Raw genomic sequence first — 61,524 nt, forward strand, 5'->3', positions numbered from 1 at the left:
TAAAATATTTTCCATTTTGCTTTTAAATCTTACTTCCCTTTAATTTCTTTGAGGAAGTTGATTAAGAAAACCCCCATGATATTAATTACGGTATTATAAATGTCCCAGTACAGTCAGCAGAAAATAAAATAGGTTCGTATTTTGCACCCCAGGGTGAAAAGTTGAATTACACCCTTCCGAACTAAATTCCGATTAGTAATTATGAAATATTGCCCCCCCCCCCTCCCCACCATCCATAATACATGTGCAGTGATCAATAATTACCAATAAAGAGACATATGTTTGATGTGATTAATACCTTTAATTGTAGATTCGACTAGTCTAGCTTTTTAATCAATTTAGCCTGCAAAGACCAACAGCAGTTCAAAAGCCCCCACACCGCCACTCCACTCTCTAGTGGGGGATAGGTCGAGATAACCGATTGCGTTCGTGTAGGCACAGAAATGGATCCAGATGAGGCAAATGTTTCATTACTAAATACCTATCCTTTTCACGACAGGCTTTCACAACAAATAGATGATCAAAGATTCCTCACATCCACGTTTTGTTTTCTGGAAATTTTTGTGTTTTTCTTTAAAGAATTTACTCGTTAACGAATTGAATCAAATTTAGCAAGATATTCTAAGTTCCTTCATTAAGTGCTCGACCCGAGACCAGGGCTAGGCGTTTGGACACTGCCGAGAGGGAGGTCTTAAGTTCAATACATCAAAGAAGGGAAAGGAATTGAAACAGCCTGGAAAAGATTAGGGTTGTAAGTAGACAGATAGATCTAATTTATAGAAGGGAGTCGTGAGAGACAACTCACCTGTAAAGAGTATCAATGATGGTCTATGCGAAAAAGTTTTAAAGTGCCATCTACTTGACGAAATGACGACACATCATCTCTTGCCATGTCAACTTACTCGCCTTATCATATCGACATGGTGAGATGCATTATCTTTCCAAGTCGACTTATAGAAAGTTAAATGTCGTCATACGAATTATAAAAAAGTTATGTACATGTTCGCATGACGAGATACGTTTTCTTGCCAAGATCGACGTATGAATAAAAAAATTGTCCTCAATGCGAGTTACATTATCGTTATCTACTAACTTTAAGGTATTTGCTATTTTGAAATATTTTGTCAAAAGTTGACTTGGCAAGATAAAGTACCTCGCCATGTCGACATATAAATAGGGCTGATAAATCAAAATGGCGACATGAAATATATTTCTATCTCGTCAAGTACATGTAGAAGGCACTTTTAAAGTTTCGTAGGTTTGAATGTAGTCCAGATCTAAGGTCATGATGAGAGATGGTTTGTGTAAGGTGACCGAAGAGAAGTTTAAGAACAGTAACTCAGTTGTTGAGATATGGAAGAAAAGTACAGTGTATGTTCAGATGATTGTTGGTATAGCAGGGGATCTACGTCCAGTAAAGATGGTCTTCATCGTCGTCGTCACATCCTGTCAATATCATCATAATATCAATATCATCGTCATTGTTATTATAATCGTTATCAGCATCATTGCCGTCGTCACAATCTTTGTCATCATAATCATCGTCCATATCATCATCACTACTGCCATAGTCGTCATTGTCATGGTAATCATCGTCAATATCATCTTCAACATTGTTATACCGTGTAAGGACGAAATATGTCATAAACATATAAAATATATATATATGTATGACCTGAAAGAGTATTCCCCCACATCATTGATGGTCTGGGGGTATTCTTGCAGTGATGCAAATTTTGATTTTGATTAGCGCCAAAGTAAGGCACGACTGCAATTAATGAATCCAGATGTCAATGATGTCATAATCCTACAAGGGTTCCATTGATATCCATTTCAAAACACATTTTCAATAATTTACATTATAATTGCGTAATAAACAAATTTTACTATCGATTTCATGTTAATTTCATTGAAAACAAGTCAAGGTTATGACAACGTTTTGCTTGGATGTACTTTTCGATCCAAATTGATTTTATAAATAAATCAAACTGGATAATTCTTTAATCCATGGTAGATAGGCAACAGCCAGTTGAGTATGAAATATTCAACTTCGTCAAAACTGATCGAGAACGCATTTGAAGGTGACCCATTTTTTAACAGACAACCATTCACAAGATCATCACTATTACAACCATTATCTAGACAGATCTTCGGACGGAATATACTCTCCATTGGGCTATAATACTTGGTTTAATTAATGGTTAAATTGATTCTGTGTGCACTGAATCCACGTATTACTTGTTCCAGGTTTCACTTGACCTAATAAAAACTTAAACATAAAGTTGGACTAGTGTGCCGGGACCATATTCGTCTGAACTGACATAGGTGGCTTTGAATACACAGTCTGAAACTATTTCGCTCTATTCAGCATCAGTGTATATTGACAAAAAACAAACGGGCGATTCCATGCTAGAAAAATCAGTCATTTTCACAACATTTTTCAACCTGCTGTCCAAACGAACGAAAAACTTCAATTTGCTTTGTGGTAATATTAAAGTACTACTGGGTAGACATGCAAAAAACTGACAACCAACAAAAATATGTTGTCCATAGGCGAGTTAGAGCTTAAAATGTTGCGTGTCGTACGGGACATTTCTGCGTCCCGTACATTTTCACCTATAATTGACCCATAATCAAATTTTTTGTGTTGGTTATTAGTTTTTTACACGACTACCCACTATAGCTTTATCAATGACAAAAAGAATATTTTATTGCTCAAGCTTTCGGCTAGGAAACGAGAAATTCCGTACGACATGTATGGAATCGCCCAAATAATGAATGTCACGGGGGGGGGGGGTTAATTCACGCCTGTCACTACCGTTACAGCGTTAATGAACCCACTGTTTTTAATCAATTAGTCAAATTTGTATGTCAAGTTATATACATAAGTACCTTACACCTTAAAGGACAAGTCCACCCCAACAAAATTTTAATTTGAATAAAAAGAGAAAAATCCAACAAGCATAATGCTGAAAATTTCATAAAAATCAGATGTAAAATAAAGTTATGACATTTTTAAGTTTCGCTTAATTTCACAAAATAGTTATATGCACATCCCGTTCGGTATGCAAATGAGGGAACTGATGACTCCACTCACTCACTATTTCTTTTGTATTTTATTATATGAAATATTCTCCTCATTGTCCTGTGAAACAAAGTTTTATTTCTCCCTGAACATGTGGAATTACAATTGTTTAACATTTTAAGGTTCAGTCAAGTTGATCCATACTTTCAAATATGTAAAAATTGAAATATTGTATAATTCAAACAATAAACAAAAGAAATGATGAGGGAGGGACATCATCGGTTCTCTCATTTGCATGTGACTAAATTGTGCATGTAAATATTTTGTCAAAAATAAACAAAATTTTAAAATGGCATAACTTTCTTATTTTACATCCGATTTTGATAAAATTTTCAGCATTATGCTTGTCTGATTTTTCTCTATTGATTCAAATCAACATTTTTCTGAGCTGGACTTGACCCTTAAATAGACCAAATAGTAATTGGACAATTGCTTGTAAAACATTCCCTATCGTTTTTTTTTACACATTTAAAGAAATTATATTTGAAAGATAGTTTAAGAAATAAATACACTTACCAAAGTTTCAAAGGGGACCAATATTTCGTGTCAAATTTATGCAATATTATACCTGACAATGGATAGTACTTTTACAAATCCAATGTGACTGAACAAAATAATATAACCAAACTAATACACATACCAAGAGAGATTAAGAGAAATGGAGAAAAACTGCTAAGCAGAAAGATATTAAAAAACAAAGAAAATTCTTTCACAATAATTGAATAACAAACACAGATGAGGCCATAGCTACTCAACAATTATGTAATCTCGGTTTTTTATTGCATTGATTTCAACGGAGTTTAGACAGTGAATTTGCTTATCCTGTCACAAAAAGTAAATCAAAAGAATAGTAAAGTTTTATATCTTGTATCCAATACACTGTGCATATCTATATGTACATGTCTTCAGATAAATATTCTTCACTAATCTCTTTACAATATCTCATACTCTGACACATTACAGTCATGAATGTAAATGGGCCCTTTTTCATCAAACATGTTTAACAAATGCAACTATTTCAAAAGCTTAAAAAATTACCACACTTGCTGCTCTGAAGTCTAATGAAACAGGGTCCATGTGCTATAGCACACTCACTGAGAAAGTAACAAAAATAAATTGTACATTTCTTTGTCTAAATCAATCACTTATATAACTTTAAGAAGGAATGTTTCTTGTTCTTTATTCCAGGAAGAACATAACTTGACCATAAATGATAAATATTTGAACACAGAACTGCTACTGAGTATTCAAATATCTGGGGTCTGTTTCACAAAGCTGTTTACAAAGTTATGCACAACTTTACAACTAGAATCTAAGAAGCCAAGAGGGTTTCACAAGCACTTGAATCTAACAAGCAGTTGTTTATACATAATTACACTACTAATAACCATTGCTAGTAGTAGTAGTACGATATTAATTAAATTATATGATGTGTTATAAATTTGTGTGAAAATCAGAAGAGCAAAATAGGCTTATATTATAGCACTTCATAATTCATAAAGCTGTCCATAAATTCATGCACAACTATAAAAAGCTTTGTGAAACAGCCCCCTTGTGCAAACATAAATATGACTTCTTGCATTAGTAAAAAAAAAAATATCTTACTAGTATCAAATCAAAGTCACATAATTACTATTATCATAAAAAACATGCTGTGTAACTGAATCAAAATAAATAAATAACCTGGGGACAAAACACTTCCATTTTTGTGAATCAAACCATATATCACATATTTTGGTATTATATCAACACACTACTTACTTCAACCAGAATTTATTTTTCATTCATTCATAACAAAAAGCCCATAAAAATTGTTTAAAAAAAACTTGCAAAAGAAACTTTGACCTTTTATTATCTTTTGGTACAAAATAATAGATCATTGGTACATGATCGATGAATTAATGACTTGACATAATTTAACAACATAAATAGCACCCTGCTTTTTTATTGAGTATATAAGTAAGTTATTAAATAATTGTCATACTTTAATACCTGTCCTACCAGTCATAACAGAATACTAGAGCATAAAGAATGATTCAGCAAAATTATAAAAAATATTACAAACTGATCCTTTTGTATGCAAAGGGGTTCTTTTGTTGAAATATATGAAAAAGTGGTAATGTCTAATTTTGTCTTTTATTTTCCTCATGCAGAAATACAAGTTAAGTGTGTCAGGCTTATCCGTGCATTCTACTCCTTAACTGCAAATGGCAAGAATAAAAATAAAACAGTTTGATCTCATGTTTTATTCAGGATAAAGACAATTCCAAGAAACCTAGTCTCGTGTGTATTAAACATTTACACAGGAAAACAGCTTTTCAAAGTAAATGTCTACTGGTGCACATTAACTCAGATTCATCTGTTATTCTTGAACAAGGGGGAGGGGTGGCACAGCCCCTCTCCCAATGCGTGAATTTTTCAAGTGGGGGGGGGGGGGGAGAACAGATGGATGGCTGAGTTGTGCAAATTCTATATCATCCCAGCTTAATTTAATTCAATTCAATGAAACTGTCCACCCCCTATCAAAATCAAAAATATTGTTTGTACAGACATTTTAAATTACAAATCATCTTGAAGACACAAGAATTTCAACAGTATATTGAATTCACATAAATAGGAACTCTGTCATGGCAACAGACAAAATACCAGAGAATTGTGCAGCATTGTAAAATGGTATACTACTGTTCATTGAATTGAGTAAATATGAAAATAGCTTTTCAATACAAATCCAAACCCTGTTAGAAGTGAAAGGAATCACATTAATCACATGTGTACCTTCAATTCTACAAAAAGCACATCAATGCTTTTATGTGCAGATAAATATGAGTATTTTGCGAAGCAACGGAAATAGCTACTGATCGCAGAATTATCTGGAGCAAGGAGATCAACCAGTGTTTTTTCGGAGAGTCAAATAATCGGCAAAAATCTCTCCCAAATTATGTCAAGGTTAAGCATTAAAAGGCCATTAAACATTGTGTCTTCAGCTCAGTCTTACTGTTCACAATAGACATAGCGAAAGATGAATGGACAAATTACTGGTAATTACCAAGCAGTCTCCAAACAAATGACATCAATTATTGCAGCCGTCCGCCATTTCCACTATTGACTTTGCATGTTGACCCTCACTCCATTATTAATCTCAAAGGCAATCTAAATTGCTTGTGGACGATAACATCCTATCCCCAAAGATAATACATTGGGCAGAAAAATTTTCAATTACTGATAATATAATTTTCAAACTGGAAAATAATTAGATTGAGAATTATCTTTTCCCAAATCTATTGTTCTCAGTAGCCTTGTTTGGTTATTACACGGCAATGAATTTATGACGAAACAATTATTGAACTGCTCAATAACAAAGAAAGATGAAATTCCTGCACTGATCACATAAACTTCCCTGAACCCCGAAATTTACATGTTACCAAAATCAAAAACATGTGCACATAACAAATTTTTAATTTTCAGAATAAAGTAAAAAAAAAAAAAATCTTAAAATCAAAGGTATTGGAAACAGAAACCTTTCGAGTTGACAAATTTTTATTAACCAAGTTCACTAACAGCAATGTGCTGCACAAATATGGTTTTTCCTCTCGCTGATGTTACAGTGAAAAAAGGTATATCAAGATGGCAGAGGTCATTTGATTACAATACTTTCATGCAGCAAATCTTGATATTTCACATATGTCTATTCTTCAAGCACAAACTACACTTAAACTAATTGCAGCCATTTCAATCCCAAAGAACTACATCTATAGGCCTACATATTGTCAAACACGTAGACCTTTCAATCCAAGTATTTTGAGTTGATAAGTTGTCAATTACAAGAATACTTTTCCAAAAATGACCATATCTTGATCAACTTATTTCGCTAGTGGCCTTGATAGACAAGGTTTGTTATGTAGACTAATGAGACAAAATACCCAAAACAAAATCACAACAAGATATTACATAAGTCCTGTTCCTTATGGTCAGACTTGGACCAAGATAGTGAAACCGGTTAGAGGAAATCAAGATTAGACCGAGATTAAAGTGAGCTTAGACCGCAGACAGATGGACCCTGGATACTGACCAATGGGAAAACAAATCACAAGGGGGGTGGAAAAGCACCTTGTTCCTCAATCCTTCAATCGGCATATTAATATCTGCCTGATTACGGGGAAAATATCAAACTCATTCTAACTTCAAAATAGCTGATTTTTATTTTCTGCATTTCACACCTGCTGTTTAACATAGCTTTGTTACTTTTTTTCATTATGCTTTCAACAATACTTGATTTTCTGCTTTGTGAAGTGTTGCATTCCAGGTATGGAAACAGAGACAGTTCGGGCAATTCTTTGGGGATTTCATGGAAGTTGTCGGCACTGAAGTTTCAGTGAAATCTTTGGGTTTGATTGGTTGAGAAGCATTGGTCTCTGTAACTATGGTAACTATCAGAGAATTATCAGCACTGACAAGCATCATAAAACTATGCCTTGGACTCTAGATGCTGATGCTAATTGTTGCTGTGGGAGTTTGCCTTAAACCCAAGCTACCTTTATTTGTATGATTTTCAATGAATCTCTACTTCTATCCCATCCATTGTATCCAGACCTCAGTCAATGGTGATTAATGATATCCTCAGAAAGTTGACTTGTAAAACACAACCAACATCCTCTCATATTATCAGGTATTATGTAACTATAATGTGGGTCATTTTATACAACATTGTTTAAGGTCATTAAGATGTCATGGCTAAGAGGTACAGTGTATATTGTACCAGTTAAGTCAATAGTTCAATACAGATCTTCTTTCTCAGAAACATGTATGTCATCAGAGTAAAGTATTGTCAACTATGAATTACAATGATATCATAATCCATGTCAATCAATCAATGATCTACAAATTGCTCACAATGAAATATTATCAATCTTTTAGGAGCATAAGATTCAACAACTTCTGAGAAGCAAAAAAAAAATCAAAATTACAAAGTTGCTTTGATGATCAGTGATGGGCAATTATATAAAAAGTAGAAGACATATTTTTAATAGATTCATCAAATTTCAAACTAAATTTTGACATCAAAATTAAAATGCTATCAAGAAATATTTCTTATCTGACTAAAAAACATTAAATTCTTTCCTTTAAAATGTCAGATGCTTCATTTTGATTTTGAGAAGGTAATTCCGATGGCCAATGCTAGCTTTAAGGTGTAGTGTAAGATGAGATTACTGTGGTGGGGGAAACAATGTAACCTTGCTTTTTTGGCAGAAATCATGATTAGATAATCTCTACAGGTCAATCTATCAAAGGAGAATTTCAAGATCTGCATGAGGCCTCGTTCACAGGGCAATTCATATTCATGAAAAAAATATGAAAGAAAATTCTTACTAGATACTAGATAGTCATATCAGACTCTTTCATTTCACCAATAAAAGAACAAATAAGCTATGTCACACAGAAGAAAATGCAGTTTCCAACATAAAATTGTTTGGAAAATTTAGGTATGAATGTTTCTTTTGGAAGGTGGGGTTGTATGATGATTGACAAATCTGAATTGTGATTTTTCTTAATATGTATGCCAAAGTTCAATATGTTTATTTTTATCGTATTAAAGCTTTATAGTCTCTGCAACACTGAAGGAAATAAGCATGATATATTGATGCGTATCATCAGGGATGTCACTTAAAATTGATTTTTGAAAAAAGGAAAAGAGAATCATCTAGAATTGTCCCTTTTATTACAGAAAAAAGTCTATTTAAGCCCAAAATACGTTTAAGGTAGAAATTCCCAATTTCATATGAAAAGTTCCATCCCTGTATCAAAATCATCTTCCACCTGGGTTCAATTGCACATTAGTTACTATTAAATTCACTTTGCTTTCCAATAGTAATAACAATGCTCAACAGAAAATCAAAATCACCGATTCCATAGAAATACCCATTGGATGGCAAAATTATCTCATAAAAGTTATGTTATGCAATGGGTCCCTGAAACGTTAATGAAAACATTAACGACAAGTAATGAGAACACATTCAACACGCCCGTCTTCACCAGGCCAAGGATGTAAACAAAGCCCTCTAATCAGTAAAAGGAAACATCCTTTAAATTGGCAAGGGTCAGTAGACAGAAGCAAGCATTTCTATGTGACCTTCAAATGACGAGGTTGATAGAGTCATCTATATGTTAAAAAGATATGTAAGAGAAAACAGCCAATGCCTGTTCAATGTTTCGGAAATGATTAAGTAAAGTGTAGAGGCAGAATATTGTTACGATCACTAATAACCCTGGTTCACATATGCAATCGAAAGGAGCGTATCCATAATAGCAGGTTAGCCACAACTTTTATGGCTTATTAAGTTATTTTGTGGCAGATAAGCATCTATATGAATAGTATTATAAAGTGTTACAACAAAAACAATGAACCTCCTCTAATTCATTAAAAAAAGGAGAAAGCTAGTATGTGAAGAACAGTTATTAACTTTCTCCACTATATTGGAAAAGAGTGAAACACAATTAATCACTAGCAATTCATAGAAGGAAGAAATTCAAATAAGTCATTTGTCATAAATTGACAAATTTGAAAAATAGTTCAATAGTTGAATCTCCTGTCTTAAGAGTTGTTATTATACTGGGAGTTTAAGAGTTTGGTTGGTGACATGATCTGATGGTATAATAATTTCAAACCTCCATTGTCATAATGCCAAAAGCTTTTATCATGTAAATTCTTCTAGTTAATTATTATCACTACTGATGAAAGTTGTTCACACAAGGTTTGTTATGGTGGGTATTTCTTAAGAGTTCCCTTTCATGGAAATATTTACAATACACACAAGGTTTTTCTTCATAAATGCAAAGTTCTGAGTTGAATAGCAAGCTACAGTCCATGGTCCATATTCTGATTTCTTGTTTATTGAAGTTAAAGAATGGTTTAAATCCATAAGTTAGACTATGGGTAGCCAAATGTGAAACACTACTTCATATCAATTTGAAATTTTCAATATTATGCTGACACTATGGGTCATTTTTGCAAGCATTGGAATAAGCCCAAAGCAACAGACAAATTTTTGCACATTTTAGCCAAAATTGCCCCTAAATATCCCCCTCAAACCCCCATTCTTTGAGACCAACATTGTATTCAAACACCCACAAAATATGCCATTCATTTTTGCTCTCTAATCCTTTTTATACCACATTATTTTTTTTAGACCTATTGACAAGGTCCAATGAACATGTATATTTGTACTGGTACATAAGGCATAATACTTTTAACTTTGTGCATTACCTAATTGCATGATGTGCAGCAAAACTAGCCTGACAATTAAAGAGAATGGCCTCAATTAGTACAATAATAGCCCCAATACCAAAAGAATATACCCCTTCAAAGTAAATAATTAATTTTTTCCTCCGTACTGGTATCCACAATGCCTGGAGGAGAATTAGAAGTATAATAGTTTTGTTGACCTGTGTTTATACTCAAAGTCTAGTAATCAGGAAAAAAAATGCATAAACAAAGTTGGAATGTCCTTGGCTATCAATCATTACACCATCAAATTAAATGATAATTTAACTTCATACACTTTAATGAATACAGGCCTACAAATTCACCTTAATTGTTTAATAAATACCTCAATGAATATTAGCACTGATCAATCATTCAAATGCATGAAATAGAATACAATGAGACACTTCACTATTCAGATCACTACTACTCCTTGAACTGGTTGCAAAATGAACCCATTTGGCAAGTTTCAAATCGAGGGCTTATCCTCACACTCGTCTATCTACTAGAAATTTTCCTCAATTTAGCATAGAATAATGTTACATGTATCAGATTCATTAATAGAACAGGTTAGATAAAGGAACCTGGAGCTTTTTCACAAAGAGGTAATCCGCCAATTTTTGTAGTGCTTTTCCATCAGATCACAGAAGATCTAAGAGTAACTTCTAGGCTCCATCTTACAAAGAGTTGCGATTGATCCAATCAACTATGGAAATCCAGCAACGTCAACATCTGAAATGCATTTTTGTTCAAAATATTTTCTATATATTTTTTCCATTTCCATACATTCACTGTTTTCTTGAAAATTTAGTGTGCTTCTCTTTGTTTACAAAGGACAAAGTGCAAATTTCCAGAAGAAGAAATTATGACATTGATGGATTTCCATACAGTTAAGGTTGAACGGATCAATCGCGACTCTTTGTAAAACATAGCCCAGGCATTCTTGGAAGGTTAAGATGTGTATTAATGTTGCTTCGAATGACAAGACCGGTATTCCAAGATCTCTTGAAATCCATGAAGGGCTTTGAGGATCATCAGGTGACCATTTCAACATGGCCTGTAAAATGCTCTGTCTAAAAGAGTTCTGTAAGTAGTGTTCTTCAACTGGATCCCACTGATGAGAAGGCATTTAAACAAAGATTAATTGCAGATTGTGAAGTGCTCTGAGGATCCCGGTGACCATCTTTAATATCATGTTTTAACAAGTGCTTCATCAAGTAATTCTTTGAGTAGTCATGACAGTATCCCATCTTTAGAATGTCTCTGAGTAACTGGTCGTGTCCTTGGAAAGCATGTCCTTCAAAGCTGGTACACAGTTACTTGGAATGAGAAGACCTACATACAGAAAATGAAAAGGATGGGAAGAGGATGAAAAGGAAAATGAAGTAGAAAGGCAGAAAGAAAAAAAACCCAGAAGATCAAGAGATGTGAAGGGATGGAGGTTGGCAAAGGATATCAGAAAATGACAGCAACAGCAGAGATGAAGGGAGATGAGAGAAAAACAAGTAGATAATTTCATTTTGGATTATAACTATAAGTATGGTTTCTTACATTTACTTGCAATCACTCTGTAGATAAAATTTGTTTATTTCATAATACAATCACAACCAAAGGACATACACAAAAGCGCAGGCTGTGAGCAAGAATTGAAAAATTTCAGAAATACTTTATTGAAGAATGAACACCAAAATCATGGAAAATGAGTAATCAATAGAAGTATAAGTGAGATTTCTGGAAAACTGCAGCATTTAATTAAACACCTTGAAAAAGGAACAGAATAAAGTTTTATTTCAAGTATATTTTGGTTGACCAATCTCTCAGGAATCAGAAGTGAAAATATAAAAAGACCATATTTCAACTCCAGCTGATGGGAATCACAATCATTGTGAATCTGACCTAGCAGACAAGAACATGTTATAGTCGTTTGAAAATCCCAGTGAAACTTCACGAGCAACTTCATGAAATTTCCCATTTCATCATATTTTCTTACCCTTTTTTTTCATGGCAAGAGAATACTATATTTGTGTAGTTTGGGTTTTTTTAACAAAGAACTGTACACTACTGTGTTGACCAAAACTGTTATTAATCACTAATTATTAATCACATTTGCAAAGTAAAATTATTCTGATATTTTTGTTAGGGCGTGTTTATGCTTCCACTTTTTAGGCCAGCATCGCGATTTTTGCCTCTGAAAAAATAAGCATACACAGCACTCCCATAACCATGTTTGCGATCAGCGTTCTGAAATGACGTTTGAAAATGCTGATCCCGTCTCTGCGATGGAAGCATAAACGCACCCTTAAAGTAATTGACAAAGGTTCACATACTCCAGATGCATCAAGATATGTCAAAATTCTGCATCATTATTCCCTCAACATTCTATTTTACTGTTGGCTTCAAAGTGGTCAATATTAATGACCGAGACATTCATTACACCATCAATATCTGTTCAAAGAGGGCTGTACAGTAATTACATCAAATTAATTCCACTCCTGATATTTCCTGTTCATAATTGAAGTACACGTTTCAGAGGCCCTGTTTACATGTGGTTAATTTCCTTATCGCGGCACAGATATTTGATTTGAAGTATTATCATGGGGGGCAAATGATGTGTATTAAACATGTGGAATAAATGAAATGTCAGATAACAGCATGCAAACAGAATGTTGATTTCTTTTTTTATCAGTGGTAAAAATGAGTGGGGACCTGGATGATTTGCCCCCAAATAGCCCATATATTGAAATAAAGCTTATATTAATTCATCAATGTGATTCAAAACGAAACATTATCTGGAGTGAAGTTGGAAAAAGATCCCTAGAATAGAAATAACCCCCCTCCCCCCAAAAAAGTAAACATTTTGCATAGATTTCTTTCTTTAAAAAAAAAATCATTCAATAGTTTATTATTCCAATTGTACATCGTCGCAATATTTATCCTGTCTCCTCAATCATTCTGTGGAATCCATACACTTCATGTGAATCATGTAAGACTGTTTTTTCTGGGTTTTTTAAATTCTTTATTTCTCCCTCTTACCATCTCACTCTCTCTCTTCCATTGGTTATTTCATTGCCATTCTCATTGAAAAGTTTCCATAATAAAAGGGGGGGAGGATCAGGAAAAACTGGTGAAAAATAGTGCTAAGTAATCTCAAAATTAATCTAAAGTGTTGAAAACAGGAGACATTTAACTTCAACCCATTACAACTACATGTAGAGCTCTCCAAGAGTCATATCAATAGCGAACATATTATAGCTCCAAGGTTTAATGGCAATATATAGTTTTAAAAGTACTCTGAGGGGTCATGAGACGTGCCCCTTTTATAGAGAAACCATTTCACATACTGAACATGGTGTTAGGCGGCATCCACTTTACAAGTCAGTCCTTTTAAAGATATAATACGAAGATGAAACAAAAACAATGTCAGAATGAATTCATCTATTAGTGAATATTTTAATTTCTTTTTAAATCAAAAGGGATATTTCAAGAATAGCAATCTAATGTCAAAAAAGCTGAGAGTAGGGAAGAGAACAGGATAGTTCCGAATGAAGAGCTAAGAGGGGTGAAGTAATCCACAAGCTACATTAATTAATTAATTTTGAGCCTCAAAACAAATGATGCTATGAGTCCTCTGGCACAACACACTGTTCTTGTATGGCAAATAAAGAGACAGAATTTCTTCATATTGTCAGGATTTAATATTGACTGCCACTCCTTTTAGTCTCCTAGTTCAGACCCACTGGATTCCATCACACCTGACATGGAGGTTTCTGATTGCCAAGCTAGGAATAGGGAGGTAGGAGAGGATAAGGGAGTTAAATTAGGCCAACTACCACCCTTGGGGGTAACACGATGTTGACAGACTCTATTACTGCAGATCTGACAAGGCTTTTGACTTTCGGCAAGGCAGTACTCAATCTTAACTTGCATTAACTGTTAGGCCTACTCTTTAGAATGTACAATGAAGATGGTGAAATGCAACATACAATGACAACGGTGATGCTGCTGGCAGTTGTCTATGATCATTGCAATCATGGGGACAATTCTGGGCCCCGTTGCATAAAAGTTACTATTACGGTGACTTTGCCATCCAGCGGTAGCTAACATGGTAACATAGCTCATCAGCCAATCAAAATCAAGGATTTCATGGAAGTGACCATTGGACGGCTTAATGCAACAGGGCCCTAGTGAACAGGAGGAGGGTTGAGGAGGATGACATTAAAAGAAATAAAAATGTACTAAGAGAAAATGCTATACAATGGCGAGTCTTCATGATAGAAAAACCATTGTACCTGTAGTAGTAACGTGGCAACAATTATTTTAAAGGCAGCACTGATCTCAAACATCATGCGAAACTTTGATATTGTAGACTTGATAAAAATAAAAAAGGAAACAGAAGTCAAAACAGCTTGAACAAATCCACAAGCGTGATATAAATCAGTTTCAGGATAAGAGAGACGTGAGATACAAGAAAATTACCTGCTCCGGGACGATCTAAACAAGATGTAATTGTGAGAAAGCGGATGTGATTTGTCACATACAGGATAGCATAAAATAAAGGAAACAGTCTGAGTTTAAAGTTTCAGTACATACTTATTCTCTGACTTAACTGGCTTAACTAAGCTTTAACACATGGAAATGAGTGTTAAGCATGCACTTATTGCCACTCGTATCAACAGCTGTGATCTGAAGTGTCATCAAGTGATGAGATACGAACACATTTATTACTAGATTGAGGCCTGATTAATCAAACTGTTCGTAATGATTCAATTTAAGTAGTATCAAGAACAATGATCTCAAACTCATTTCATAAAGACTTAATACCTCATTAGTGCTAAAAAGACGATAATCAGGGGAGCATAGCTCTCATGATTATTTTCAAATAATGGATAATTTTCAGCATTTTAACTTACTTCAAATAGATATCACAGTATGAAACTTTCAGATTATTTCTCTAAAATCTACTGCTCACATGTTTAAAAAGTACCTTTTAAAGTTTTTTTTCTTCTGAATCTTGACCTTGGTTAATTAGCCTTTGACAGTAATGGTCTAAGTTCATTGGCCCTAAATAACCTTTGACATTGATCATGTGAACTGAAAATCATCAGTGTTACTCTTATGTCCAAGTTTCATGAAATAGGTCCCAATATACTTTCGCAGTTATGATGACATTTCAAAAACTTAACCTTGGTCAAGATTTCAATGCTGACAACACTGCAGCAGTCGGAAAGCGGCACCCATGTCTTGCTTCTGCTATGCAGGCCAGACAAAAACAGGATTTAGTTCTTTGACCAAAAAACAAAGTTTTTACAGACCCAGTTTTTTTTTAATCAATTCTACCTCCGATACATGAATCTTGGTTCACTGAAAAGAAACATAAGTGGAGCAAACTGAGCCAAGTGCTGGGGTAGGGCTACGTGATCATCTTCAGTAAATTTTGATACTCCAGAACTTGCACTTTCAACGAGGGAACCTAGTAAGTGTCTCACCTTCATCTATTCTTTCTCAGGGTTTCTGTTAAATGTGTATGGCACCAGGAAATATTTGGGTGCATCCAATAGCTCCTGACTGACAGAGCCACAATAGGACCCCTGGTCGAACCCTGGAAACACTAGTCTACTTCAAAGACTCCATCCATAGGATTATTCCAATCTGATTAAAATTTCAGAAGTGTCAGAGAAAGGATGTAATGGAATTGGTAGGATCATGAATTCCAAGCAGCTTTTAGTTTGAAACTAGGAAATATTGGACGAGCCCTAAGCCTGTTGTAGGCCTAATCAATCTACACATAAGTGAAGTTACATATTGATGCAGAGATTCATGGTCCCCGCCCTGGTCATTTCCTTGGGATGACAATACATGTAGTAAAGGTCAGTCCAAGATGTTTTTCTGATTTATACACATCTGAAAATATCTCCATTACACACAGAAACACATATTAAAACTCTATAACAAAAGGGCTGTAACCGTATAAGCTATCTTTTTTGACGAAATATGCAGAAATCTTTTGTTATTGTTATTATGAGTACTAATAGACCTCCTTGCTTACATGCAAGCACTTTTAAAACACTTTGTTGTTAATAAAGTTGAGTGCTTTATTAGCAAGGAGGTGGACCAAGATGAAGTAGGCCTCAGTTCAGCTTTTCAGAAAATCTAATGATCGAGCCACTTCCAAAAGCAGCCTCAAGACCACTTTCAGATGTACATGTATGGTATGTGTATTAACAGATCTCTAGTCTATATAAATAGTGCTCATAGTTTCTTACTGTATGCTTATGTGTATAACTTGATGCAGTGATTAGCGAGTCTAGAATTGAGACTATGAACTTTATGAAATAAGCAATACCCAGAGGTATTCTCCAATTGTGAATTTCCTGAAGAGATTCTTAGTCACTTTCCAGCAACAGCTTCAACTCATCTTCAACTTTTCTCTCTCCCAATCTCTCTCGCTCTCTCTCTCTAGACCCTTTCTCTCATTATCTCCAAATCAATTTCATTTTCAGTCTCTCATGCTCTTTATTTTTTTACCCCTTTCCACTTCAAGCTTTCTCTATTTTGTTTCCATGTATGTCTTTTTCCTTTCATCATTTTTTTTCTCTATCTCTTTCTTTCTATTCCTCACCCCAGTCGATGACTTTCCATCTTGCTTTTGCACACCCCCTTCCCCACCCACTCTTCTATGTCTTTGTCCCTTTATTTGCTCTCCTCGTCTCTCTCTCTCTCTCTCTGGCTGCCTGTCCCCTCTCGGTGAATGTGTCTCTATCTCTCTAAGCTCTCTATCTACCTACCTACATCTCTATGATTTATGTATGTATGTATGTATGTATGTATGTATGTATGTATGTATCTATCTATCTATCTAATCTATCTAATCTATCTAATCTATCTATCTATCTATCTATCTATCTATCTATCCATCCCTCTATGTATGTATGTATGTATGTATGTATGTATCTATCGATCTATCGATCTAATCTATCTAATCTGTCTAATCTATCTAATCTATCTATCTATCTATCCATCCCTCTATCTACCTACCTACCTACCTACCTCTCTATGATTTATGTATCTCTATCTATCTATCTATCCATCCATCCATCCCTACATCTAAATTTATCTCTAGATCTATGTCTCTATCTAATTATATCCATTCTCTTCTCTTTATCTATCCACGAATACCAATCTACGTGTACACACCTATCTTCCTATCTATCCATCCCACTCTTTTATCTCTTTCTCATCTCTCTATACAATAAAGGCATGCATTTCTTCAGTGCTCAGACAGCCAGGGGAATTCAGCCTGGGATCCGTACAGGATGCATGAATGATCAACCCACTTTCATGTTGTGGCATTTCAATGCTTGCCCAACAAATTAAGGCCATGTGGAAATTAAACATTAATCATCATTACATTGATGCAGTTGATTCCCTATGTTGCTCTCTGAATGTGTCACACCCACTTCTGTTTGCCAAACAGAGGACACAGGACGGAAAAAGGTTAACACCAATTTTCTCCGAGCAATTGTTTCTTAAATTCCAGGTGCACATTTTGAATGCCTATATTCCAATGAAATACAATGGCGAAATCAATACCAACAAAGCATTCAAGAAAAGAAGAAAATTCTCAAAATTTTAATGACTCTCATCTTATTTCTTATCTGCCAATACAAATGCATTGACAATACCCCGTTTTCTTTTTCCCAGTTGTATTGTAATACAAAAATGCTCACTCTTGTTGGGTGGCATTGACCTAAAAATATTTAAACTGTTGTCATTGGGCACTGGACACTCGATAGCAAGTCCATTTTCAATTATTTATAAAATTCTACTTAGTGTTGAGAGGAATATACACAAGCAAGTTGAAAGAAACGTGTGTTTACAGGAATACAAACGTGTTGAAATTAATAAAAATGAACCATATGAAAAAACGGCATGCAGAAAGAATAAAGAAAGAACAGATAAAATACATTAATCCCAAAACACAATAAAATCATCTCTAAACTACCCCACTGGAGTAATGAACAGGTTATAAATACAATTTGAATTAGTTTCATACAGGAAGTGTTTTTGACAGGCCATGTGATGCCTTACCCTGAAAACAAGCAAATAATGATAAGGATAAAGAATTACAAGAATGAGTAAAAGGGCATGAAATGATAACCCAGACTTTGCAAAGGAAATGGAAAGAAATATTTCCATTAGGTGCAGCCACAAGCAGACTTGCAGACAGGATCAAAAAGGTTTGTTTGAGTAAATAGCTACTATCCTGATAAGGCATGGATCTAGCCGTATTGGACTCAATAGTTTTGAAAGGCCAACTATTGTGCAAAAACAGCATGGCCCCCTAAAATAGTATTTTGTTCAACCTGGCAAGATCCGCCAATGATCTCAACTTATTTTTCAACTTTTTCTCCAAGTCAAAAATCTACAAAATATTACAAGTAATGCTAAAATGACATCTCAACACTTAAGTGTTTTATATCAAAGATACAATGACTTTACGAATGTCAAGCCGTCAGAAATTCTGAATCATTTTTAATCTCATCAGTTAGAGTTGAAATAAACAAATGATTACCACTCTTGCTGTTAAATAAATATTTCCAATGCATACCATATAGTTGCCACAATTCAAATAATTCAAAATTCACATGAAATCATTCAAAACAAACAAAATATTTCTTATATTTCAGGGAAAGCTTTAAGCTCAATTTGGCTATTCATATTCAAGTTGTCTGAAAGGTTAAAGCCCTGAAGACTGCTCTTATTCCAAATCAAGTACCACATCAAATCATCCAATCGGGAAGCTACTTATAGCGACTGTTAACCGCAAGTGAAAGTACTAGTCCCGATTTCACACAGCCATTATTAGATCAGGTCCCAATCGCATCAAACCCTTACTATAAATGACAACTACCATGGTAACAATACTAAACAAAACCGATAAAAATCATTGTGAAAGTTCACAATGATGGCACACTTTCTATCAATCGTAATCAAAGTGACTAGATTCTGAAAAGAATGGATAAAGCAGAAAACAAGTAAAATTGAAACTTACCAACAAGCTTTCCTTTGTCGGTCTTGAGACGTATAATCTGCATGACAGCACCATTCCTAGGATTGAGACGTAGGACCTCCTCTACCCTCGCCCATACACTCAATACAGCACCAGATAGAACAAAGAAGGTACGACGTCTTAGACCAATGTCACATGGTAGACCAAGCATGGCTGACTTGCACGTTCCTTTCCTAAGTGGGTGAAAGGGAGATGATAAAGGAGTAGATAATATCAGTGGATTTGGAAATATTTCATGTCATAATTACCGTATCAGATGCACTTCAGAAATCACAACTTGTCTGACTGAAAAAAGAGGAAGGCTTTGCTTTAAAAAATGAGAGAAACCACATCTACAGGGGAATTTGTTAAAACTATCAAGAAACCAAGTAGATTCCAGCAGCAAATTCATAGTGCAGGGGTGGGTATGAATCTATTGTATCATCTATTTTATCATCCCCACCACACACATACACACTTACATATGGAATAAGAATGGAGACTACCTATGCATTAGACCAAATGGGATAAGAGTGGAGACCACCCATGCATTAGACCAAATGGGATGAGAGTGGAGACCACCGCAGCATTAGACCAAATGGGATAAGAGTGGAGACTACCCATGCATTAGACCAAATGGGATGAGAGTGGAGACCACCCATGCATTAGACCAAATGGGATGAGACTGGAGACCACCGCAGCATTAGACCAAATGGGATAAGAGTGGAGACTACCCATGCATTAGACCAAATGGGATGAGACTGGAGACCACCCATGCATTAGACCAAATGAGATGAGACTGGAGACCATCCATGCATGAGACCAAGTGGAAGAAGACCAAGGGGCAATCTGCAATATTTAACTTAAATTCACATTCTCCTGATCAACTCAGATTAACATACCAGTATCAGACTGATCTACATACATCACATTGTTAACCTATGTCCATGCATTATCCTTGAGGATGACAAACTAAAGGGGTATTTAATCAAAAGTAAAATCATGAAGAAGGATCTGTCCGTGTCTCAAGGGATTTGAGGTCTAATTATTTACGCATTATGGGATGCTTAAAATACAATGGGCGAGCTTCACGCTTCTCCTGTTTCCAATTATAAAGAAGATATACAGGAAGTCAGAGTGTCGTCTGTAATCATCATCATCACATGAGGATCATAGAGGAGAGATGGAAAATGATGGGAGAAGTCATCCCCTAGTCAAGATCTGTCTGGACGTCGCAAAGACAGATGAATCCAATCCACCCTCCAGAGGAAACGAGCATGTCCTCTGATGACATAGAGGGAGGAAAGGCGCAGGAACAAACATAGGAGACGGTCCAAGGGAAACACTGCAAGTCATCCATTACTTTCATTATCTCTGTCATGATGTCTTTCATGAGGTCTTTAATGACTCCTGGCTCTTCGTCTGAACTTAAGAAGACAATTCCAGACCTGGCATCGTAAAGCCCTTTATATCATAAAATTCATACATGACATACATTTATATCACTCACTGCAAGTCATCCATTACTTTCATTATCTCTGTCATGGTATTTTTCTTAATGTCTTTCATGACTCCTGGCTAAAATTCTCCAAGCAGACAATTCTGGGATTAGTGTCTGAACACTGTTATTGAAGCTGAATCCTACAATTCTCTCACACTGCAAGTCATCCATTACTTTTATTGTCTCTTTCATGAGGTATTTCATGAAGTCTTTCATGACTCCTGGGGCCATCTCATGGAGTTGTCAGCACTGACAAGATGTCATTTTAAAACATGTTTCCATAGCATTGACAGTCAGACACCTGCACTTCTCAGCCAATTGAAACCATGGAAAATTGTCAGATCTGAGAACATATCAGGGGACAGAATGCAGATCAAATGCCTTGTTAGATGTTGGTGTAAAGTTCTCCAGGAAGTCCATTCCAGACCTGGCATCAGAAAACTTAAACCAAATCCTTTACAATTCTCTCACATACTGCAAGTCATATCTCTTTATTGATGTCTTTCATGACTCCTTGATCTTTGTCTAAACTTCTCCAAGAATTTATTTCTGGGTAAATATTAAACAACTTTATTTTACTTTTAAAAGAAAAATGCTACAATTTTATAACACACTGCAAGTCATCCATGAGTTTCTCTGCCATTATGTCGTTTACAACATATTTATATCAACAAATGTCCTACAATTCTATAAAACACAAAAGTAATCATCAATTCTCATTATCTCTTTCATGATATCTTTTCTCTCTTTTTTCTTTCTTCTTTTCTCTTTCTCCTCCCCCTCCCCTCCACATTCCCCTCTCCCCAATTTCCCACCCCTTCTTCCCCTTCCTCTCTTCTCCTTCTTCTTCTCCTAATCCAGTTTCATAAAACTTGTCACAGAACACAAATCCTTTAACTTTCTGTGACAGATTCAGTCTTGGCCAATCAAATTTAAGTACTACAGTAGCTTATAATATTAGCTTGGAACTAGAATTTTTTTGAAACAGGGCCCTGTCCTCCATGCTAGGCAAACTCATGGCTACATATCACACTGTCTCAAGATGAATTGAGTCATGCCACTATGGAGACAGAACTGAAATGAGCATCAAAGATCTATAAATGTGATACAGGAAAAGTATGGTGTCTCCAGCGAGCCTTTTGTGTGTTGACTGAGAGGTGGAAACAATGAGCACATTCACCGAACAGCTAAAGTTCAAGTACAATGGCATGGTGATTTTCACCATTAAAATTCTCTGCTCTTGCACACTGAAGTGAAATCTAAATACAAAATATGCTTTTAAATAAGATAGTCAGCAGTGAAAATGAAAGATAGATTTTGAAACCTGGTCCCAATTCATGTTTCTATTAGGAACAAAAACAGACTCTGTATTCTGATAATCTCCAAGGACATGTATACAATCCCTACTTCACTGTGTACTCAAAAGCCAGAGTGATAATTTCAAATTTAGTATTGTGACTACTACTCTAAAATAAATCTGATGACACTTCTTTACTAATCATACTCTTTTTTGCATGAGTATTATACATTTCTCCTCGAATCCACATCGACATATTTTTTCTCTTTTATGCAACACATTCATCAATGCTTGTTTATTTCAAAATTTACTTTGCATTTGGTATCATTTTTGCAAACTAATTCTTGAATTCTATGGTCTGAAATTCATGAATTATAAAGTAGTTGAACTTAATAAATGTATCTACATACCACATTCTTTAAAGCACTTTTATTATAAACTCAATTTAAAAAAAACAACTAAATCTTGAAGTTCATGTGATCTAATATTCATTCACTGAAGAAGTTAAGGTTTGGATGGAACTTCTGCATAACAGAAAGAAGAGTACCTTGGGATCTCTATGTTGTGTTTATCAATAAATGCAGACTATCAAGGGAATTGTGGGCAATTGTCTGGAAGGTTGTGGAAAATTAGGAAACAAGAACATTCATGACAGTGACTAAGATAAAAGCGAAAGAGATACACTTCCGATGAATTTGAGAGTAAGAGTGGAGGAAGGGGGAGGGACAAGGGAGAAGAGAAAGAAAGAGGGGGGAGAGTGGACAAATGGGGGTAGAAGAGGGAAGAAAATGAGAAAAGGAAGAGGTAGAAGGGGAAGGGGAAGAGGAGACAGAAGAGAAGGAAAGAAAAGGAAGAAGAAAACAAAAAAGACGGAGAAGAAAGAAACGGCCAGAAAATAACAAATCATTTGAAACTATTTGAAAACATTGAACAAAATCAATGACAATTCAGGTACAATATCAGATTATTGTACGCTACTGATAAACCAAACAATTTCCTCATCGATGCCAAAAGAAAAAAAAATTCATTTCTAATTTTCAACATTTGGGATGAAGGAACTTGTTTCATCAAAAACGTAGACATTCTTAGAACTCCTTAAAAGAAATTTGGTGATTCACTCAATCTTTCTAAGAATTTACAAAAAGTGCTTGCGCCATGAAGGACATCTCCAAAAGTGCAAATCGGGTTCTTATATTCCATATTAAGAACTTGACTTGATCAGTTGGACCCTTGATGAAAGGGCTGAAGATATACATCACCGGGTAGGTGGATACAGTTGACATGTAAGCTGACAGATACATCAGTCACTGCTGTAACTCGCTTATCACTAACACAATACAGAGTTACCAGGACTACAGGTAGCAACCTGCTGCTTCCTCTCTTATCCAGTATGAGGAACATTCACACACAGGAACAGTCAATAGACATTATTACTAAAGAGGTGTTGCAAGAAACTTTTTGTAATCAAATTTATCACTTTTAACTACAGCTTTTCGACCGACACTTTCCTCTCCAAGAAGCATACCAGCAATTGACAGACTTATAATCAATTATTGGATATAAAACCGATTTTCAATCGATTGCAAATATCCATTGCTAACTTTCAATTGATTGACTGTAACTGTGTACTATTTCTCAATTTTACTTTCTGCTCCAAGAGGTAGGCTTACTGTATACCAGCAATTAGTTGAAAATTTGCAATATTGGGGGAAAAAAGAGTTATTGATTTAGGGATATATTGCAATCGATTGCATGTTTCTTTAAATACATTGTATGTCCTACACTCATATTCATCTACCAATAGTAATGTCTTCTTTAATGTACATCCAACAACAGCTCTTGATATTAGCAACATACTTTAGACTTGACAAAACATAAAACACTTCTCATAATCAGGAAAATTTTAACAGTTTTTAAAGCTTTTCACTTAAAATGGAGCTGCAATCATTAACTGTGCTGCATCAGCAACTACGCCACCCATGAAAAAGGGCCGACGAAGCGTGCAGAGTCGCAAGTTAAAGTTTACCAAAATGTTGAATTTTGTATTTAGCATTTTATTATTTAAGAAGATTTTCATGATTATAAAAAAAGAAATCTTTTCTTTATATCCTCACATCAATAAAAAAAACAAAAAACTTTTCAGTGGTATTTTAGACTGTTTCATAAAATGTGTTATACAATGGGACGGTTACACTCTTGTAGCTGTGCTTATTGATTGGATGAGGGCCAATCTGTTGCAAAACATAAGCAAAAAACATTTACGCAACAGAGCCTTTATCAACATCACCATAACCCAGTTAAATTTCTGGTGCATTTATTTCAATAACACTTAACAACAGTTCTTTTAATTAAGCTTTGAGGGAAGGGGGTGAGAGAGAAAGGAGATGAGCTCAATATTCCTACAAAGATAGCAAGATATGAAAATACTTCGGATTTTTTTTCATTCAGAAAACGGTTAGCTGATTCTCTCCAATGATGCAAAAAAGGAAGCCTATGATCGATCATCTAAGTGGCATCCTTGAAAATCCAGATAATCACATGATCCTCTTCAAAAAATCAAAATGGGTGAACTAACAATGCCAAAAGTAGGGAATTTCAAATCTGAAGGAATAAGAAACAAACGCATATTTGCCTAGTGCACATTAAACAATTCCTGGAATTTTAGACAAAATTGAACCTACTATCTTTGAATCAAAGACAGAAATAATAAAGGATCACCGTACCGTTGGCTGAGAATGCCAAACAGGCAGAATAGAAGTGGGCCAGAGCAACGAGCTGCTACACGAGGTGAGCTGGATGTATTGAATGCCTCCCAAAATAATTATTTTTGTTGATACACACTGTATGCAATTAGACATGAATTTTCTATCATAAATATACAGTATGAATGACGGCTATTAAAGTCTTCTCAGACAATCCCCCTCTGACCTCAAAGTTTGCTCATTTACAGTAGTAGCAGGAAATGTGTTGATTTTGAATCCCGGACAAATTCAACAATTGGTACTCGTATTAGTTTTCATGTGTGAATGGGGCCACTCAGTGTGACTCATGTAGGAGAGAGAGCTAGCTGGGAGAGGGAAAAGGAAAGACAGAGGGAGACAGACAGGATGAAGGAAGGGATTAGAGAATACGTCTTGGGGAGAGGAGATGACTAGGATGAAATGTTACTTATGAATGGGTCTGTCCAGGGGAATTTGACTTTTCATTAAATACTTGATGGTGATTTTTTTATAGGATGTGCATCTACATGTACATCCAGTTATGACCCTTTAAGAATCAAACCTATTTCACAATATTCATACAATGGTTTGGGAATATTTCATCTTCCTGCAGATAACTTTGTTCTATCACATTGGTTCTTCAGTTATAAGGAGAATAATTTACATATACATTAACCTTGATGACCTTTGATTTTGCCCCCACCCCACCCACCAGCAGATCTTTGTCACTCCAATACGTATAGGTAATAATAATAATAAAAATAGCATTTATGACGTGCCGATTATCTAGTTGCCTAATCAATGACACACTATTGATAACCCAGGCTTTAGCTCCAGCTGCTAAAGGGGTTGAAACATTCAAGGAATTAATCCTGCCAGGTACCAATCAAGGCATGAAGTCGAAAATCCATCAGTCAAATGATTGCTTAATTATCTTAAGAAATCAATTTATTTACCAAGCTGGTGACTTTAAGCCACAAAAAAATTAATTAATTACGGCACTCCAATATATGGGCAAATTTCAAATTGATCCCCATAATGATTTAATTTTCACATTGTCAGGTATATAGCACTTCATGGCCTAGAAGAATGAGTCAGAGGAGAGACGGTGGGCTGTGACAATAAATGATAAACTGATGAACATTTGTGCTGAACATGAAAAGAAATATAATGGATGTCATGACAGAAAATAAGAGACAAAGTATGACGTGGTAGATACAGGAAATTGACATAGATAATGAGAGATGAAAATTGAAAGAGTGAAATATTGAAGGAGAAAAGGGAACATGAATAGTAACCCAGAAAAGACAAGCAAGATATTGAAGATATTCCAGTTAAAGGAGAATGAAACCCTTGAAACCAGCTGAATCCATATCAAAGAGAAAAATCAAAGAAACATATTGTTGAAAGTTTGAGGAAGATTGAATGAATAATAAGAAAGTTATGAGCATTTGAATATTGAGATCACTAATGCCATGTAGATCCTCCCATTGGCAATGCAACCAAGATCTGTGATGTCACACATGTAAAACTCCCTCATTACTTTAGTACTTATTTCACTTATATTCTCACTTTTATAGAGTCTATCACAAGGTGAGGTGAGGTGAGGTGACCAATACAGAGGTTTCACAACATTATATCATTGATGAATCGTTTGTCATATGATTAGAATGAGCAAAGAGATGTTTTGGGGTATATTTTCAGTGTCCAAAAGGGGAGAGTTGTTCATCTGTGACATCATAGATCTTGGTCGCATTGCCAATGGGAGGATCTCCATAGCATTAGTGATCTTGACATTCAAATGCTCATAACTCTTCTATTGCTAGTCCTATTTTACTCAAACTTTTGTTGATCTTATTCTTTGATTTTTCTGCTTTCACAAAAGCTAACTTGCATCAAGAGTTTCATTCTCCTTTAAATACCCAAGTTACTATGGGAACTTAGGACTCCATTTATATAAAACCAACAAGAAATAGAAAACCCATGAATAAACACGTTTATGGCAGGTACATGCAATTTCAGACCTGCCAACTTCTGGAGATGAAAAACTGCATTCTGTGAACCCCCAAACTCTATTTATTTTTTTTTACAAAAATGTTTTTCCATACTATAAGCACACAAGTGTTGCTAAAGACATTTGATGAGTTATTTCACCTGGAAAAAATATTCAAAGTTGGTTTTTGACAATGAAACAATAGGAAATGAAATATAAACATGTTTATTAGATTTTATAAACTAATAGCCTATTGTATATCCAAATGACATCATTCTGACTTGAATACTCACAATTAACCTATAAGATTTGATAAATTAACAGTGAACCTTTAAAATGATCATTCAATTAACTTACTCTGATAAAGAAATAGCTTCAAAATAATCAAATCTACAAAAATCAACAAAATACCTAAAGAATATTACATGTGTAACAACCACCAAATATTTTCTTTCCACTCTACTCATATCATGCAAGCTACTTTTATTTAAAAAAATGCATAATCAGGGGGCAATGCCATGAATTAATCAAATATTCAGCCCACACTTTTCTCTATTTTTACTTCACTTATCAAGCCATGATAATTAGAGAGATTACAAAAATTTGCCTTGAAAACTGATTGTGATGAAGAAAAAGGCATTCAATTCTTCCCACCATGCACCAGAAAAATTGACAAATACAATCTCTTAAATTTTCCTTGAAATTGATTGCAATGGAGAAATGTGTATTTCATGCTTCCCATCATGCAGCAGAAAAATGTAAAAACATTGATAAACTCACCAGAAGACATGAGCACACTTGCTCTCAGAGGCGGCATAGAGGGCGTCCCAGAATGGTTTAGCTTCATCAGGTAACACCTTCCTGAATCGTAGCTTGAGATCACTGACTGTCTCAAGTTTACTCTGCAGACCAATGTTTGGTTTGAAGAGCTGTAAGGCACTTTTCTTAGATGAGCTAGATGGAGGAAAGCGGGCTAGGATCGCCACTTTACGACCAAACTTCATCTGAAAGTTAGAAATAATAAGTTGTGAAAACATTTTTTTAAGTTGAAGAATTTGTGTTTGGTGAAAACAACATATGTCAAACCATTGAATTTATTGTATACTGTCAATGGTCAAGGGGGGATATTGGCAATAAATCTGTAAAGTAAGAGGTTCGCACCATTTTTTTTTTTTGCAGTTACAAAATTACCCAACATTGGTAAAGTGCATGTCAAACCCAAAATTGCTATAATATGTGATTTCATGTACAAATTTAATGTGAATTCTGCTTCTAGCCTTAACTCATAACTATCATTTTTACTCTTACTGATTAAAATAAATTGATTTGATAATCACAATGATGGATAAGTTACCGCAATTATTACCTCCTTACGATATGGGTTCATAATCTATCATGTACCCAATGATCTTCAATGAAGTTTGGATCTTACAATTTTCTGATGTTATCATATCGGACAAAAATAGGACAGAACTACAGAAATGATGTTCAATATTAATGCTTGGGTGTTAATACTAACCACCTGTGAGATGTAAAATCCTTCCTCAGGATGTGAAAGCTCTGACCACATGTCGATTGCCTGCCTCCACGACATACCCCTCTCTGCACCAACCTAAAAACACAATTAAATCATAAAAACAATTTTCAATATCACATCAATGATGAGCTTTGTCCACATACATCAATCAATTTGTGCATTTCATAATACATGTACATGCACCCCCGAATGTTCATTATCATGAGAGGCTTGTTGGTCAACAACTTTTTCCAAGACGCTCAAGAAAGCTTGGGCTGTGATAAATTTGATAAATTTAAGGATGTCATAATCTATGCCAATATGTCACTTAAATTTTGTCTTAAATCAAAAACTGATTTGCAACAAAGTTCACATTGTCTTGTTATGATGTCTATACCTTGTGGAGTTCATTTGTAGCATTGCCTGACATAGCGACATATGTGTCAGTATGTATCCTCCTGATATCCATTCTCTCATTGCTTATATCTGTTGGAGGAAAAAAAATAAATAAATAAACATATAAATAAATTAATAATCTATACCAAAAAATATTGTCTGTCTATGGCCATATTAGGGGGAAATTCCCCCCCCCCCCCCATAAAAAAATCATCCATATTGCCAGACTCATATTAAATTCATATCACTTGCCTCAACTATAAGGCAATTAAAACCTGAATTATTTCAATTATCATTTTGGCAATAATAAATATGTAAAATGATTGAGTAATGGGTAAAATGTTGGTCTCCCATTCAATTTCTTGTTTTATTATGAATAACATAAAATCACACGCAGATGTCACCAGAAGCCTATATTGAGTATACAAAGTTTGATTTAGAATTTCAGCTCATACATCTCATATAATGAACAAAGTAATCATTATGCTTGAATTAGAGAACAATACATCAAGTTGAAGTAAATCAATAAAATTACATTATTCACAGACAAGAATTACTAACAGAAAAAAGAAATAGCATTTGAGAATGCAAAAGGGTGGCCATCATGACTCTTTTGCTTGATGATGGCAGCAGCCTTGGTGGAAAATCATCACATAAAATTAAAGAAAGTCACATTCTACCTACCCATAATACCCGCATCCCACTGGCCCTCTTTCTTTGCCCTTGATACAATGGTGACCATGGTATCACTGAAATACTTGAAGAGAGAATTCTGAAGATCAACTTCCATGCCTAGGAGACGATTCAAGAACTTGGGCATACTGTTGTAATCTGGAATAAAAAAATAACATGAAAGGTTTAAACATAAATGCTAGTTGTGGTAACAATCTATAAAATTTGGTCAAACTGAATCCAACAAAAACACCAACAAAGTGCTTGTATGAAGTTTATCAAAGAATTATCTGCCAAATGATTGTTGTTGCAAAATGTGTAATTGTCGACAAATGGACAAAATAATCATGGTATTCCCACCAAATGTCAGGTCTTTTTTTGTCACAGCAACTTTAATACGCTATCCCACATGTGTGTATCTGGGTAGGAGATTTAGTGGCCATTTATTGTTCAGGGATGCCACTAGGTGTCCTCCAAAAATACTGAAACTTATCGCGGGCCGGGATAGTGTCCAAGAAATTTTTTTTTTAGGGGGGGTCCACCTTTAATTTTGGGATGGACACATGTCACAGGTAAAAAATTGGACAAGCAAAAAAAAAAAAAAAAAAATTTATGAGGGGGGGGGGGGGTCCGCCCCCACCTCAAATTTAGGGGAGGGGGGAGGACCAAGTGGTTTCTTACCTTGTTGTGATCGATGACTTTGAAGTCAATTAGGTTTGAAAAACTGACGGTAGTTAGTTGTGTGTTTCTCATAGAACACTAGACCAAAAGCTTCAGTCTCTGTATTTTGGTTGTTCAGCTGAACCGCGTTGGCTCCACTCACCAGTACCAATACATAGACTGAAGAGTTGTTGGCCCATACATAAAGTCAAAGACAACGTATCAGCTAACACAGGGAGCTCCGGCCCGCAAAGCGGGCCGGGGCTAGCTGATACGTAACCCAAGGAGCTCCGGCCCGCTTTCCGGGCCAGAGCTCCCTGGGTTCCGTATCAGCATGCAGCAGTAACGTTAGATCTAACATTCGGCGGAAACCCGATTTTCTGATCGTTTTTGGTACATAAAATGTCACATTATAAAAAAATAATTACATCCAAACTTACGAGAAAATATATAAAATTCAGAAACATCGTACCTTAGACCGCAGTTACCGCTAATTCCTTTCAAATGATAATCAAAACTTAGTCATCCTCGATTCCTTCGTTGGTCATCGTAAGTTGCCATCTTGGATGACGTCATCATCTGTACAGATGTATTTACCAGTCGCTATTATACCGCGATTCGTGCCGCTACTTTGCGCTTGTCTATGAGCGTGCATTTGGAACTTGTCGCTCGCATTGATTGGCCAGGATATCGATAATTCTAATCAGAAAGCCTTGATAAAAGCATAACTCAATGAACGTAGTAGGCAGTGCGCGGTTTTATAATTTATGTACTGTATAAAAGCAAATATCTCGGGGAAATATCTCTCACTCGGTCGATCGACATGCATCGCAATCGGAAGAAATAGGGGGGAAAAAAGGAGGGCTTTCCGTTTTTTTTAATACACAGAAAACAGGAAAAGTCGGAAATACGGAAATAAGACAGATAGCAGGAAAAAAGCTGGTATTCCGTATAAATACGGAAAAGTGGCATCCCTGATTGTTGTTTTTCTTTCAAGTTAGATTTCATCAGTTTTTAAAAGAGAGATTTATGATAAACAGATAATAGTAAGATGATATGGAGACAAGATATTCTCATGAAATCAGTAGTTTCGTAGTTAAGAGAAGAAATTGAGGAAATAACTTTACCTTTCTCAAAGAAGTACATGTCATGGTCCTCATTGTGGGACAGAAGACCAACACCAACTAAGGCTTTCTTCACTTCTACAATGGAAAACAAAAATAGGATATGGTAAAGATGTATTGAACAAGCAAGTTTACAGCAAAATAATAAACTTTTTGTATATCTGACCCCCTTTTTTTCCATGCTTACTTCACTTCATGAAATATGGGAGCAAAAACGATTAGAGAGCATTTCACATTTTCATACGAATTTAAATGCAAATCATCTCAGGGAGGCTGTACATACTTGGAATTGCCATTTAGGGTGAGAAAAAAAATGTAAAAGTTAGACAAAAGCGAATATTCTTTACCGTTTCCTCATTCATTAATTCAAATTAATTTCCACAGTTAAAAATATACATATGTACAAATCATTGACATTATGGAGATATATTACATGTGGAGGGGTCAAAGAAAGCACAACTGCTTGTATAAATTGTATAATTTGGCCAAGACTTACCAACAAAGAATTGGTTTCCTCCAGGTGGTTCTACAATAGGAGTGTCAAGGTCTAGAATGGTTCTCATTATCAGCTCCAAGGCCTCACGACCATACTGTCAAATGGGAGAGAGAGAGAGAACAAGACATACTATCAGGAAAGATTAATGCAGGGTTACTCATGCTTGACATACAATGAATCTGAAAAGTAATATAAAACTTCTTGTAAGCAAGTCAAGCATTTCACAATACATGCACCGACAAAGCTCATTAGCCGATGCCTTTAAAGGAATCACCCAATAGCAAATGGTTCTACAACCTGTGGGTTATCTAAATGCAAGACTAAGAGACAATTACATGAAAAACAATTAAATCCATAAGGGCTGATTCAGTAACAAGAAAACCAAAGTCCACTGTCATTACACACTTACCTTGGTATCGATGTTGAATCGACTCAAATCTTTGGATTCTGTAGCTCTTCTATCACCATGAGTAAGTGCACCCTACAAAATCAAAGACGATATCGAAGTGGTATATTCTTAATTGAAAACCAAGATTGCACATTTATTCTTATCAAAACAAATATCACTTGAAACATCATTTAAAACTTACTAGCATTAAAACTGATCATCAATGCTAGATAACAAGTAAGGATGCTAATCTGGACTACAGCAATGCAAAACTTTGAGGGCTGAAACTGTACTTTGGGTGAAATACAATGCCTCTGACATCTACCTTCAGTGGATTCATATCATTTCTCCAACAGGCAATGGTGGTTACTAAAATAAAGGGTAATTGAATGTATTGTTATTCACTCATATATTTTGGGTTTTTTTACTGAATGTGTATGAGGATTTAATTTTGATCAATTTCAAATGAGGAAGTATGATTCTAAAGGCTTCGAATATCAAGCAGTGTTTAACAGTTTTTTTTATAAACTTTGTATTTTCTATTTGTTTGTTAACAATTTCCAGACAGACGCTGTTTTTCATCTGACAAAGCGGTTGTAAATGTGCTGTGACCCTGTGGCCCCACGTCTGATTTTCATGAACTTGGTTACCAAAAGATGTATAAGACTTCAAAAAAGAATACTCGTCTGTAGTGTGTCATAACATAGAGTGACAATTTTGCACATTTAATTTTAGGTTTAAAACCAAAATCTTACCAAACTTTCCAGTCGCTTAGCAACAATGGAGGCAAATCTCTGTTCTCCTGCTAGTTCTGAGATGAGGAAGACATATTCTGGTGCTGCAACCTGATTTGATCTATGAGTACGACCTAATGAGGTACAAATATAGAGAAGGCTTATTTAGTGATTGAAAGAATGGTTACAGTACTTATTATTCAAAAGTTGTTTTGCTTTTATGCATTATTTTCGTCCCAAGTCGCTGATGTTTCCCATAAAAGAAGAAGTCTTTAATATTAACTTTTTCATCACTGCATAGAGCATTTTGCAATCTCCAATATGCAAGACAAATCACAATCAACTACAACAAAAGAGTGTTTATGAATAGGTAACCCCTGTTTACAGGAGACATCAGAGATACTCATGAATTGGGACAAGAAAATGAAGAAATAGAACATGTTAGTCTTGTACCATAGATTGTTCAGGCTCTTTTACACTCCAAAGAATGGCAATGCCAAGAGTGTCTTACCAAACTGTTGCACAGCCCTATCTGCACTCCATGGTAACTCTAATGTTATATGCACTCTCTTCTTCTGATTGGCTACTCTTCTATCAGCCTGCAGTGAGATACCTGAGCTTGCTGCTTCTGAGATGATAGCTACATACTGGATATGACAAACAGAACAAAAGCATCCACAGTGAAAAAGACCAATCAAACTATAGATTGGTGACACAACATTTGCTCCTATGACACTTGCTCCAGGCTTAATTTTGTCTAAGATGTAGGGTTAGGGTTGAAATAAGGTTTTATGTTAGGTTTAGAGTTGGGAATATAGTGTTAAACCCAGATGTGAAGTTGGTCTTTCGATAAGTGTGTGGAATTTAGAGCAGAGCAGATTGTCGCCAGTGCAAGTATCATACAAGTGATAGCCAGTTCAAATTGCAACTTACTTTTCCCTGAAACCTGGCAGGTCAAGGAAAAGTGGTTTCAAGAAAAAGGTAAGTTCTGGGCAACATAACACAAAGAGAATGAGCATACAGTTGATATGTACGATTGCATGTAATAACCAATTATGCAATCAATCATGAAAAATCAGACAATATGATCAAAGCTTTGTGTTACAGAATCTTGTCATGGGTCTGAATTGTGAAAGAAATCACCATAGATTAATTTGAAATGGTTGTTTAATATCAGACTATAACACACCCCAAAAATGTCTCTTTTTGTTCTTTCTTATGGTGATACAAACTCTTTATCCATAATGTATTCTTTGAAAATTTGTATTACATACCCTCCTATAGAAAGAGTGCATAATCTACTGATTGATGGGATAAAAGATGCAGTTTTAGTGAAATATAACCTAAAGTAATAGGAGAGTTGTTCACAAGTGACATCACACATCTTTGTCGCATTGCCAATGAGAGGATCTCCATAGCATTAGTGATCGCAAACTTTCAAACGCTCATAACTTTCTCATTATTTGTCCAATTTTTCTCATACTTTTGTTGATCTGTTTCTTTGATTTTTCTGTTTTCACACAAGCTTTCTTGTTCCAAAGGTTTAATTTTCCTTTAAAGTTAAAATCATGAAAAAAAATCTGATAGCTCATATCTTCATCTTCCTCACACTCTGGAATATCATTTTAATTTGACTGACCTTATCCCCTTCCATGAAGCGTCTTTTCTCCGTCAGGTTGAGGATCTCAAGTGGAATGTCAAATTCACTTCTAGATTCATACTGGACTCCGTTATCATGGCTGACGACTCGACCCTTGCGACCCGTCATCTGATTATAGTAAAGAGATAAAGAATAAATTAATCCTCTTCCAAACTGGCAACACAAACAAATATTTCAAAACAACAAGTGGAACGCCTCTGGCAGTCTCGCCTGCATTACGCAATTTAATATAGCAGCAGTGCTAACTTTGAAAACTACTATAAAATAATCATTCACAAAAACATCATTCATATAATGACATAATACCACGTTCATTGACCATAAATGACATTTGAACGGAGACTTAAGACTGTCAACTACACCCATGTCCACATTTCATTCACTCTATCCATAAACTTTCAAAGTTATGATGGCACTTCAACAATTACCCCAACATGGCCTAAGTTTATTGACCTTAACTGACCTTTGACCTGGTTTTGTGACCTGAAACTCACAGGGGATGTTCAGTGATGCTTGATTACTCTTATATCCCAAGTTTTATGAACTAGATCCATAAACTTTCACAGTTAGGATGGTAATTCAACAAATACCCCCAACACGGCCAAAGTTCATTGACCTTTAATGACATTTGACCATGGTCATGTGACCTGAAACTCGTACAGGATGTTCAGTGATACTTGATTACTCTTATGTCCAAGTTTTATGAACTAGATCCATAAACTTTCAGAGCTAGGATGGTAATTTAACATATACCCCCAACACGGCCAAAGTTCATTGACCTTAAATGACCATTGACCATGGTCATGTGACCTGAAACTCGCACAGGATATTAAGTGGTACTTGATTAACCTAATGTCCAAGTTTCATGAACTAAATCCATAAATTTTCAAAGTTATGATGGTAATTTAACAAATACCCCCAACTTGGCCAAAGTTCATTGACCCTAAATGACCTTTGACCTTGGTCATGTGACCTGAAACTCAGGCACGATGTTCACTAATACTTGATTAACCTTATGTCCAAGTTTCATGGACTAGATCCATAAATTTTCAAAGTTATGATAGTAATTCAACAAATACCCCCAACTTGACCAAAGTTCATTGACCCTAAATGACCTTTGACCTTGGTCACGTGACCTGAAACTCGACCAGGATGTTCACTAATACTTGATTAACCTTATGCCCAAGTTTCATGAACTAGGTCCATATACTTTCTAAGTTATGATGTCATTTCAAAAACTTAACCTTCGGTTAAGATTTTGAAAATAATTTTCCCAACATGGTCTAAGTTCATTGACCCTAAATGACCTTTGACCTTGGTCATGTGACCTGAAACTCAGGCAGGATGTTCAGTAATACTTGATCAACCTTATGTCCAAGTTTCATGAACTAGGTCCATATACTTTCTAAGTTATGATGTCATTTCAAAAACTTAACCTTAGGTTAAGATTTGATGTTGACGCCGCCGCCGCCGCTGCCGCCGTCGGAAAAGCGGCGCCTATAGTCTCGCTCTGCTATGCAGGCGAGACAAAAAAAACAAAAATAGGTGAGCATGAAGAATTTTTTTTTTCAATTATACCAACTGAGTCTAAATTATCAATTGAAACATGCCTACATAATTTAAAATTGGGACTATCTGATTCACACAAACAGACCAACTTCACTAACTTAACCCATAGTCTACTGGATCAGGATGATCCTTGTACAAAGCTCAAATAGGAATAACCAAACTGAAATAATAACAATAATCAGTTCTTAGAGACATATAATACTATATAAATTGTCTGTATAAGAATGGAAGATTTGTTTTAATTTTGTATAGGGCTAATATAAGTGCTTCTTAAAAAGGTAAGTTTTTAAAACTGATTTGAATCTGTTGAAGTTGAATGTGTTGAAGTAGTCAATAGGTTAAATTCTAGTTCACAGAAATAAAAGAATGACCTTACCTCTGCCACATTATCTGGCCCACCTAGTTGATCAATGAGTTCATCTAGAGTGTTTGGAGGTAGTTCAGCTGATAGATCTTCGAGCATATCCATCAGTTCTTGTCTCATCAGCCTTCCTCTCTCATATGCATCCATACCAGGTAGTACACTACTCTTTGTAGCTAAAGAAAAAATATATACCGTAAGTAACGGTGTATTAACCGCACCTTTTTCTCGGCGGGATATAAGCAAAAGTCGGGGGTGCGGTTTATCCACGGTGACGGGTCTGAGCCCGCCCGCGTAACCCCTCCCGAACATGTAAGAAGTCTGCCAGTTCACAACACATCGAGTGGCCGGGCGTAGCCGCCCAGGGCAATGTCGTTTAGAGGGGTATGAGCCGCGGGTAATGGGAAGCGATTATTACGATCTTAATCAAATAGTGTCCATAACAAATGCACCTACCTTCATGACACTAATTTCGACTTTATTCTCGATTCAAAGCAGCGAAGTTCCCTGGCTAAGTTCAAAGAGACGCCAAGTATTCTCGGTAATAATTTGTCACAGCTGAGCAAGAGCCGAGAGCTAGCTTGCGTTGTATTGTGGTTTTAGTGCGACTTAAGCTGGCGCTATTCATTTTAACCCCTCAAAGTCCCGTTTCGCGCCAGCTTATTTTTTTCTTTCCTGTTTGCTTTTCATAAGATACCATGTACACCGTGCACCACGTATGAGAGAGACGGCACGAAGCCGTAAAACAAGTGGAAAAAATGCCACTTTCTTTGTTTCTTGAACCTTCCTGTAATCCCGTATCCAAAATTCATGCTAAGCCATCGAATGCTAGACAAATTCTGAAAGTGATTGTGAGGTTGTGATGCAAGAAATGTGAAAGACACAGTTCACAATTTGATAAGATGTACTGGTAGTGGTACCGTATCGAAGTTTGCAATGTACATGTACAAGAACGGCAGTGCTGTGTGTGTGTACACTGTGACTGTGAGGTGAGTGAGTGTGTAAGTGGCCAATATTGTCGGGACCTTTCTTTCTTGCTAACATTTGTAGATGAATTGATCAAGAACAGCAGATTTCCGCATACCGGTAATCTCTTTGAATACTTTGAAATCTTTAACTTAGTTTTTGTTTCTTCGTACCTCAAATATGCATGTAAATGTGAGGATTTTTTTTTTTTTTTTTTGTCCAAAGTTGGGGGTGCGGTTAATACACCGTTACTTACAGTAGTAGGAAGTCAAAGTAAATTCTGCACTAGCTTAATAAATGCCTGAAAAAGTGAAAATACAGTGAATACCATTCAAGAAACTCCTCACATAGAAAAACCAGTGAGATTTCTGTTCATGCAACTGCTTATGAATTTGTGGTGGGCACATTTATGCAGGAAGCTGCCTGCATTAATGACCGTCATATTGGGTAGAAAAGGGAGTTGATATGTGGTAATTTGACATATATTACTTGAAGTCATCAGAATCTGTTGGTGGAACATCAAATGAACATTTACATGGATCTTTTCATGGACATAATTACAACATAAGATTTCTGAACTAATCTTCACGTTCCTATTCTTGATAACTTCATTTCATCATCTTGTTTACAATGATCTAACACCTCAGGGCTTACCTGAAGGAACTGATGATGAAAGACTTTGTAGGGTAGTAGCCGCTGCATCGGTGGACAGAGACCTTGGGGTCTTCGGAAGGATCCCAAGAGCTCTTAAAGCATTGTCTGCGGCGGAATCAACGCTGTCCACCCCATGAGAGTTGCTCTTAGATTTAGATGAGGGAGATAATGAAGCTTTCTTGTCCTTATCTTTCTTCCTCTTCTTGCTTTTTGGTTCTTTGCTTTTCCTTCCACTCCTGTTTAACCAGGGGTCTGCAAGAAAATTTATTGGAATTTTTTTTTTTCAAATTCACAGAAGTGCACGTTAAGAGAGACAATTGTATCATCATATCTGAACACTACAACATATTTTGTTCAGATCTGTCTACCAGGTGAGCGATCGATGAAAGGACTTGTTGGACGTTTTATGCGACAAGTCCTCATTTATTTGATAGTTACAATAGTAACATTGCTTCTCAGCAAATCAAATTCAGGGAAAGTTGTTAGATCTGAAAACTTGTAAGACAAAAATGTTGATGAAATGCCCCCCCCTAAGCATTACATGTTTCAAACCTTGGACATACACAAATGACATTCAATCTGTTGAGTTTTAGTTGCTGCAATATTCATTTGTCTCATATTCCATCTCCTATACTAATTAGCGCAAGATGCCTTCTCATTACTGTAAGGTGGAAATACTGGTTATTAACAAAAGGCTTAGGGATCAATCAAATCAGACAATGCAATTAACAAAGGAGAAATGGGGGTGGTGTTTCACAAAGATTAAGTATGACTTAAAAGTTGCACTTAAATGTCTAGTTGCGTGGGGTTTAAAAGGCATGATTGCATTGGTCAGATCAGGCCAAAAGGACCTGCATTACTGTGCATTGATCAATAAGATTGTGCGTTGCATAACATGTACGCGTCCTTATTTAAGTGCGACTTTTAAGTCATACTTAAATCTTTGTGAAACACCCCCCAGGACTACAATCAATTGATAAGCTTTATGTTACAGGTCCCTGGGAAGTACTCCTCACCATCGTCTGAATCTGAGTTGCCAAATGGATTGAAGTCATCCTCGTCGTTGTCGGAATCGAGGAAAGGAGAGTCATCGTACGATGACGACGAAGATGAGAAGCCATCATCGTCGTCCTTCTCCACCTTCCTCTTGCTCTCTTTAGTCTTCTTCTTCTTCTCCGGGTCGCCATCATCGTCGCTGCCATCGTCAGAGTCCCCTGATGAGCTTTCACTGTCTTCAACCCACCAATCTCTGGTCACTCCTTTCTTCTTCCACTTCTTGCCTAAAAAGGATATCAAATATTGCCATCCATTATTCCTAGTTGAGATGCTGAGGTACACTGGAATGTTGATCTAAATGATTAATATTTACACAAACCCTGCTTAATTGACTTTTGTGACTTTGAGCTTTTTACCTAACAGTTAAAAAATCTTTCAGTAACTTGATTAAAAAGTGGTTTGCAAATGCTGCTGATAACTATTTTTTTTAAACAGAATACAAACCAACCTGACTCATTTAACTTTTCTTTCCTCATCTTTCCTCCCCTGAACTTCCCCATTACTCTCAACCAAACAAACTGCACTGCACAATGTCAGCAGCTTATTACGATTTTTCATAACTTACACTTATAACTTCTTAAATTGAATCAAAAGAAAAACTGACCTGACTTTTTCCTTTTCTTTCCCTTCTTATCCTTCTTCTCTTGCTCATCTTCATAGCCATCACCATGCATGTTACCGTTGAAGCTCAGTCCCAGCATACTCATCGTCTTGTTACGATCAGGCACGGGGAAGTGCTTCTCTATCAGTGTGGTGAATACGCCCCTGCAGAGTGAGGAATGGTGAAATGCAAAGACAAACAAGAAAGCAAAGTTTACTCAAAGGGCTTTAAGGATGACATAGCTCTCTCAGTGATACAAATTAGTGATTGTCACAAGCAATATTTTAACATGAAGTCAGTATACAAATAGCAATTAGGGATTATTGTACAGGATTTTGCATGAGGTGATAGAAGGATGCTCTAATCAACGGGTCATAACGGAGTTGAAAAAAGCATCTCTCTTTTCCCTAAATGTGAAATCTTCTACCAACTACAATTGTCTGAATGAGTTTACTGTATCATACAACACCTTAGAAGTTAAAACATGAAGACTATGAAGAATAATTTTTCCCCCTTTAGTAATCCATGAGAATGAGGAAATTTTTGAAAGCCAGAATAGCAAACCCCTGAGGCTGAGCAGCATGCCTAGACAACAGGGATTCAATCATGCATCTGAAGCAGCAGTGAGAATTTAGCCAGTATGCCCATTGCATCTGTGTAGTGATACATTTTAGATAGTACAAGTGAAATTGTATGAATGTTGCATGTTCCACCTCCCATTCAGATAATTGGGCAATGTGCATCTAACACTAGATATCAAAGTATGATCAACCACTTCATGGCACTGGTTGAAATTACCTCGCTGTCGAGACAAAATCATTGAGTTCCCCTCCTGCTTCTTCTAGGGCATCTAACGTCCTTGCTTCACCAGTCGACTGAAGACCAATTACAACACACTGTTGGTGAAAATGAACATATAGAAACATAAACATTGAAAATCAATGTTGTCATTGCAGTAGAAAACAAGTGTGAGCATAATAATGATGATTATAATGATCATGATGAAGAGGTAGAAGAAGAGGGGGATGATGATGACAATTAAAACTTCTCTTAGATCTCTGGAATGATAAATTCTACTAAAAGGTCAAGTCCACCTCAGAAAATTGTTGATTTTGATCAATAAAGAAAAATCAGACAAGCATATAATGCTATAAAAATTCATCAAAATCGGATGTAAAATAAAAAATTTATGACATTTTAAAGTTTCACTTATTATTCACAAAACAGTTATGTGCATAATACAGTTACAAGCAAATGAGAGACTTGATGTCCCTCACTATTTCTTTTGTTTTTTATTGTTTGAATTAGACAATATTTCAATTTTTACAGATTTGACAATAAGAACCAACTTGACTGGACCATAAAATTTTAAACAATGGCAATTCCACATGTTTAGGGAGAAATTAAACTTTATTTCACAGGACAATGACGAGAAAATTAGAATTTTTCATATTTCATATAATAGAATACAAAAATAGTGAGTGAGTGATGTCATCAGTTCCCTCATTTACATACCAACCAGGATGTGCATATAACTATTTTGTGAAATTAAGCGAAACTTAAAAATGTCAAAACTTTCTTATTTTACATCCGATTTTGATGAAATTTTCAGTGTTATGCTTGTTGGATATTTCTCTTTTTATTTAAATCAACTTTTTGTTAGGGTGGACTTATCCTTTAAATTATCAGTTATGTATGGTACTTTATTTCAGAAATAACTTTTCTTTTGTTAATCAAAGAATTAATAAACAGTCAAAACAGACAGCAACTTCAATACAAGCACACAAATCAATTTCTATCTCCTACCTTTCCATGTTTGACCGAGTCTCTGGCCAGCTTGACCACATGCTTGACCTTAGCTGCTATGCAGAGGTACTTGAAGAATCTCTGATGAGCTGACCAGAACTGACCCCACATTGACTTGCACATTCGCTGGTCAGCATCCATTAATTTGGCCGCCCTCTGGAATCTGTCTCTCGCCATGTGCCACTGATAACATCAACAAGATGTATCATTAGATTAAATTGGAGTTACTCATTCAATTTATGATTTCTGTGTCGCATTTTCGAACTTACATATACATAATCATGCAACATGATTATGTAACATAGTTTACATACAATATATACTTTGTAGAAGAAGAATATTAAGAATACTTTGACAATTTGGGTGAAATTCCATTAAAATAAACAAACTTTTATTTTTTCCAGTCTTATTTCATTTCATGAACTGCTAAAGCCATAATTTAAGAGCATCACATTTCACAAGAACTAAAGGACAGAGACAAAGCATTTCAGGAGAGTCACATGTATAGTTTAAGTAAGGCATTCTTAATAGAAATTTAACCCCTCCCCTATGCATATGAAACAAAAATTTAACTCAATGAATACAGAATTATGTAATTCCAATACAAATTGTACAGGGGCCATACAGTTCCAGAAGGCAATAGGTTAAACACTTACCAGCTTGACTGATTTGTTGTAGATACGTTTGAATGATTCCGATAGAGACACCTCTTTGATCTTGAAAGTAACTCCATGAAAACTAAGCTGCCTTGAAAGGTACGTTCCTCTAAGCTTCATGTCCATAGCCACAACCTCCATAGCACCAACTCCTCTATTATGATATAAGATATAAGCAAGTTGGTTTGATTCCATAAGTTATAAATGAAGCCAACTTCATAGCATCCTAACATTTGGTGGCCATGAATTGGGAGCCTCCACAAAAGACCAAAATCACTTTTAATAATGTATGCAATCACCCAGGTATGTAGCCATGTCAGTGTGTATAAGCTTGTTATGTACACTTGAATTCCCTCGGTCAGATATAACCATTTAAAGGAGCTGCCAAACATTGTTGGGCCAGTGTAAGAGGCCCACCTGACCATGTGTCAAGGGATGTGATGAGGGGGGTGTATGCCCCCCCCCCTCACTCTCTCTCAATTTAAACAGCACCAGCTCACAACTTAGAGTATATACAGTTCCTTGATTCTTACACAGATACAATTTTTTAATCACATGTATTCTTATAATATATGCCCACTAGAATGATAAACTATTTTCTGCTATCATTACACAATATTTACAAAGAAACAAATGTTTTCAACAATTTTCCATGCATTCATTTTTTAAAATAAATATCCAAAGCCATTATTATGACTTTTGAAATAGAATTTACATTACATAATTCCAAACTGTTTTATTAAAAGGCTTATGTGTCCAGATTATCCCAAAACCACATGGACATATCGGAGGAGATTCACTATATACTAGAGAACCTTGGATTTTATGGCAATGTTTCATGATACAACTTGTCAGTGATTTTTACAGACATTTTTACTCTTAGCCAATCAGAGGCAAGGACTTGTAGTAGCTTATAACAGAAGTAAGTGAAAATCACAGACTATTTGTTTCATGAAATACTGTCCCTGTGGCCCTTTCGCTTACCTTCTTTCTATGGCTTGGATGAATGCATTGAAGTCGGGGAAAGCTGAACCCTTCCCCCAGATACCAAGACGAGACATGTATGCCATGTTTCGAGGCTCAGAAGCACCTGTGTAAAGAAACAAAATCCTTCCTAAATTAAGATGAATTAATACGAAAGTCAAGATTATTTTCCATTCTTTGCACAGATGAATGAACATTTTATTTCAGAAAGTCAAATTCATTCCTCTTTATTCCAAATCTGCCATCAATCAATTGTGACAATTTTTCCGGTCTTCAAACTTCTGTTAAAATCCTGGGTTTTTTCCTCCAAAATTCATCAATCACAAGTAGTGCGTTGACTCTAGAGGAAGAAACCAAGACTGGTAACCCACCTGTAGCACTGCAATATACCACTCTGGCCTTGGGGAGTTGTTTCTGTAGCTCTAGAACTGTGATACCAGTCTTTGTTGGCTTGGATGATCCTGTGGGTACAAGGTTCTTGGCTTTGTGACACTCATCAAATACAATCTATGAACACATAGTCAAGGGATAATGGTGATAAAAGAAAAACTTAATTATAATAACAATTATTCATAGAACACTTATTTGGGTATTTCAAAGTGCGCATGTGGTCTGACTAATTGTTTGCTTACAACAACAAATATTTTTAGAATTTGCACTGAACCCAATAGTAAAAGACTTTATTATAGCACAATGATCAGCTTTTAGAATGAATTGGATATTTTTGGTTGCTTTATCCAGAAACCTATGATCTATTGCCAATTCGTCCAATTGCCAACTCGTCTACTATCATTTGGTCTACCATCAGTTTGTCCACTATCCACATGGTCTAATTGCCATTTGGTCCACTCAACATTTTGTCTAATAACCAGTTGGTCCAATAGCCATTTAGCACATATACTGTTCAGTTTATTGGACTAAGTGTTGTTTGGGCCAAATGAATGAAAATAAAATAGATATTAGACCAACTGGTTATGAGATGAAATGGTCATAGATAAACTGGTGATTAGATGAAGTGATGATTGGACCAAATGGTTATTTGACCAAATGGTCGTTAGACAAAGTGTTGGATAGAATGGCATTAGACAAAATGAAGTTAGACTATGTGGGGAGTGGACGAGGTGGCAATAGAGGAACTGGCAATTAACCAAACCTATATATTCCATCACCCAGATGTTAAATGTATTCCACACATTGCCTATTTCTACAAGGTCAAAATCCTTAAAGGTGGGTAAAAATCACTGGGACAATAACTTGGCTGACTGCACTGATAGGGCTTATTACGGTTCTTCCCTTTTTTTCATGGTTCTGGGGTCAGCAAATTGCAATGCACTGCTAATGAAAGTTCAAAATATAAATAGCTATAATGAAAACTAACATACAAAAAATAATATGCATTGATAAAGCAAGCCCATTTAATATAATGTATTCCAAGTCCCTCTTTTTTTGCTCTGGCTACCATTATTTTTAATGCTCCGTGCATTCAAGAATGGAACAAATGCTAAAAGGATACAACTCCATCAAAGTCCTTTCCGCACCAATGCAGGATCTGTTTGAGGCGAGTGCGATACTTGCTACGGTTCTGACTCTCTCCTATTAGGGATGAATAGGTAGCAAAGATGACGCCCTTCCTCACATGACCATTCTCCGTTGAGTTGATTTTGGCATACTTGAACTGCATGGAAAAGAGGATGGGGTTGCAAGAAAGAGACGGAGAGAGAGAAAGAAGAAACAAAAGAAGGAAACAGACAGGCAGCAAAAAAAAAAGAAGCAAGGAAAGAAAGAAACAAACAAAAATGAATAAGTGAATGCAGAAATTAAGAAGCCAAAAAAAAACAATTCAGAAGAGTAACAAAATTTAAACGAAAAAAAAAGAGAAAAGTTAATAAGAAAACATGCAAATCAAGTTATACTCAGCGATCATTTACTATAGAGTCTCTAATGAGTAACATACATGTAAATCACCTTGAATTTGATAGAAAATCTAGATTATCAAGGGTTCATCCTGTCTTCTATACATGTACATATCTAACTCTTCCCATATATTAGAGTCTTTCAGCGGAAACATAAATAGGGTGCATTTTAACATTTGAAAAGTTTTTAAATAGACACAATGATTGTTGCAGGAGAAATTTATTGAATAGTAAATTCTTTAATGTTCAGAGGTTAACCCCCATACAAAAGAAAATGTATTTTTCCCACTGTAATACTCTCTGGCACCAAATATACATGTACATATTACCATACAAACAAAAATGTTTCAAAATTTATTGTGAAATGGACCCCTTAACACAAAGCTTAGCATTAGATCATAGTGCTGATGCTGATTTTCATGCTTATTACATTGATATTTATGTGCAATAAGGCATAGAAATCAACTGAAAGATCAATCACTAAGCTTTGTAGGACAGGCCCCTAAGTTTGACCACCATACCTTGTTGAGAGAATGGACAGGAATATTGCCAGCACCTATGTCCTTTAGATCTCTCATAGCATCATATTTCAGATCGTTTGAAACACTCAACCTACAATGATAAATCAATATGATACATTATGTTCGTTGCCCATTTGAGTCACACAAAAATACAATACATGATAAACAATGCAATGTGTGGTGATAACAAAAAAATCATGATGTCATGATGTCACTTTCAGATTGAAAGTCATCCAAAATTGATTTCAATAAAATATCTATAAAAAAGTACATAGTCGGTAAGAGTCCAGATGTTGAAATGGAAGTTGTACTTCTTCTAAAAAGAATAAAATTATTCATGTGGCAACAAGATAATAGGGGGCAACTTCCGGTGAACATGAAACTTTGGTATAAAAGCAACTCTTTGGCATAATAAAGAACATCATCATGATTTGTTGTGTCATGGTACCCACTTGAATCAGTATATCTAAGTTTCTGGTATTATTATATGAAATTGATTTTAATTTCTTACCAGAGAGCTCTTTTCCTGCCAAGATGATAGTTCTCAAGGATAACCCCCGCTACTGTTCTTCCTTTCCCTACACCAGCGCCATCACCTGATCAAATGAGGTATGAAAAAAAAAACATTACAATAGGAATGAGTCAAAACCTTTAACCACCATTTAAACAAACATTTATAGCATAAAGGATTTGCCGTTTTGTCAAACGTTTAACAGTACAGAGAATTTCAGATGGCATTATGGGACAGGATCACATTCTGTTGAATCCAACAAAAATCCATTCATTCTTATACACACAAAAATATATGTTTTCCCCAATGGATAACCCCAAATTTTGAACTTCTTTGTACTGTGGGGCTCCTTTTTTCCACTTTGAAAAAGCTTTAAATCCAAGGAGTCATGAGGTATTCTGAGTAAAGCAAGATTTGACTTGCCCAAAGACTCCATCTTGAAGTTGATGTAACTCTTTTTTTTTCTAAGATGAGAAAATGAGCTAAGAAGCATAAGTCTTATAGTTTTAATACAAAAAATGTACAAGGGTACATTACGATAAACGCAAAAAAAGTGTAATTTACAATAAAATAGACTAACAAAAATCTGATGAAAACTGACCTATAAGGAAGCCAGCGCGAGTTCCATTTGGCAGTATTGTCTCGTGTTGCTGACAGGCATACGTGATTGCTTCAAGCTGCAATGAGGATAGATGCCCGTAATCCATAGTGCTCTCTGGTATACTCAGATGATACCATACATTAGGGGGCTGCACGCTGGCAAGTGAACTCGTCTCTACGACAGCATCAGGGTGATTTACACCAACCTTCACTGTAATATCAGAGGCAAGATGTATACACTCATGGAATTAAATCGCTAACTTCTCTTATATTTTCGAAAAAATTGACATGGTAGGTGTATGGAAATTCCATTTGCCCGTAATGAAACATACAAAAAAAAATTCCAAGAACATTAACAGGTTAGAATTGTTTGGATGAGGATATCAAAATTGTGAGATTCACAGAAGTGATTTAACCTACTTTACTGAAAGAACAACCCCTGTGAAGTTTCCTACCCTGCATGTGTATTTGTATAAGTTTCAGATGATAAAATGAAAAATAGTTTTGGGGAATTGTTTCAAACACACATTGAACAAAGAAGTGCATTTCTGACTGATTGGTTGAGGTTGTATATTAATGCAACTCTTGTCTACAACAGTACCCTGGAAGCTGTTTTAAAGAGAGTCATGTGTGACCAAAACAAAATTTCAAATGATGAGTTTTAATAAAGAAAGAGAAAATGATTTCAAACAATCAGGAAAGTCACATTAGTTGAACATACATTTTGCAGACAGGTTTCATGTCTTGAATTCGGGTTACTCCATTGCTAACAAATTTAAACAAATATTCTTTTATATGAAAGAGAAATATTCCTATTCCAGCTTTTCAATTTGTTTTTCTTTAAGTGATTTGATATAATTCCTGCTCTTATTTGATGGTTGCACAGATAGTTCATACCATATTACTACAATAACCACAAGAATTACTCACATTTACTCGGAGTATAATTTGCATAGGTGTCAGCAAAGCCTAAGGTCTCATCATCATCCAAATCATCATCGTCATCATCAATGATACGGAAGGGATGCCGCCTTGTAACAGTTAATGTTTTGTTTACTCCCTGGATGTTTATGAGACAAAAAATCCTTTAAAATATTAAGGGGAATTTGCAGTAAATTATTTAGAATCAAGCCCATTACCCAGACTTGTTTTTTTTTTTCTCAAGCAAATATTTACCTGGTTAGCTGTTCTGAAATTCATACAGATGTACTCTTGGAGCTAATATCCCTTCCATTGGTGTACTATTTGTCAATTACAATTTTGCATTACTAATAAAGTCTTAAAATCTAACTACAGAAAGCAATGCCAAGTAAAACAAAAATAGAACATTTCAAGTGGCATGAGAGGCATCAGCATTAAAGCTAAATGAACGTAGTTGCAGTAAAACACTGATTTCGTGAGAAAGTCTGTAAAACCAAGGTAAAGTATTGATATATCATCATGGATCTAGATCTGGTACAGTTACATAAACTGAACTTTGTGAAATCATAATATCTAGCTAAAAAACGATCACACTGAAGATCGCCAACACAGATAGGCACACGTGGGACAGTGTATTATTATTGCTGGAATAAAGACCTGACGGAAGTGACCAAATCCGCGCTTATTTTGCTTATTTCTCAGCAATTACACAATTTCTTCCAGAATCCTTTGGCACATATTTTTTTATTTATACAAACAGACACTTTGGTGATCATTATATTAAATTCTGTAAAAAGTCATTTTGAGATCGTTTCCACAACTGGAATTTATCTTTAACACAAGATTTTTTACAATCTTTGCTGATGTGGTTTATGGTACACCATGTGGAGTATTATAGAAACAGTGGATAGAAGAAGAAAGAGAAATGGATTGGTGAGAAAGTGGAAATTTGAGAGTAATCTTTCTTGAATGTAGTCCTGAAAAGGACTGTACTCTCTACTGCTTCTGCTCATCATCTCTACTTGCCGATTCAAGCCAGCATCTCATCCATCGTACTACTCAAGCTGTTTCAACTCATCAATCTCTTCTGGATTACAGTCCTTTTCAGGACTACATTCAAGAAAGAATTCTCTACTTTCTCGCCTATATATTTCTTTTCTTCTTCTATCCACTGTTTCTATAATACTCCACATGGTGTACTGTAAACCACATCAGCGATTGTACATGCCAGTGATGCCACCATGCAAACCTTCAAACAATATCTTCACAATCTTGTATCGCTTTTCCCGCAAACCTTTGCACTCTGTTCTGTTTCAAAGCCAAAACTACCTAGCAGCTTTGTAAAGAACCACCTCAAGTCCTGTACACTACTCAAAACTGGCCCAGTTTCTAACCCATTATGCAACAGTCCGAGCAGGGTACATAGTCTTATGATTTAGATCCACTTGAATGATATATCAGGGTGCTACATAAGCACTTGCCGGATTGCCCAGGGCAATTAAAAGTTAGAGTCGGGCAAGTGTTTTGAAGTAAAGACCAAAACTACTTGCCCGAATTGGGCAAGCAAAATTCACACAGTAGAAAGCAAAATTCTTACAGTAGAATGACCAAAATAAGGATCAATATGATATTGATCCTAAATTTTGGTCATGGCAGGCAAGATAAAATCACTTTGGAAAAAGAAATGCAATAACAAGGTAGATCAGTTCATGTCAAAACAGAGAAAAAAGTCAAAGGTTTATAAAACCGCAAAACTTTCTTTTGAAGAGGTAAAAACTTTTTTTTCAAGGATTTTTTCGGGCAAGTGAAATAGATTTTTGGGCAAATGTATTCAAAGTTTCAAACTATTTAAAACTTTACTAGCCTGACCGAGCAAGTGCTCCTAAAAAGTTATGTAGTACCCTGTAAATCCTTTGCTCAATACAATCACACTGGAATAATCATGTTAAAAGAAGCATAACAGGTATGTTAACCCTCAAATTATGAGCTAATTTTCTCATGAATAAAGTATATTTCTAGACTAGCACACTGTCAATGAGAGACCACAGTTCACTCTTGCTTAAACTAACCTGCGAAGTTGAAGGAAAGAAAGGTGTCTTCATCTTTACTGAGGGGTCATCTCTCCTTGGTAGTTGAAAAGAAGCTGACCGAGGTATAGTTGATCCGTTCCTGATCACACTTGGTGAAGATGATCTGTTGAACAAACCCGCTGGTTTTGTGACTGTTTGAATAGTTCGAACACCATCTGATTTCAAAAGGGCCGAGTCTGTATATGATCTGGTAAGACCTGGTGGCTTAGCAGTATCATTGAGGACTATCGTCTTCTTGGTTGCTTGCTGCACACCCGGGCTTGATGGCTTAACCAAAAACTTGACAAACTGCTTGTTCAATGGTGTCCCTCCCATGATTGTGTTGAGTCTTGATAAAGTATTAGAGCTGGTTTGTCCCTTCTCGGATGTTGTAGTGGTCAGAATGATGGGCTTGGTGGTGACTATTTGCTGACCATCAGGTTTACTGCTGATGATCTTTAGCACACTGGCCGGTGAGGCGAGGCTTGTTGACGATGCCGCGGACACTTGCCGAATGACTATGGTTTGTTTGGAGGATGTTGGAGTGACAGGCTGATGGTTCTCTGTGAAAGCCCTGGCAGTACTGATTACATTCTGTAAAATTATAGGATAGCTGTTTTCAAGTCAACAGAATTTTTGTCTCATAGCTTGACAGACTTCTTTAAAAAAGGCATGCATCCAGAATGTGGCTACCCATTTTGAAGGCAATATTTTAACAAATTGATTTGAGAGAAAAGGTGGCCAATATTATCAAGAACAAATATGTGTACTATTCCACGCATAGAGTTTGAAAAGTCTGAAGGTAAATGAAAATGTATGTGTTGTCTTCAGTGTCGGGACACTCCCATCCAATATGATTCTATTTCATCATACACATACAGCAAGATTAACTGATAACTGATTCTGCAAACTACATGCACGTCATTTTATAATTTATTCTTACAATATTCTACAACACCTGGGTAATGCAGTAGTTAAAATCTTAAGTTATTCAAGCAAAAATATCAGAGCTGTGTATTGCAGTATAACTTAGGATAAATCATCTTAAAAACTCTATACCTGAGGCCCATTGTTTGAGCTTGACGGTGTATGTTGTAACATCTCTAGAAGAGGATCTGATTCTTCGTCTTCCTCAACACCACTGACAGCCATGGCCTACGAGGGTGAAGAGAGAAGAAAAGAGAGGGAAAGGATTATAAGAGAAGGAGAGAGGTAAAGGAGGAGAGAAGGGGGAAAATCAGAGAGAAAGATAGAGGGAAAGAAGATAGAAATGGGTTAAGGGAGAAAAACAGAAGGAAAGGTAGGAAAAGGGGAGAGAAAAATGAGATAGTAAGGGTGAGAGAAAGAGGAAAGAGAGGGAGTGTAAGAGAGGGAAGCAAGGGAAGAGAAAGACAGATAGGAGAAGGGAGAGGAAGAGAGCAGAGAATAAATGAATGAAAGAATGCAAATTAATAAATAAAATTGAGAATAAATTGATACATGAATGAAACAAAGGATAAAGGGAGATAATTAATGAAAAACAGATAAACAGATGAAGATAGGAGCATTTAATGGATGGGAGAATGAGAAAACATCTTGAAAATTGAACAGCCAGACAGAAAAGACGGGCATTTTCAGGATTTCAAGAGAGACCAAGGTAGATAACAGATTTAAAAGCAATTAAACATGAAAACCGGTAATAAAATAAAAAGGTAGTATGCATGCACGTGAGAAAATCATTAGGGGAATAAGCATGAAAGGAGATAGTGGGAATCGAAGTTCGCCATAATTAAAATCAATTTTTTTTTTTTTTTTACAAATGTTTACAATTACTTAGAAGTCAATCAGGATTTGTTTCTTATTATTGCCACTATCATAAAGACCACTACATAAAAACCTACACATAAATATCACCATGGCCACTAATAAAATCACTGTCATTTCTAATATCATTACATATATATAGGGGGCCTATCATTTACACATTTTTTGCTGGCTCCATCATACAATCATTACCATCATCAGCATTCATCATCAGTATTAATCAGCATTATTGATCCCATCATCATCAAAGGAAAATGATTTGTGTTGAGAAAGCAAAATATGTAAACAAAGAATTTGTAGATCTCTAATTGGCAGTGTCAGGTGTCTAGAGACCAGTCTCATTACAGAATTGTCTGCCTCACGTCTTGTCTCAGTCTAGACAGATTCTGGACCCAAGTGTATCTGTCTGTGTCTCAGGTAACATTGTTTACATAATTGATGGTGTTACATTGTTTGTCAACATTTTCTAATGCTATTTCATTTTAATTGTTCTAAACTGAACCAATGGATATCAGTCTTGTAACCTGTTGGATAATTAACTGTGACTAAAATAAAAATAAAATGAATCTAATATTTTTTAATTATCTTTATCTAGATTGTCTCAACCTTGGTCTCTGTCATGCACTGTCTCTGCCTTAGACCCATCCCTGCTAATTGACAATTTGGTGAGCATCTCCCCTTGTATTACACCATCTCATATTCACTTACCTGAGCCAACACACTGCTGGGATCAGCTGGGAGAGAATTTGTCTCATCATCCTCCTCCATAGACGGGTTCAATATATCATCTAATGAAAGTCCACTCTCACAGAGGGCAGCAGACAAGAGATCCGGTGGATTGCCTGAATCTCCCATGGCAATTAACGCTAGCAATAAAAGGAATAACAAAAGAAAATATTTTAAAACAATAATTTGAAGAACTCATGATCTGCTTCTCCTACTCCTTCCAATCTTGCTTCTCCTCTTCATCTTTTCTGTTTCTTCTTCTCATTTGCCTTATCTTCTTCTTCCTCCATCTCCACTTCCTCATTTTCCTCTTCTTTTCCTTCAAATGCTTCAATTCTTCTCTTTTCTTCATCCCCTCCTGTTCTGGTCTTCCTCTCCTTTTATTTTACTTTTCTTTTTCCTTCTTTATCTCATCTATCATCCTCCTCCTCATGTTGGTTTTCTTCTTCTTTTTTCAGCTCTTCCTCAAATTCTCCTTCTCCTAATGGGATCATCCTTTAGCTCATGCTCATTCTCAGTCTTGATCAATCGATCACAGGACAAAATATCTAAGGTACTAGAAATGGTATCAATGGACACTGGCAATCAACAAATTTTCATTCAATCGTACGATTCATATTTATAGGCCGATGCAAGTATTTTATGATTCATGATATTTATCGACCGATGCAAGTATTTTTCAAAATCTAAATTGGCACTGCTCATGATATTGTCGCCCTCTATACGCGTCTTTGTAGCTAGGCTACAATAACAAAGACAGCAAGATGGCGACAATAACAGACTGTGAGTAAACGTAGTCTTGAGGACTCCATGATGATGTTTTATTAATATTTTGACATATACTTCTGCATCATGGAGTCTTGAACCGCCGGCCATATATGTATAAGAGACCCATGTAAACAAAGATGGATTTCCCTAGGAAATCCATAGTTAGAGGGTGAAATCGGTTTGTAGGGTCGAATTTTATTTATCTATGAACCTTGATGTGCCTAATGCGTATAAAGGGATAAAAATTATTTCACTATAAATGGTAAAATGAGACTAAAATTTAATACGTGATTATGAATAATTAGTAGATTATACTAATTATTTATAATCACGTATTAAATGTTAGTATTTGTGAAATAACATTTTTTATCTATGAATTGTTCTTCAAAACCACATCGCTAACCGGATGTACGTCATAACGAAGCGGTTCAAGGGTCAGGCTGTATTGTATTTGCTTTGTTGACAAACGGATCGAGGGATCTACAGGAGATCGGTCTGGTAAGAAACGTCTAATTTTTACCATTTTATAGTGAAATAATTTTTATCCCTTTATACGCATTAGGCGCATCAAGGTTCATAGATAAATAAAATTTTACCCTACAAACCGACTTCAACCTCTAACTATGGATTTCCTAGGGAAATCCATCTTTGTTTACATGGGTCTCTTATACCAGGGTGCTACATAACTTTTTAGAAGCACTTGCCCAGACGGGCAAGTGAATTTCTAAATAGTTGGAAAATACTTGCCCGAAAATACATTTCACTTGCCCGAAAAAAATCCTTCAAAATAATGTTTTTCCGCTTCAAAGTAAGTACTACGGTTTTATATACCATTGCCCCTTTCCTCTCTTTTTAACGTGAACTATTGTACCTTGTAATATTTTTTTTTCAAAGTTATTTTACCTCCTATGTCCGAAATTGGTGTCAATACACCATTTGATTAATTTCTCTCTCATATATTTTCATGTGCTTTTGTATATGACCATGACACAAAATAAAAAGGGGAATCACTGAAAATAACTAAAGAAGAAGGAAGGAAGGAAGGAAGGAAGGAAGGAAGGAAGGAAGGAAGGAAGGAAGGAAAAAAGAAAGAAAAGAAAGAAAGAACGAGGGAAGGTGAACAAATGGGTGAAGGAAAGGATGACGGAGAGAAAGAAAAAAAGGAAAGAAAAGAGATGAATGGAGAAGAAAGAAAGAACAAAGGAAAGAAAAAAAGGTTTCCTTCATTCTTTGAAATTAATAAAGAAAAAGGGAAAGAAAAGAACAAAAAAGGAAGGGAAAAGGAAAGTACATGCAAGAAAACAAAGGAAACAAAGAATAATGAACAGAGAGAGAGAAAAAAAAAGATCAGGAAAGAAAGCTACATTGTAGGAAAGATTGAAAAGATAGATAGAACAAAAAAAGGCAAGCGGGAAAGATAGAAGAAAGGATAGAAAAGAAAGGAAGAAAAAAAAGAAAAAAAAGAAAGAAAGAAAAAAAGAAAGAAAGGAAGAAAGGAAGGAAGAAAGGAAGAAAGAAAGAAAGGAAGGTAGCAAGTAAGGATTAAGGAAGGAAGGAAGGAAGGAAAAGAAAGAAAGAGGAAGAAAGCTCAAATTTGAAACAAAACAAAAAATGCAATCATCTAACAAAAATCTTGCTGATATTTGTTTGAAATATATTTCAAAAATTGTTGGAAAAATAAAAGTTTTAGAAATAAATAAAATTTCACAGAGAAACATTGACAAACTTAAAAATCAAATGAATCATTGCGGCATCATGGATCTTTCTTCCCACTACACCGATCACAACACTCAAAACGGCTGAAACTGGTTATGAAAACTCAATAACTTGCTCCTCCGATTACATCACCAAATCAGTAATCTGAGAATCCATATAAGTACAACAATTTTTCGCCGATTTTGTGATTATTTTGTTGGAAAAACTATTTTTCATGTGAGCTTGTTCACTTTGATTCGGAGTTTGATCGGGGATAGTACAGGTATGCACAGCAGCATGGATATCCATGCATGCCTGCCACACAGGCTGGAGGCTGGGAACGCCAGCCACATGTATGTATGCTGACTCTGTGTGTGTGTTTTAGTGTGTAGATCACAAAAAATGTTGCAAACTGGCTTGCAATTTGAATTGAGGAAGGTTGTTAACTTTGTTTTTTTCTCTCTCTCTTCTGTGTTTTAAGTGTGAAGTATGGGGAAACTTTGCAAAATTTCATTTCACAGTGAAAATTTTGCTTGCCCGGTTCGGGCAAGTAGTTTTTGTCTTTACTTCAAAACACTTGCACGACTCTAACTTTTACTTGCCCCGGGCAATCGGGCAAGCGCTTATGTCGCACCCTGTCTTATACATATATGGCAGGCGGTTCAAGACTCCATGATGAAGAAGTATGTGTCAAAATATTAATAAAACATCATCATGGAGTCCTCAAGACTAGACCAAAAGCTTCAGTCTCTGTATTTTGGTTGTTCCGCTGAACTACGTTGGCTCCACTCCAATACATAGACTGAAGAGTTGTTGGCCCGTGGCTATAGACAACGTATTAAGAACTAACATTTTATAGGTCGCGATTTAAAACTAATTTTTAAGCGAAATTTAGTTTCATGATTTCCATTATCAGGGAAATATATATAACTTAAGTAATTGAGTACCTTGGACCGGAGTTATTGAAAAAATCCTCTGGATGTAATGTTGTAAATCGGATCAAAAATCCGATTGGCAGTTAAGCTTCTAAAATCGAAATCGAATCGAAAATCGAATCGGCGATGTTTAAAAACAAAGGAATACATCAAAATTGTGTTCGCGGTCGCGCGCATCTTCCTGACAAATTCACAAATACGAATGCATCGGAATGGAAGTCACCAACATGCGCGATCGTTTGGAACATGTTTTAAAAGGGTTTTGAGGTGTTACTGCTTTAAAATAAACTGAGTGATTTTTATTAGACAGATAAACGAATGACGCGTCTTCCGAGCAAAGTCGCAAAGGAAAATAAAATGAAAATATTTCTCATAGGTCACAGGTCGATGAACGATCGGCGGGACATCTTTTATAAGTATATTTAGGTGCTAGCGATTTAGAATTATTGGAATGATCTCTTGATCTCGTACGATGTAAGAGAGTAGCGCAGTGAAGTCCGTCAATAATACAACCTTTAAAAGTTCACGGCGGCGTCCGCTATCAACACAAGGTTGAAGAGAAGATTCTATCATCATAAAGGAGGTAAAAGAGTAGCGCAGTGATGTCCGTCAGTAATGCGACGTTATTAAGTTCACGGCGGCATCCGCTATCACCACGAGGTTGAAGAGAAGATGTATATCATCATAAACGATGGAAGAGAGTAACGCAACGAGCTCCGTCAGTAGTACGATCTTTAAAAGTTCACGGCGGCGTCCGCTATCACCACGAGGTTGAAGAGAAGATGGCTATCATCATAAAGGAGGTAAGAGAGTAGCGCAGTGATGTCCGTCAGTAATACGACCTTATTAAGTTCACGGCGGCATTCGCTATCACCACGAGGTTGAAGAGAAGATGTCTTTCATCATAAACGATGTAAGAGAGTAGCGCAGTGATGTCCGTCAATAATACCACCTTATTAAGTTCAAGGCGGCGTCCGCTATCACCACGAGGTTGAAGAGAAGATGTCATCTCAGAGAGATCTCAGAGAGATCTCGGTGGTCAACCTCCTGGGCTCAAACCCTGCAATGACCAAGCAAATGCAATCTATTATTAGAGCATCGGTGGTAGCATTTGTCTCATCCACCAGCGCTAACATCTAGCCAAACTAGCCAACAAAACAATTACCTAGCAGTTTTCTACCTTTGAGTTCTCAACACTAAGTGTCTACCGAGGAGACTACTAGGGCGTGAAACAGGCCCAAAACGAACAACAACAACAACAACAGAAGATGTCTATCATCATAAACGATGTAAGAGAGTTACGCAATGAGCTCCGTCAGTAATGCGACCTTTAAAAGTTCATGGCGGCGTCCGCTATCACCACGAGGTTGAAGAGAAGATGTCTATCATTATAAACGATGTCTCGTAAACATCGTCAGAGATAATAATGCGACCTCTAAATAGCTAGCACCTCAAAAAAAATCTTGAAATATGTTCTGAACGATCATGCACTGTAACTAGATCTACGCCGATTTTTTCCTTCAAGGGGCATGATAGAAGATCGGAAGGTGATCGCCGATTGTGGTAAAATCAGATAAAATCGGGAGCCGATTTTAAAATCGGTTACAGTCTTATCTGGATGATTGAGAAATCTTTCATCTCAGACATTTCACCTAAGCTGACAGTTTTTCTTGCAAGTTGCCATCTTGAATGACGTCATTATCCTTATTAACTTTTCAATGTCTCGATATATCGAATGTCGTCTGCTACCTGTGATCGTAGCGGTTTAGCTCGCATATGGAGCAGATCGTATATATCGAAAGCAATATCGATATCACATTTGGTAATTGTTGACGCCCTCTCCGTTCGTTGGTGAATATTTCATATTTTGGCTGCCATTTTGGGGGTGATTCTCGAGACCAAGACTAGTATTAATAAACATCGGTAACGTACTATTTCATTACCTTTTAATCTTTTTTTTATGTCTTGAATCTTTAGTTCTCAAGACATTATTTAGGTAGTTTCTAAATCCTTAGACTGTAAATTCGATTTTTTTTAAAATATTGAAGTCTGGATATAATATAGTCGCCCGAATTGGTGACTGTGATAACACATGCGAGCTCACACTAACGAACTACCGTCGGTGAATGGGGATTATAGTGAAATGTCAGAAATTGTTAAGGAAATCCCTAACCCAGAGAGCTCCCGCCCGCACAGCGGGCGGGAGCCCAGAAGCTTACCGTGTAAATTTTGACCATATTCACCGGACTAGGGTGATTTATGGTCTAAATATTTCTCCAAATGAATTGTGAAAACAGAAAGTATACAATTACCACGATTATATGGATGAAGGTCTAACGAGTGGCAGTTTCCTGACATCTGGGCACAGACTGGAACCTCAAAAAACGAAAAGTTCTCTCCTTCTACCCCCGTTTCGATCGGCCATTTTTGTTAAAAATCGTAACAAAATGGCCGATCGAGACTGGGGTAGAGGAGAGAACTTTTCGTTTTTTTGAGGTTCCAGTCTGTGCCCAGATGTCAGGAAACTGCCACTCGTTAGACCTTCATCCATCAGTAGAGGCGCACGGCCAATATTGGAGACTGTCTCCAATGTGGGAGATTATCTCCAATATCAGAGACTTTTGTAAAGAATTTAGGTATCCAATTTCAGAGACAGTCTCCAGTTTTGGGGTCCAATTTCCTTTGTTTACATTTGCTGCAAAAGGATTAACTTGGCGGCAAATAAAAATGTGATAAGCAGATTCCTCATGAAAAATTACCCCTTTTCACCGTCTACTTTAAAAATTCACCGTCTACTTTTGTTTTGATAAGGATTTTTGTTGTCAATCACACACAAAACAAATGGGCTTCTGACCTCAGTGAGACAAAATTTTGGGTGGAAAAAATCATGCTTTTGTTGGTGTTGTTTCTTTTGTCCTTTTACAAAGCAAGTCTCCAATGTGGGAGATTGTCTCCCCTATTGGAGAGAGTCTCCCATATTGGCCGTGCGCCTCTACTGTCCATATAATTGTGGTAATTGTATACTTTCTGTTTTCACAATTCATTTGGAGAAATATTTAGACCATAAATCACCCTAGTCCGGTGAATATGGTCAAATACACGGTAAGCTTCTGGGCTCCCGCCCGCTGCGCGGGCGGGAGCTCTCTGGGTTAGGAAATCCCCAGAAACGACGGTTATTCCTGTCTACCTCAATACTAGAGTAAATGCTCCTCTACTTTTAATAATTTACCCCCCCAAAAAAGATTGATTTTTGGCCAAAAGTTGCAACCCAAGACTTGTACTACAGACAGTCAATGTTCATTGTACTTTGTAGCCCAAAATAATTTTGGAATTTGGGCTCAAAACCCGGCTAAAGAAAACAAGTAGGCCTAGGCCTAAGTATTTTGATTTGGAATTAGAGCAACATGCAACATTATCCCTGGACCCTGTCATGCCTGTTGGCCTGTGCATTGGCCAATATTGGGTAAGCCCCGACGGGATCGGGATATGGCTCAAATCGGCCTCTGGCAGTGGCATGTCGGCGCGGAGCCGGAGGCTCGGAGCTCGGGCACGGCAAAACAGTGGCCGGTGGCGGTGCTTGTCTTGGCTGGCGCTGGCAAGGCCCACCGCATTCAATGCCATGCCCATGGCCATGCGTGACAAAATCTCGTTCGCACGCACGGGCCATTGGCATTGCGTGCAATAAATAATGATGTTGCTTATTGACAAAACAAAGTCGTTATTATATGATCGATTGTAAAAAAAAAATACAAGAAATAATGTTATATTACTCTGATAATGATAAAGAACAAGGCATACCATACCTAAGTTGTTAAGCCGTTTTTTGTAACACTATGATTACATCCAGAAAGAAGGAACGAGTAAGACGAGTCGCAAATCGCAGAATTGCATTGCAGTGAACATAATATTGCCAATTTCAAAAATGTAAAATAAAAATATACCTAATAAGGATATTCAGAATGTTGATGATATTAGTTCTTAAAATTAAAGAGATATTTTTTAATTTTTTTTGATCTATTCATTATAGCCGTTAAAAAATAATAGTTGAAACGGACACGTTCAACTGACGATATCTATCTCGTATGTGCACATATGCCCAATCATGCTGTATACAGAAATTAACAATTAATAATGGAAATTGAAATAAATGTGTACAAAATGAAAATTACTGAAAGTATAGTTCGATGGGTGTATGGGGCCATCACTGATATTTGATAGGGGAATAAGAGTAACTGTTAATCAACAGAGGAACCAAAATGGGCTACTTTGATTTATGCATGGGATACCGGTAGATAGATATATATCTCCTGGATTTCACAGATCTATGCATCATACCACGCAAAATAACGAAAATTGTTCCAATATACAGGCCTCGTTTCAAAATAATATTGGACGGTTACTTCACATCAATTGAGCCTCGGCTTGAGGTAGGGTTTAAAACTTTAATCTAAAAAATGGGTAGCTATAGATCTAGAGTAGATAGAAGGCCTAAAAAATATTTTGTGAATTTTCATGAAACAATAAATTGTCCATTAAAATATCATTTTGAACGATGTTGCAAAAAAATCATAATCAATTATCATGTTTATCAAACTCGAAAAAGTTTTTTTTTTCATATGAATAGCAGACATCCATCCATAGATGCAGGCAGGCTTAGGCCCCTTACAGGCTGCTAGATAGTTACGCGTGGCAAAATTGTGGATATCAGCGCTTCGCTTTAGCGACCAATAAGATATTAAAAGTTAGTCTACTGCGCTGCAGAAAAGAAGATAATTTTACTACAGTGTCTTAATACCAGCAAATGAATTACACATACCGCAAGGGTATTGAGGGGGATTTAAAGGTCGATTCTACCTCCATGTACAAAATTGAATTCTAATGACAGAGAAAAATCAGATTTAGTAAGCATAGCATGGGAAAATTCCATCCAAAATGGATATAAAATCGGAAAGGTAAAGGATAGGTTAGCAGATTTTAAGGGGAAGAATTAAGTTCAACTTGGTAAAAAGTTAATTGTCAAATAACAAGCAGAGAAGATTTAAGGAAAATCCATTAAAGACTTTTAATAGTTAAACATTTTATAGTTTTGATTCGTGACAAGCAACCAACTTCCCCATATATCATGTACTTAAAAAAAATCAATGAAATGTCACCTAATTCACAATAAATTAAAAATGTTTTTTACTGTACATTCAGTATATAAACAGATAAATTAATTCACATCTACTCCTAAAAGAAAAAACATATTCATCATGAACCCTTAAAATTTATGTAATTTGTATTACAAAACGTATGACTCAGCTGCTCGTGCATGACGTCACAAATAAAAAGTTCTAATTTTCTTAATCTTTACTGGATTTTCCTCAAACCTTACTGTTAATTCTGATTATTTTGTTTTGGTAATTTTACGACAAACTTTTATTCAAGGTGAACTTCCCCTTTAAAATACTGCTTGAGACTTGTGTGTTGAAAATTGTGCGTGCCTGACTAATGTTTTTTTTTCTGAATAGTTTACTTTCTCAAGGGGCAAGTCAAACCCGGCCAGCAAAATGTTAATGAAAAGATAATAACGATGAAAATTTCATCGAAATCTTGTGTAAAATAAAAAAATATTATTTTTTTTAGGTTTCGTTTTTCTAAATGCACAATTCTTGTAGTCTATAAAGGAATTACCTCTAACGGTCTTTATAGTGAAATATTCCTCATTATAATGTGAAACAGGGTTCGATTCTTCATTGAAAATGTGCGCAATTTATGCAAACTTTTGGGATTCATGAATATGCTTTCTTATTGTCATTTTGCAAAAACTGAAATATGCTAAATTTCACATACTGTATAGGTCTAATAAAATACAAAGGAA

General features: G+C 35.9%; 1 protein-coding gene across 1 annotated transcript; it reads right to left on the reverse strand.

The window, feature by feature from the left end:
• Nucleotides 1–7,076: 7,076 nt before the first annotated feature.
• On the reverse strand, nt 7,077–59,777 carry LOC129254583 (protein strawberry notch homolog 1-like). The gene is made up of 30 exons (XM_064112723.1): nt 59,468–59,777; nt 52,249–52,406; nt 50,797–50,892; nt 49,738–50,331; nt 47,678–47,807; nt 46,749–46,958; nt 46,148–46,232; nt 45,637–45,727; nt 44,716–44,877; nt 43,574–43,709; nt 43,203–43,308; nt 42,219–42,372; nt 41,563–41,745; nt 40,555–40,652; nt 39,760–39,920; nt 39,116–39,379; nt 38,100–38,351; nt 36,495–36,655; nt 34,529–34,657; nt 33,401–33,536; nt 32,911–33,023; nt 32,177–32,248; nt 31,768–31,861; nt 31,275–31,349; nt 29,500–29,646; nt 28,817–28,905; nt 28,423–28,515; nt 27,684–27,907; nt 19,396–19,586; nt 7,077–11,678 (listed from the first exon to the last, which is right to left on the reverse strand). The coding sequence occupies exons 2-30, from the start codon at nt 52,393–52,395 to the stop codon at nt 11,596–11,598; spliced, it is 4,476 nt and encodes a 1,491-aa protein (XP_063968793.1). The 5' UTR covers nt 52,396–52,406; nt 59,468–59,777; the 3' UTR covers nt 7,077–11,595.
• Nucleotides 59,778–61,524: the final 1,747 nt, after the last annotated feature.

This window comes from Lytechinus pictus, chromosome 2 (genome assembly GCF_037042905.1).
Source record: "Lytechinus pictus isolate F3 Inbred chromosome 2, Lp3.0, whole genome shotgun sequence".
NCBI lineage: Eukaryota > Metazoa > Echinodermata > Echinoidea > Temnopleuroida > Toxopneustidae > Lytechinus > Lytechinus pictus.

Bases quoted from the DNA above. Each gene is read 5' to 3' on its own strand.
- LOC129254583 (XM_064112723.1), bottom strand. From the start codon at position 52,395: ATGGGAGATTCAGGCAATCCACCGGATCTCTTGTCTGCTGCCCTCTGT. The intron at 40,653-41,562 runs GTAGGAGATAGA...TTTCACCAACAG, and splicing joins ACTCGGTCAAACATGGAAAG to TGTGTTGTAATTGGTCTTCA. The intron at 39,921-40,554 runs GTAATTTCAACC...CTCACTCTGCAG, and splicing joins GATTTTGTCTCGACAGCGAG to GGGCGTATTCACCACACTGA.